Raw genomic sequence first — 72,089 nt, forward strand, 5'->3', positions numbered from 1 at the left:
GAACCACGCGTTTGAGGCGCTACGACGATGCACCTCGGCAAACCCCAGCCAGCGTCTTCCCAAGGTGGAGATCCTGAGGAACGCCATCCAGTACATCGAGAGCCTTCAGGACCTGCTTAGGGAACAGGTGGAAAACTACTACAGCCTGCCTATGGAGAGCAGCTCTGAGCCTGCTAGCCCCTCCTCGAGCTGTTCTGAAAGCATGGTAAATATTACTCTTTTCCTATAGGTCAGGGCCCAAAAAAGCCATTTCAATGTAGGTTTTCATCTTTTTGTCTGTATCCAGACAAGGTCATTGTACTCGTCTCTCCATGTTTTCATCTTCATATTTGATCTCAATAGCACACAGGGGATTTTATCCCTCAAATGGAGTCAGGGTTGCCTCACTCTCAGCATGACAACGATAAATTGCTGCCAACATCTGGCTCTTTTTATACGCTGAGATATAAGCTTACTGCTGTTTGTCAGGGAACTGAAAGGAATCTACAGTAGATGTGGTATGTTGCAACATATCGGGTTGATATTTGGTACAAAATTAGCAGAGTTTATTAAATAGCTAATCTTTGTTGTGTCTGTTTTAATGCTCACTTGCTCAGCAATATACTGTTTATTATGTAGGTTTTCTTCTCAATGCACATTTGCTAATGACGCCCAGATGAATTTTGCTAACGCTGGTAGGATTTATGTTTATGTCATTATGATTTTTGCATATTCTTTGATTTGGTTCTCATAATGTAGAAAGTGCCATGTAGTTTTGCGAATTTAGCTTGATGCTAATATTTTTGCTAATCATTTGTTGACAAAGACTACAGTAGCTTATATAAAGAGTAATTTAAATGTTACCCCATGAAACACATTTTTAGGTTACCTGACTACATTTTTTTACAGGGTATCTAGTTAGCATTTATTTATTCAAGTAAAATACTTGCTGATATTAAAATTGTTTTTGCAAGAAAAGATTGCTAGTCACTGGTTGACAAGGCCAAGACTTCTAGACGTAATTGTTCTGAGCAAGTTGATGAGTTAGTAAAACTTTAATAAAGTAGAACTGTCATTGAGATTTAGACGTGTTCTACACGAATGAAGGCCGCAGAAGTCAAACAGCAATGGTACAAACAATGTGAGATGATTCACAAAACATGTATCTCAGTACAGGGTTTAAGATATAGTATAGGTGGATATAGCAATGTCTTTCCCACTGGACTCTTTATAGCCTAATAAAGCCTCAGTAAATCCTGCCAACAGAGACTGGCAGGAAAGTGGCGGCCGTGCCGCATTCCTGACTGACTGCATGAGCTGCGCTGCTGCCAGGATTTTCTGCAGATTTACTCGGAGAAAGTGTCATCTTGCACAAACTGGTGTTGCTTCCACTGACTTAATCAATTCGCCACGCCTGAAGCCCAGCATAGCGTGGGAGTCCCTTGCAAAGTAACCAGCCTGTGAAAGAAAGAGAAGTGATCTAGTGAAGCGCATGAACCACGCAGTGCTGCTCATTCGCTGCTCGTGGCTCCAGTGACGCTCGAGTTGTTGTTGAGGAAAAGAATCAACCCATGTCTCATGTACACCATGTTCACTGCTTTATATTTGTGAATGCTGATGGAACTTTTTGTGTTCTTCATTAAGGTTGACTGCAACAGTCCTGTATGGCCTCACATGAATCCAAACTGTGGGAATAACTACAACTTTAATGCACAGACTGGTAAGAAATCAAATCATTTTCATTTTTTCATTTTTTATGTGGAGTTCTTTGTGTCACTAATAATGTAATCTTTCTCGATCAATCCAGCTAGCGCGGTGGCCAGAACTCCAGGAGCGTCTAGTTTGCAGTGTCTGTCCAGCATCGTGGACAGGCTGTCCTCTGTGGACACGGGAATTGCAGTGGGAATGAAGAACATGGTCGCTCTTTCTCCGACTGGAAGTGATTCCCAGTGCAGTTCTCCAGACAGTCCCAGCAACAGACCAGTCTATCACGTCCTGTGAGAGGGAGCGAGACACACATTGCATGTTCATTTGGGATAATTTGTTAATGCTTTCAGAAACCAATAAGAATGTAGTAATTTCAAACCTCCATTCAGCACAATTACAAAGGTTTGCCCTCAAATTTATGGTTAAAATGCAAAACAAATATGTGGATTCTTTCTGGGCCTTATAATTTGGTTTATGTCATCAGGCTTTACCTTAACTGTCTTAAAAAAACAAAAACTATGCATAAAAATATATCACATTAAAGTACAAACAGTGGATATTTTACTGTGTTGGCTGACTATGTAACTTGACTACATTGACATTGGTTTTATTTATCAATAATAATCACTGTGGTACTTAGTAAATGCTGTTTTTTTTTTTTTTTTTATATATATAGGCCTACTTGATGTTGTCCACAACCTACCATCTCTGTGTTGTAAATAAGATTGTACATAATTTTAAATTACTGTTATTGTATTCGTGTAATGTTTTTTGTCATATTTAATGAACATTGTCACATAAAATGACTTTTTCTCCAATAATAAATCTCAAAAAGTTGTATTTAATAATACCATTTGTCACTATTTGATTTAAAACGAGGAATACAATTCTCGGGTGCTTTTTGCGTCTCAGTAAATATTGACGGCAGCTTGGGCCCATACGACATTTGTCAGCTGCTAGAAAATCATGGCTGTCGGAGGAGGACAGTTGATAATGTGATGAGTTGGATGTTGAAGAAAGAGAGAGAAAGAAAGGAAATGAGCTCTGTGTGCCTGTTTGCTTAATGTAACAAATGTTACACATCATTCACACCCTCTTAATACCATTGTCATGAACAAATGGCCACATGCTGACACTTCAAGGTGCTGCTTGCGTGTATGTGTGCGTGCCTGTGTGTGTGTGTGTGTGTGTGTGTGTGTGTGTGTGTGTGTGTGCGTGGGTGTGTGTGAGTGAGATGGAGAGAGAGGGAAAGGGAGAAAGAGTCTTTGCACAAAAGAAAGAATTAGTTTAAATGCATTATTGCTCACAATATTAAGTTGTTTTGCCACAAGTATTATTTTCTGACCAAATGTGCCCATCATATACAGTATTATCAAGTAACAGTGGTAAAACCTACTCAAATTTGATGCAATTAAACAAAAACTACTCAGAGAGCGAAATTTACACTGGATTATCAGTAAATAACAGTATAATAAAGAAGCTCTATCAAGTTATGTATTTTGTGTACATACTATTGCTATTTATTTAAAATCATCCTCAAACACTATATACATCCTTAGACTTCAGTGACATAACACTGTAAACAATTATTTTCATGATTTGTTATCTTTTGTCAAATCAACTTAATGTGGTTAAGTTAACATCATATTTTGAGTTTCTATTTATTAAACCTCACTGCATTAACTCAAATTTTTTATTTCAATGAACTCAAAATGTACTTACTTTTTAAAGTTAAACCAACAATATTTTTGACAGTGTTTTAAATGAACAGTAAAATATGAAATACATCTTGTACACTTTGGGTGTAAAAATAAATGAATAAAACGTGAAATACGACCGTAAATTAAATTCTATCCCTCATCCACATTTTTTAGACAGAGTTCTGGCAAATATGACTGTAATGTGCATTATGTTTTTTGAGCATATCTGTTCACTCCTAGTGTTCTATAGTGAATTAAATTGAGAAACAACCTTCAAGTAAAAAAATAAAAACTTGCAACCCCCATTAAAGGAGCTACTTTCACATTTTAATAGGTGCCTTTGCAGTCTCTGAGCCAATTTTGCTCTCGTAAAGAGTTTCAATAATGCATTAGACGATCTTTCGCTGAGAATCTTTCAAAGAGCTTTAAGTACAGTAGATTCAATTTCAGTAAGCAATCCTGTCGCCCACCTGGCTATAACTCCAAATGCAATGCAGGAAATATCCATGGCTAAAGCTCTACTATAATCCGTTAAATGACTCATATATTGGATTTATTATTAACCCTTTAAAGGATTTGAACCTTCAATGGATTGAATAGCAGTCTGCTCTGACTGCACATGTTAAAAGCTTTTCATTGTAGGCCATAAAAGGTGACTTTTTTCACTTAAAAAAAAAACTTTTTCTTGTGTGTGTGTGTGTGTGTGTGTGTGTGTGTGTGTGTGTGTGTGTGTGTGCGTGGGTGTGTGTGAGTGAGATGGAGAGAGAGGGAAAGGGAGAAAGAGTCTTTGCACAAAAGAAAGAATTAGTTTAAATGCATTATTGCTCACAATATTAAGTTGTTTTGCCACAAGTATTATTTTCTGACCAAATGTGCCCATCATATACAGTATTATCAAGTAACAGTGGTAAAACCTACTCAAATTTGATGCAATTAAACAAAAACTACTCAGAGAGCGAAATTTACACTGGATTATCAGTAAATAACAGTATAATAAAGAAGCTCTATCAAGTTATGTATTTTGTGTACATACTATTGCTATTTATTTAAAATCATCCTCAAACACTATATACATCCTTAGACTTCAGTGACATAACACTGTAAACAATTATTTTCATGATTTGTTATCTTTTGTCAAATCAACTTAATGTGGTTAAGTTAACATCATATTTTGAGTTTCTATTTATTAAACCTCACTGCATTAACTCAAATTTTTTATTTCAATGAACTCAAAATGTACTTACTTTTTAAAGTTAAACCAACAATATTTTTGACAGTGTTTTAAATGAACAGTAAAATATGAAATACATCTTGTACACTTTGGGTGTAAAAATAAATGAATAAAACGTGAAATACGACCGTAAATTAAATTCTATCCCTCATCCACATTTTTTAGACAGAGTTCTGGCAAATATGACTGTAATGTGCATTATGTTTTTTGAGCATATCTGTTCACTCCTAGTGTTCTATAGTGAATTAAATTGAGAAACAACCTTCAAGTAAAAAAATAAAAACTTGCAACCCCCATTAAAGGAGCTACTTTCACATTTTAATAGGTGCCTTTGCAGTCTCTGAGCCAATTTTGCTCTCGTAAAGAGTTTCAATAATGCATTAGACGATCTTTCGCTGAGAATCTTTCAAAGAGCTTTAAGTACAGTAGATTCAATTTCAGTAAGCAATCCTGTCGCCCACCTGGCTATAACTCCAAATGCAATGCAGGAAATATCCATGGCTAAAGCTCTACTATAATCCGTTAAATGACTCATATATTGGATTTATTATTAACCCTTTAAAGGATTTGAACCTTCAATGGATTGAATAGCAGTCTGCTCTGACTGCACATGTTAAAAGCTTTTCATTGTAGGCCATAAAAGGTGACTTTTTTCACTTAAAAAAAAAACTTTTTCTTGTGTGTGTGTGTGTGTGTGTGTGTGTGTGTGTGTGTGTCATTTTCTGTAATGGTGTATATCTTAATGTCTTGACAAATAAAGGAGAAAGAGATTGCACTAATTCTCTAGGAAAAAAATATATAGTTCATTGACCTTTCTGCATTGACAACAATGCACTTAAGACCTTTGGCCACTAGGGCGCAGTATTTTCTCAAGTGCATACACAATGCTGTATACAGATGCTGTGACTCCTGGTAACCAAAGGCCTTCTATACTGTAAAAAGAGTTGCTGCCTTAAATATTTAAGTACAACCAACTTGGATGTTTAAGTCATTTCTACTTAAATTACATTTAAACTGATTTAAAAAAAAATTAAAATCTTGTATAACATAAAAAAGTTGAAACTTGGTTACATTATTTTGATGAGTTAAAGCAATGTAAAAACATATGTTGTCATAACTTATTGATCATAATTTTTTTACAGGCTTTCAGGTTTCAAAATGTTATACTTCCATAAACAAAAAGCTGAATTAAATGTAGTTTGAACAGAAGAAACTTTTTTTTTAATTAAGATTTCATTTGATCACTAAATTAGTGCTTAGCAGAAGTGAACAGGTTATCTGAAGTAACTTCTATTAGTATATTAGTAGGCTATAAATTGTGCAACAGAAAAAAACATAGACATAACTAATTTTCATTAACTGCTCATCCAATAATTAGACTACAGATCACAACTTGACAGGTTCAACCCTTCAAACTGTCCGTCTGTTCGTCAGTGGTGGAGAATTTAAATAACACTTTCTGCAGGCTACAAAGTAACGCCAGTAACGTTAGATATGTGGTGGCGAAGATTTCCTTGTGTATTATGAGCGAGTCATTGAATCACTCAAACAGACGATTCCTTAAAAAATGACTCATGAGTGAATTAGGCTACCTCAAACGCGATCGGTTGCTCGGAGACTCGACGGTTGATTTAGCTTCGCTCGGAAGTTTGAAACTGCTTTCGTTTGCGCAACAAAAATAGAAAAAAAAAACTACAGACAACATTGTGTCTAAAATGTAAGTTGCTCTATATTAACTTTTTATTTACTGAACAGTTGTTGAAACGTGATATGTTGGACATGGAATAGCCTTTTTGCTTCTTTAATGCAAATGTATTTAATCTGTCTCTCTTGGCATTTGGTAAACAAAAATTGTCAATTTTTAGGGGTCAATTTTTGTGCCCTTCGCTGACGGATTCGTTTAAAAGGCTCTTCTTGAAGACATTCAGTCTTTACCAGTGCCAGTTCCATAACTGTAGCATGATATTTCATGTTGTTTATTGTTTTTTAGGCTACTTCTCAATTTCTCAATATCTTCTATCCACTGAAATATTTTAGAGCAAAGCACTACTTAGGATTTTATTAATTTCCTTGACTTATAGAGGCCTGTAAATCTATTTTTTAAACTGTCCAGGTGATGAGGCAGTATAGACATGAAGTTTTTTTTTTAAAGTATTCATGTTTTATCTAGTTTAACACAAAAGTGTCTTGATCTGCTTAGATTGTTGCGCACAGGTTTAGATATAAAGCTCTGATTTAAAATTCACCAGACCTACAATTCCAAGTGCAAATCCACTTTGATCCAAGTAAATCTATGTGCTGCCTTGGGAGTACCTTTGTTAGTAATACAATATTTTAAAAGACCCTAGTTTCAGGGTTCCCTTTCAAGGCGGTAACTTCGACATTACGTCAACTGTGACGTATATGGGAACTCCTCCCTTTTCCATTTTGCTGAAATCTTATGGGCTAACGCCAGCTGGGGACAGCTGGCCAATTGACGCGAAGCATGCAAATACTGACAGGCTGCGGGCAGTATAAATGCATGGGTTCGTGGCAATAACGTCAGAATCTCTCTTTTCACGCTAAGAAATCATTGTCATCGTGAAGTTGCATTAGAGGACTAATAGTAATTTTTCTTCGACGCATCCGATGGCTACTACATGCCAGTTATGTGCGGGCCCCTTAGACCCGCCCGACACTCACCCGTTCTGTGTCGCTTGCCTGGGCCTCGCCCACGCTGAAGCGGCACTAACGGACGACACGTGCGCCCACTGCGCCGAGCTGCCAGTGCGCGCCCTCAGAGCCAGAAGGGAAGTGGCTCGATCAGCAGCGGGGATGAGGCCCACTGCCGCCAGCGAGCCGCTGGTGGGCCCTCCCCCACCCGACGACGAGGTCTTCGATGCCGTCAGCTTCGCGGACGCGAGCTTTCGCCCCCCCCACGCCGTCGCGAGCTTCGTCTCCTTTGGGGCTGGTGGGGAAGACGACTCCATGTCACTCTCGGCGTCGGAAAAGGATTGGGCGTCTCTATCCGAACGCCCCGACCAAGAGGGCCCTGCAGACCTCCAGGATGAGCTCGTCAGGGTCCTCGGCAAGGCCGTCTCTGAGCTGGACCTCAAGTGGAGTGCTCCGGACGAGCCAGCCAAGAGCAAGTTGGACACTTGGTTTCTCCAGTCGAGCCGTCGTAAGACTGCATCGAGGAGAAGTACCCCGTTCTTCCCAGACGTTCACGAGCACGTGGTGAGGGCGTGGGCTGCACCCCAATCGGCGCGCACCCACTCGAACACGCAGGCCATGTTCGCGCACGTGGACGGGGCGGAAGCCCACGGATATGTGCGCATGCCCCCCGTCGAGGAGACCGTTGCCGCGCACCTGTGCCCGTCTTCATCTGCACTGGGGTCGGACCGCAGCCTGCCATCCAAGCCGTGCAGGTTCACCGCCCACCAGGCGGATAAGGCCTACGCATCTGCGGGGGAAGCAGCTTCAGCTCTACACGCCATGGCGATACTACAGGTGTTCCAGGCGAAGCTACTTCAATCCCTAGACGACGGCTCAGTGGATGCTGACGTCATCAGGGATCTGCGCGCGGCAACGGACCTCGCGCTGATGGCTACCAAGCGATCTGCTCAAGCCATCGGCCGCTCCATGGGATTCATGGTCGTCCTCAACAGGCACCTATGGCTAACCCTAGCTGACCTGAAGGACACTGACCGCAAGACGCTCCTGAACGCTCCAATCACTCCCTCCGGCCTCTTTGGTGACGCCGTGGAGTCAGTCACGGAGCGTTTTTCTGAGACGCAAAAACGCGCGAAGGCGATGAGCCACGTGATGCCCCGTCGCTCACTCCAGCCATCGGCGAGATCCCGCTCGTCTTCGGCTCCTCGCCAGGCTCAAGGACAGGCTAGACAGCCCGCCGTGGTGCCCCGCCCCGAACCGGACGCCCGTTTCGCCCGCGGCCGGAACAGGCAGTGGACGGGACCTGGGAAAAAACGCCAGGGTCAGAGTCAGAGGAGGAGCCCGCGCCGTGAGAGAACCAGCGCGCCATCCCCGGCTACCAAGCCATCCACCTGACAGAGCGGTCAAGAGGAAGAGAGAGCGTGCGGGGGGGCCCTCCCCCAAACGCCGTGTTCTAAAGCACCATGTCCCCCATGTTACCCCGGGCGACAAGTGCATTGTGTGTGCAAATGTTGTTTCTGCTTGTGTGAGTTCCACAATAAAAACATGTACCCCTGCACAAAAAGAGCTTTTTCTTCCTCTTACACCAAACACTGTGTCACTCGCCCTGCCCCAGAGCAGCGCAGAGTCACAGCCCATAACTATAATGGCCTCTCGAGGGCACGAGAGTGTCAACATTACACCAAGCCCATCGCGAGCCGCCCTCCCGCCAGTGTTTTTAGACTCGCGGGGGCGGGGCTCCAGTCAAAACACATCGTCGCTAAAAAAAGCTACGGCGGCAATAAAGCTAACGCGTCCGCTGTGTCACTTCACGGACGCGTGGGAGGCTATTCCGGGCGTTTCACCGTGGGTACTGGGAATAATTCGGCACGGATATTCTCTCCAGTTCAGACGCAGGCCACCCCGCTTCAACGGCGTGGTCCCGTCACTGACCTCGCCCCAAAACGTTCCCGTTCTGAGACAGGAAGTTCTCAGTCTGCTCGAGAAAGGAGCGATAGAGCGGGTCCCTCCGAGCGAGCAAGAGAGCGGGTTCTACAGCCGTTATTTCGTGGTGCCAAAAAAGGATGGAGGACTCCGTCCGATTCTGGACCTGAGACCCATCAACCGAGCACTTCACAAGCGCGCGTTCAGAATGACAACACTGAAACAGATCCTGGCACAAATTCGTCCCGGGGACTGGTTCGCTTCAGTGGACTTAAAGGACGCCTACTTTCATATTCAAATAGCGACGCGCCACAGGCGTTTCCTGAGGTTTGCTTTCGAAGGAACGGCTTATCAGTATTCGGTGCTACCGTTCGGACTAGCCCTGGCTCCCCGAACATTTTCAAAGTGTGTGGACACAGCGCTCTCCCCCCTCAGATCGAGCGGGATGCGTATCCTGAATTATCTGGACGATTGGCTGATATTAGCCCACTCAAGAGATGTGCTAATCAGTCACGTGGAAACGCTGCTTCGCCACCTGGATACGCTGGGACTGCGTGTGAATATGCAGAAAAGCGTGTTTATTCCGAGTCAGACTATAACTTATCTGGGAGTATGTTTGGACTCGGTGGCGATGCGAGCCCACCTCTCTCAAGAGCGCATAGAGACAATCTCTTCGACCCTGCGCCGTTTCAGACCGGGCAGGTCTGTTTCATTAAGAGAATTTCAGAGGCTCCTGGGACTGATGGCGGCGGCTTCTTCAGTGTGCCATCTGGGTCTGCTGCATATGCGGCCGCTGCAGTTCTGGCTGAGAACCCGAGTTCCGCCGAGGGCGTGGTCTTCAGGCCACAAGCGCATTACGGTCACTCACAGTTGTGTCAACACTCTGAGACCGTGGAGCAACCCGGACATATTCAGCCCAGGAGTTCCTTTGGGTATAGTGACACAACGCACCGTGGTCTCGACGGATGCATCAACCTCGGGCTGGGGAGCAGTGTGCTTAGGCGTGCCTGCCTCAGGCCTGTGGTCGGAGTCACAGAGAGAGTGGCACATAAACCGTTTGGAGTTGGAGGCGGTGTCCTTAGCCCTGGAAGCATTTCGGTCAAAATTGGAGCAGCAACATGTACTGATCCGAACCGACAACACGTCCGTGGTCTCGTACATAAATCGTCAGGGCGGCGTGCGCTCCAGAGCTCTGTTCAAACAGGCAGAGAGTCTCCTGTTGTGGGCGGACCGTCACCTTCTCTCCATAAGAGCGGCGCACATCCCCGGTCTCCTGAACCGTGGAGCAGATATGCTGTCGAGGAACGGGATTCCTCAAGGAGAGTGGAGGCTTCACCCTGGGTCAGCCCAAATGATTTGGGATCGATTCGGGAGGGCGGACGTGGATCTGTTTGCCACAAGCGAGAACACGCACTGTCGGACGTTCTTCTCGCTATCTCACTCCCCACTGTTGGGAGATGCTCTGACATCGCGCTGGCCGGAAGCCAGGCTTTACGCGTTTCCTCCAGTGAAGATTCTGCCTATGGTGTTGTGCAAAATCAGAGAGGAGAGAGCGTCAGTGATCCTCGTGGCCCCGAACTGGCCGAATCAGCCCTGGTTTGCGGACCTGAGAGAGTTAATGGTGGCTCCCCCATGGCGAATCCCCCTCAGGAAGGACCTGCTGTCTCAGGCGAATGGCACGATATGGCACCCCAGCCCCGAGCTGTGGAACCTTCATGTGTGGCCGCTGCGGGGACTTTAGTGGAGCGAAACACTCTGCATTCTCGAGTGCTGAGCACACTCGCGGAGGCGCGCGCGCCTTCAACCAGACGCCTCTACGCTCTGAAATGGGGAGTTTTTACTAAGTGGTGCCAGGACATCGAAATTGACCCGGTGACTAGTTCAGTGTCGGATGTTTTGCGCTTTCTGCAGCACAGAATGGATAGCGGCAGTTTGCCATCAACACTGAAGGTGTATGTAGCTGCTATTGCTGCTTTTCGTTCCCCGGTCGACGGGCAATCGATTGGTAAGCACGCTATGGTGACCAGGTTTCTCAGGGGAGCGAGGAGATTGTGTCCATCACAGCCGCCCTCTGTGCCGCCGTGGGACCTAGCTCTAGTTTTGAGAGCCCTATCTCTACCACCGTTCGAGCCCCTAGCTTCGATTGCGGTCAAGGAGCTCTCTTTAAAGACGGCATTACTCCTGGCTCTTGCCTCAGCGAAGCGCATCGGGGACTTGCACGCGTTCTCGGTGAACGACGACTGCATCTGTTTCGGACCGGGCGATTGCAGCGTCACTCTCCGGCCGAGACCGGGATACGTTCCGAAGTCACTCAATACACCGTTCAGGGCACAAGTTGTTTCCCTGCCCGCCTTATCTGCTGAACCGTCAGCCTCGGATGACGCTGACGCCCAGACCGCTGTGTGCCCGGTCAGGGCTTTGCGGATGTATATGGATCGCTCGGCCGCCTTTCGTCAGTCGGACCAGCTATTCGTGTGCTTTGGTGGATGTAATAAGGGACATGCTGTTTCAAAACAGAGGCTTTCTCACTGGATTGTGGACGCAATTGCTTTGGCTTATAAATGCCAGGGGAAGGATTGTCCCCTTAACATCAGAGCTCATTCTACGAGGGCGGTTGCCTCCTCGTGGGCCTGGTCTAAAGGGATGTCTATCCAGGATTTATGTCTTGCTGCTGGCTGGTCTTCTCAGAACACATTCGCCAGGTTTTACAAGCTGGATGTACGGTCCGTAGCGTCTCAAGTGCTTTCGGTAAGTTGAGTTTACTCATGTACCGTGAAACTGTGATCCAGTGCAGTAGCTACCTTTAGCTAACCTGTTATGGTTATTAGGTTCATACAAGTTGTCACCGCGGAGCCGTCGACACTGTGTTTTCTCTCATGCTTTGAGTGCTTAATGTGTTGTGCCTGCCCTGTCACTGTCAGTGCAGACCTCACGTTAAAATTCTTGGGATATGCAAATTTTGATAGGGTTGAAGCTGCCGTCTCATTGGCCTACCTCGGCCTATCAGATGTGTGTATTTCTAAGCGGTGCGGCTATTGGCTAGGAACTGTTGTATACGCTTATGTGACAAGGGGTTCCCCGTCTGGGCTTATCTTCTCTGCTCTCACGGCGTGATTTTATACAGTTCCCATATACGTCACAGTTGACGTAATGTCGAAGTTACCGCCTTGAAAGGGAACGTCTCCGGTTACTATCGTAACCTCGGTTCCCTGAGAGGCGGGAACGAGACATTACGTTAACCGCCGTGTCGCTGTTTGATCAGCTGTGCCAGCGTTCAGTCGTGATTCTGACGTTATTGCCACGAACCCATGCATTTATACTGCCCGCAGCCTGTCAGTATTTGCATGCTTCGCGTCAATTGGCCAGCTGTCCCCAGCTGGCGTTAGCCCATAAGATTTCAGCAAAATGGAAAAGGGAGGAGTTCCCATATACGTCACAGTTGACGTAATGTCTCGTTCCCGCCTCTCAGGGAACCGAGGTTACGATAGTAACCGGAGACGTTTTCCAATGGATATAATCTGTTGTTGTCAGGATTTTGCTCAGACCTGTGGATTTTCTGCCAGAAAATATTACATAGATAGATTACGTTTGTTTAGCTACACTTTTAGAACAGATTTTAAAGAAATTAAAAAACACATAACAACTGGATCACATCAGTGATTCATACTTATCTTGGGTGCCCATACACTTCTCCCATGTAGTTTCAGCTTTTTCCTGACATTGTCATGTCAAAATAACATTGTTATATCAGATTATAACATAATTTTGATTATAACATAAAAAAAAAACTTCAGAACTTCAGATAATTGTGGAAATTCCAGAGCCTTTAAAGGTTGGGTAGGCAATTTCGGAGAGGCTAGCAATTAGGGATGGGAATTGATAAGAATTTAACGATTCCGATTCCATTATCGATATTGCTTATCGATCCGATTCCTTATCGATTCTCTTATCGATTCTTATTGGGTGAGGGAATAAGTACAAATTTGTTTGTATTAACTCCCTTTAATATCTGATCAAATTGATCATTATCACATTCATTGATCCGGACAAAAAAATAAATAAAACTGCCATTTATGTGCCATAAAAACTAAAAACACAGACTGAAAACAGTTAAGGAAGAGCTTGTGCCTTTTGGAATATTAACAGTGCTAATTTGTATTAGGCTATTGAGTTACTAAAACAATCTTTGTCAAATAATACACAGGTTTTCTTCACATTTTGAACGTTTTTGTTTCCATTTGTTTAATTTCAAGATCTGATGTGACTTATCCATTGTTGTTTTTACATCTACAAAGCTGGGAGCACTAAATGATATTCAGTCACATTATACACGCTTTTAACATTAAATAAAGCACATAAATAGTACCTGATATTATCATTGCCACACTTTGAGATTGTTGTTCCAGCGCGACGTCGCAGTAAAATAGGATCCGTTTCAAATAGAATCGTCGCGTGTCGCGGCTGGTTAAACTTTGATTAACATGGAAAATGATACTTTTTATCGCGTGTCGCGCCGTCGCGTCGGATGTAGTTAGGACGCGGTCAGAGCGCTTCTGCCTCGATGCCATGTTTGCTCATAGTGTTTGCTACGTTCTGAACCAAAACAACGCAGCACGTGTATGACGTCGTGTCACATTTGAACGAGCGGAACCGATAAGCGGAATCGTTAAGCAGGCATACTAACGGTTCCAAGGAATCGATTCACTGGGCACCGGTTCTGAAGAAGAACCGGTTCTCGGTTCCCATCCCTACTAGCAATAGCAAGCTAGCTTTGTAAGCATAAGATCCCACCCTCCCTTCAGAGCGCTCTGCAAAGCCACACCTCCTTCAAAACACATGAACGAGCACAGCAGAGTCTGCAAAGCGCCACAAGAAACTGTGTTAAATGACCTTGTGTCTCAAAGCACATAAAATTACAATAATAATGAATGTAAAAAACCTACAGAGCTCGGACTTACAGAGCTCGGTTTCATTTCGGCCTTGATAGTGTTGCCAGAAAGGCATAAATCTGAGGATGTGAACAAGGTTGCCATCTTGTAATTACGGTTATGGCGTGAACGCAGCATAAGCTCATTGTTTTGGTTCAGGAGGAACCATTAAAGGCAGCTATTGTTTGGTTGTGGTGCTCTGTGACTGTCTGTCTACAACTTTGCATATCCTTAAGGAACGCACTGATGAAGTGTGATGTCTGCGGGAGCAGGTGCGCGGAGGTATGGAAATACATACATTGACAGGCAGGTCAGACATCCTAACATTTTTGGGTCTGAGAACAGAAGATATATGTAATTTTTTTAATATTGAGAACACTTTTATTATTAATTGCTTTTATGATGTGAAGAGAGTTTCAACCAGAATAATAAAAAAGTGTTTATGAAAAAAATTGCCCACCCCACCTTTAAATTGTGGGAAATTCAGTACAGTTAAATGCATAATCCATTCTATATAGAGTGAATTTCTGCATTAGTCTTTCACTGTCAGGTTCATCTGTTGCAATGTGACATGGGCAGTTGGGCTATTTATCAGTCCATTGGATGCCTGATGAGTGTAAAAGAATTTCACTGCACAAGCCTTTGACTTCAACCTCTGTTAAACATTTCATCTGGTTGTTTCTTTGGATAAAAGTATTTTCCTGTCTTTTCTCACTTTTTGCACCGGCTTATGTATAAAACTTTAACATTTTCTGAAGAAGACTTGACTCAAAGTCTTCTTTGCATGAAGAAAGTCATTGCGTCATTTAATCATTCTTTCAAATGACTCTTTTAAATGCACAGATTAATTCAAGAACGACACACCACGCAACAGATTCTGCTGTGGTTTGCAACTGTTTTTGATGGCAGACTAAAAAGAGACTGACAGTTTGTGTCTAAAATGTTCTTAGACGATATTAGCTTCTTGTTTATTGAACTGTGTTGATTGGTCATCAGGATGTTGCAATATACGGTTGCTAAAGTGTTCTGGATGGTTTATAGGTAGTTAAGAAACAAAGATTTGAAGCTTTGCACACACGCACATATATTTATTTATACAAATATAATATGTATAACAATTGCATATCACTTGGTATTTTTTTCACTGTATAATAAGATCAGCTTGTCCAGCCTCAAAAATGCAAGTCATTAATAAGAAAGTCTGTAAGTAAACATATAAAAGGGAAGAGAATCCATTAAAATGAATTGATTGACAATCAAGGAACAAATCAACTTGGCGTGATTTTGTCTATTAGGATGACACGTTTACATGTTACCCACAGACTGAGATTACTCATAAACCAACCAACAAAGGAACTAATTTAAGTATCTACCAAAGTCCTACGTCAGGAAAACCATCAAACCAAATTACAATAACACAGATACAATTTTACCTTTGATTACTGGTGGTCATCAACTACTTGCTGATTTACAGTTTTGCTTCTATAAGACTTCAACTAACAGTACAACTACAGCGCTGCAATGAATAGACATTTTGCCAGCTTTTGACGGCTTGAGTTCAGGGAAAGAAGTTGTGAAATAAAAATGCAATAAAAAATGTTAGAAAATAAACCAAAATGCTGTAGATTACCTTTTTAAATTGATTGTCAAAACAGGACAATGTTAAAATATTTCTAGTGAATGAGGTGGTCGGTTATGTGAAATATAACAATTACTGAACACCACAAAACAATCTTTCAAACCTCTGAGATAATAAACTTGAAAATAGAACTTTAACATAACAAAATACTGTTAAAATGTACCTCCATTTGTAGATATCATGTATCTGTGTTTGACATTCTGTTTGTCTTCAAAGTAAATAATTTCATAATATGAACTATGTCTGAACTTAAATAGAATATTTCTGAATTAGAATTTAATTTCAGGACTAGTGACATCGCAACCATAAAACCGCATCAAAACTGTACAGCTGTTATGCATGCAGGACCTGTTAAAGGTCAAGTGTGTAATTTTCGCTCCACTTGTGCCACAAAACAAAATTGCGAAAATAAGGACTACTTTCAAATAGGTTTCCAGAACACTCCCTTTTATGCCATTGGTTTCCAAACATGAAGTCCAGCCCTAAAATCACGCTATTGATTGGATGCACAAACAAATAGTGTATGCAATGTTCTGATATACCAATGCAGTGTTTACACTTTTTACTTATGGTTAAATTTGTATATTAACGTGGGATCAGAGAGAGTGTTCGGAAAAATTACACACTTTTCCTTTAAAAATGCCCGCCATTCAATATGCCAAATTTCTCTAATAATCTCTGTCAATGGCACTGTGATACAGTGATCTCATAAGAAAATTCTGTGCAAATGGTGTTTATGGTTTAGTCTGACTTATGTCACATGGTGCATAAGATACAGTTTTATATTAACTTTACCCTTGTAAGATGAATCTTCTACACTTAAAGTTCACTTTTTACCCATACTTTGACAGTAGAATGCGACAAAACAAGTGTTATTGCTAAATCTACATTCTTTACAAAATATTCCTTGCTACAATATGGTATAAAATACCTCAGTGTTATCCAATTACGGACTACTGACATAAAAAGCGCTTTCTTTTCACAGAGACACCAGCACCAAAAGAACCCTTCGTTACTGTACAACGCTGTGGCAACAAAAACATAATGAAAATAAAAACAAATTGTTGAACGCTTTATCACATTATCACAAAACTACAAGAGGGACTTTTTAAGAGGGTCACAACTTGCGATTGGTTCCAGACAACTGAAATATGAACAAGTAAGAGTAAAACAATACTCAGTGCTAGCCTTTCTCTATGACATCATGCCACATTTTTCCAAGCACCAATTTGGAACACAGATCATGGAGTTTTCAACCTTTTTGAGTTGTAGGTAGTTGACTGAAAGAGGATAGTCTTCACTGGAGAACAGTAAGGGTCCTCTTCCGAGATCTCTTGGACCTCCTTACATCACATCTGTGAGATTAAGTCTCACCCAGTGTCCTCTACTTTTTCTTCTTTTGGAACAGCCTGTGAAAAACCAAAAGGACAAAAGCTGAGAGACAAGTTTAAAGAGACTGTCAAAACCTTTCCTGATATTTCTGGCTATTTTCTTTATTTAACAGCACGTACACAGGGAAATGTAACAGGCCGGGCTGGAACCTTTAGTTCCATGTGTCCACTATGGCCCAACATGTCAAGGTCAAGTACCCAAGTACCAGTGTTGTAGTCGAGACCCGCTAATTTGAGTCCAAGTCCAGACTGAGACGAAGAGGGTCGAGTTTCAGTCAAGGCCAATAACAAATTCTCCGGAGTCTATGACAAGATCGTGAAAACTTGGTTTTGGACTTGGACTCAAGACGTGAAATGAGTTTGGACTCTAGTACTACAACACTAGCAATTATGTTAGTAGCTGAACATAAATTGGGATTTTCCAATTCTTTAGCTTTATACCAAAATCTGGAGCGCTAGGCTGTCTAGACAGTGTGCTTCTGACATTTTTGGCCGTTCCAAACTTTATATTATTTATGAGATGCTTGTTTTGGGGAAAAGGTGGCATCGCATGCTTCCTTTACAGACAAGTCATTTCCAGAATGCATTATGAAAAGCCTTGAAACATTTTACATTTTCTGCTGATAATTTCGATATTTATTTGATGGCAGGTTACATAAAGTTCACATACTGTTTGGCACATCTCATATTATTTTTCTTTTCAGATATCAGCCCTCTTTTTTAAGCTAGGAAGCATCCTGTTTTGGATGGTTTCTATTGGATATGAGCTTATTTTAGGCTAGGTTCTCAACCCATGTAACTCCACGGTCCCCCATTGTTAAAATCAATACATGCAGACCCCTGAAACCCCCGATAACCTCTTGTACTGCTGAAATAACTAAAACAAGTTTCTTTTAGACATTAGACTTTTTTATTAACAGAAACTTAAGCCAAACGTATACTTCCCTTGTCTGCAATATATATATATCTGATGATTTAGCATTTAATTGTTAAATTGATAAATTCAAGATATTTTGTGCCTCCCCCTTCCCCCAATCTACAATAGATCTTGAACTGATTTTATTTGTTTTTCAGATATGTGTGTGTGTAGTGTGGTTTAGTGTTGGCAGAGTGCTCTCTGGTCACTGTGGCTTTGCTGTTCGGTCCACATGCCAGTCTTGATAGGGGATGATCTGGGGCTCAGCTCTCTCACCATGATCCTCTTGCCCAGACATAATGTCCCAAAAATACTCAGCAGCTCACAAGCACATATGATTTTATAGCCAAGGATTTAGCTACAAGCAAGAGATGCACAAGGAATTCCATTAGGCCTCTGGTGATAAGTGTACAGAGGCCAGTGCCTCTGTGAGAAGTGTATCCACACGGACATGCTTTTGAGTTGGCACTGCTTATAGCTTCATTTTAGGCTTGGATGGTTTCTAAGGCGAGGTTACAATGATGCCAACTATACTGCTGCTTAGAGCTAACTATGGAGGCAATGAGGCGAGAGATGGGCCGAGTATCATTAATACAAGGAGATGTGCTTTGGTCTGTCTGGAAAAGACTCTGACTAATAGAATTCTCTCCTATTGTATTGCATTTGCAAAGGAGAAAGACGTCTCGAGATAATAAGAGTGCTGTTATTTCAGAACAGTGATATTGGAAGTGATAAAGGATGACATACTTTCTCTTTTTAATATAGAAGGGAGGCGCTGTATGAGAAGTTAATATGTGATGTAAAGTTACTTGTAAATTATTTTGATGATGACATATCAATTAGCACCAAATAGAAAAAAATGCCAGTATTTTATAAGCCTGTATAATAAAAAATGTGTTCCTTTTCCTTTAATCCTCCCTTATCGGGCTTATGCTACTCTGAACAATGCCTGAACTTCGTATTTTGAGCACTTCTTGCATTGTTTTTGCCTCTTCACGATGACTCGCTCAATTTAGTAGCATAAGCCCAATAAGGGAGGATTAAAGGAAAAGGAACACATTTTTTATTATGAGGTTATATATACGATCGAACTTTTTTTAATCTTGTAGAAAGAAGTCTCTTGTCAAGCTTGTTGGCCAACCGTGCTGAAACGTGCTGGTAGAACACGTTTGCTTTTTATTCACAGTGGAAAATCCACATGGAATGGAACGGTTTGCAACGACAGCGGTTTGGCCCGATGGTGGAAAAGCGGCTATTGTTGGCTCAAGAATAGTTCAATAAAAAAATTCTGTCATCATTTACCCCCCGTCATGTTGTTCCAAACCTGATGACTTTCCTCTGTGGAACACAAAAGCCAATGTCCAAACCACACTGGGCCCCACTGACAGTATAATGTATGGGACTAAAAAAGTACTACTGAGACTTTTTTTATATCTTCTTTTGTGTTCAACAGAAGAGAGAAAGTAATACACATTTGGAATGATATGAGGGTGAGTAGCCTAAATGATTGTTCATTTTTGGGTGAACTATCCCTTTAATATAAAGCATTACTAAACCAAATGGTTCCATTAGTGAGATTTACAGACTTAAAAGGCCCCTTTAGGTGCAGTAATAAAAAACTATTGATTTCTCATCTAAATAGTTCTTAATTTTCCCTTGAAAGTCCCTTAAGTGTGGTCCTTCAATGTCTGGACAACTGCCTGATAAACAAATCCTTTTTATTGAGCTCAATCTGTGATGTCATCAGCACTCCTCGCCAGCTTCTTCAATAGATTCATTATCTCACATTATGACATAACAGCTGAGTTTCAGACACAATAGCTGTCTGTTTTCAGATCAACGTTCCACTGGTGACAGGCAGCATGCAGTACCAGATCTCCCACAGGCCTCAAGGGTTGGTGGGGCAGCTACCTCTCTGTGTGCCACCCTGTTGAGGTCCTGTTACCCTTAAAGCAATGAAAAGCCTCACCTACGACATGTGGTTCTGCTGGGCGGCCAGGTTTTGCTGCTGCTGTTGCTGCATGAGCAGCTGCTGCTGTTGGCGTCTGCGGGCGGTACGGAGCTTCTCGAACCTCGCCTCCATCTCCTCCAGGACTTTCGGGGTGTAACGCACCACCAGTTTGACACTGTCCTTGGCTGCTTTCAGTAACTCCACAGCCTTCTCGTGGTGTTCACCCTCGACGCTCTGAAGAAAATAATTCAGTTGTCAGTTTTTCAGAGCAAACTGTTGTTCATTTCATCTAAATCAAAGGAATGCTTCGTCTCTCTTTGCACGTCCAATGATTTGTTGATGGCTCCTGGAACTTTATTGTATCCAAACTCATAGTTTTTTGTCAGATCAAAACTGCAGTAGAAAATGGTCCACGGTGATGAACATTCAATTACATTTTGGCACAAAAGAGCCATTCATTTCCTATTAGCTCAGGAACCGTAACATGTTTGATTTAATGAGAAATTGCTTCTCAAATGCTGTTCCAAATGCCTTCCTTTACAGTCTTTGACGCAAATGAAATCAAATGGATCCTCAGTCATCTTCGAGCGAGTAAGCAGTGGACATTAGTTTCTATAAACTCAAATTACTCCTTCATGTAATAAAATTTTAACAATCTGGAATGTCGGCAGAGAAGAGCAAAGAAACTGGCTTCAAAATGCTTCCCTGCAGCAGACAGCTTTTTTACTGAAAGATTCATTCGGATTTATTCAAAGATTCATTCTCATCTGGCTTCAGTGACAGTCTGACACATCTTAAACTTTACAGTGATTTATGAAAAGATTAAGTATTTTGAAATCTGTCCTTTTCAGTTTTACAAACAGTCCTGCTGTAAGCTTTCTTATTTGTCCACATTTAGCATTTTAAAATGTCAAGCTTAGCCTTAGTAGAATGAAAGATTACAAAGTGTTAGTCTCTAATGGGTCTGAGATAAAAACAGCTGCAAAAATATATTTATTAGCATATTACGCCATGATGGGATCAGCCTTGGAGACTGCTGGAAATTCACTGAGATCAATGTAAAAATCTTTCTGCTGTAATAATCTCACTTCAGTCCAAACTGATCTGTATCAATTAAAAAGCCAGTGGGCCCTACAGCATGATGGCATCTTATTTGACAGCTCTACACAGCAAAAAAATGGACTTTACAGAAAATTTTAATTATTTTTGTTGCACAAACAATTAAGTTGTTTTCCCTACTTCATCTGTAAAAAAAAAAACAAAAAAGAAGAAAAAAAAACCTCCTACATTTTGTGAAATGCTTCCTTTGTGCATTTAAGGATAATTGATCTAAACACTGACAGGTCATTCTTACTATGCAGTAACGTTTCATGTCCACATCATGCATGTCGAAATATATTGGATAAAATATATAAAACTCACTAAGTAAACAGTGAAGTGAATTTTAAATAGTTTTACTACTTAAGTTTAAGGATATGTTCCCGTTTTGTGTAATTTTCCCATATTCTAACTTGAATTTTTTTTATAGGGTTTCACTTTCCATCCTGCATAAGTGATGACATCATCCTCAAAGAAGTGCAATTCTTTTCAATGTCAAAACAGCGCATGCTACAGTAAGTATTAGCAATGCACTGCACTGATAAATTCTGTGATGTTTCATGGTATTAGCTGATTTGTCTTAATTTTCCATCTTATTTTATACAAGAATAGATGATAATATAGTGATATAGGTATATTAATAAAAAGTAGTTAAAATATCTACCGTTAATGAACTTTGAGTTAATACCCTCATGTCTTTTGCTCTTAATTTCCATTTTGTTAAGTTCCATCCAATTATGCATAATGCATAATGCATTCTTGCCATTGTATGAATAACAAAAACATAATAGTTTCTCAGCTTTTAAAGTCTTGTATATCTTTTATTTATTTATATAGAAATAGGTATGTCCTTACAGAGTACAAAAGACTATGTATAACAGGAACATCCCTGGCAACTCACCACTCCATTGACGGACAAGAGTTGGTCTCCTCTCTTAAGACCACCATGCCTCTCAGCCACGCCCCCAGGGATGATGCGTGAGATGTAGATCGGTGAGTTCTGCTCTTTTCCACCCATCACATTGAAGCCAAGCCCCTCGTCCGTCTTGGGCAGCTCCACCACCCTCGGGTGGGAATGACCCTCACTGGCTGCGAATGCCGCCACTGTTGCCTGGTGGGAACCAAAGAGTTCAAAGTGTCAGTGAATGTGAAATGTGACAAGATAAGATACAAGATAATATGGCCATTCTGAGATTGTCAGATTCGTCAAGATATTTATTAGATATTTAAAACTTAACCGTAGCTATGTTTCCATCAACCTATTTTTATGTGCATTTTGGGATATCGCATAAATAAAATGGATGTAAATGCCAACATGCACATACATTCTAAAGATACACATAAAAAATGTAGTCGGATAAATTACGTGCATAAACTACGATGGAAACACATTTACCGAATAAATTCCTCGATGCACATCAAAAAAGTCATGTGACTTTGCGTGATGAGACGGCATAACTGGACTAATCAGTGGACCGAATTCGTTGCACAGCTTCTGAAAAGCTGTTTTGGTCATTCTGAAATGCCTGAGCAAAGTCTGTCGTCAAAGTGGTTTAGTATAATTCCCTTCCAGAACTGTCTTACAATGACTGCATTCCCAAACAACAGGTATCCGCCTCAAAAAGCAAAATAACATGACTGTGTTTATTGCGTTTCGTCTGTGCGCTCTTAGGCGCAAGTAATTTATTATATACTAAAATTATATATGTGGCTTCTACTTTTCTTAGTGATATTTAGTGCCAGTTTATCAGGAAGCTAAATTTTGTTCTCTCCGACACATTGGATGGAAACAGTGCTTCATTCGCAAATGTTTTATGCGATATTACAAATGGATGGATAGCTACTGATGCACATTTCAACATGGATTGTTTTGTGATCAGTTGTACATTATACTGTATCGTATGTAGTCTAAACATTATATGGCCAAAATATGCCAACCTGCTCTTCAGAAATAAGCATCAGTATTGTTCCTTTAAAAAAACTAAAACAAAAAAACAGTTGATGTTGCTAAGAATAAGGAATCTCCTTTGCATTCAAGACAGCAATTCTAGTGTGCTATATGGCTCTTATACAAGATCTGTATAGCTGACTAGCATGAGACCCCTTTTAAAACACTTTAAGGTGGATTGATATTCAAGGACCAATAACCTCTAAATCCAATATTCTCACCAAGCTTCCGATACTACACTCTTAAAAGCCAAATTAAACATCTCCACATTGGCTTTACACAGACCTTTAGATTGACTCTCTTAGACTGTGGTCGAGCTGATATATCAGCAAAGGGAAAGTGTCCGGGTGTCTACACACTTCTGGTCATGTAGTGCATCTCTGAAAGTTTTTTTCACAGCCTGTAAGAGCATCTCAACATGTTCTATTTGTGCTGTGAATTCAGCCTGCATTGTCATCTGAATTCCTGAGAATTCAGAGCTTGTTAGCCAGGCGCAACCACCAGGAGACTGAGAATGTCAAGGAAGACAAAAGTACTTCCCGCTGAGCCAAACTGTAGCTACAGGTGCAGCACTGTGGGGGCCTTGCTCATTATTAAGGCATTCATATACAGGGAACAGTGAGAAAAAACACCAAGGATTTTCAGAGACTTTTCAAGGCGCCAGATTCCCAAATGGCAAACCAAGCCGTTTTCTGATCTCTGAAACTGAAAGAACAGCACCTTCCCTGTCTCGTGTGTTTCGTGTCAGGCTAAAGAAAATGCAGTTTGAAAGTGCTCTGCATGCAAGACACCCTTTTCCCAGTTGCTCAACCTTCACAGCTACTTCCTCTCTGAGGGAAAAAGACACAAGTCGATATATAACAAACATCTTTAAAGCCTAGACTCTTTCATTTGCTTTGCCGAAATGTAAATCATCAGGTTGCTGTGTTTTTTTTTTACACACTCAAAGTTGCCTGGTTTTATTTATTTAAGTTTTGAAAAATCTTCATGCAACTCTATCAGTAGTTACAACAGCTGTCAATACCAAAAAAGGACAAAAAAACACAACAAAAAAACACCCTAAAAGATTACAATTTAATTTGTTATTCCCTGAAAATCTTTCTCTCAGTTTAAGCTCCAAAATATCTCTTAAAATAAATAGCTCTTCAAAATTTGCATGCTGAGACGTCACCAGGTTTGAAGTAAATAGCCCTATTTAGACGTGACTAGATTTCTAAATGATGTTTGAGGTACAATTCTTATCACCCGACATCTGTGATTTCATGTACCGATTTGGACGGAACTAACATCTCCGTGTTTATTACAGAGCTGTTTTCTAGATGTGAGCATTACAGTAAGTCATCTGTGCTTGCGTGCATCACAGATATGTGTTTTAATTAATTACTTATTGATACAACTTTGATTTATTATTAAAACCCTATTTAAATAAACTTCACAGTTTATAGAAGTGGCTGTTTATAATAAACCCACATATTGAAATGAAATGAAAGTATGCAAAAGATTGGTGTGCAAACGGTAGGTCAGGTAAGTCAAAAACTCATGAAGAGAAATAATACAATGGAGTATAATACAATATCGGCTATCACAGAAATTCACATCCGGACAGGATTAGATTTCTCAGAGGACCGTTGATTTTGCCGAAAAACAGTAGGTAATTTGCCCATGGAATTTTGAGGTTGTGTGAGAAAAACACAGACAAAAGTAGATTCGGATGGGATTAAAATCACAAAGTACACCTATGAAACAAATTTCTCTTACATCCTCCATGAAACCTAGTCCTGTCCGAATCGGGCTAGTGACATAAAAGCCGCTTTCCCGGGCCAAAACCATTATCTTTGCTTAACCATTCCATTTTGTGCTGATCTGCCCCAGCTGGTACGTTTATGGTTTCATTTTCCACTGTGGGGCTGATAAAGGAGCTCTTTGGAATATAGAATGCGTCGGTCATTGCCTCGGGAACGCAAGAGTTTACTGACAATATTGGATCTAAAAAGCGACCGCGTTATGGAGGACGATCGGAAATTTATGTCAGTTTTATTATTAATGTGTGTTTATGTCACTCAAATAGTGCGCATAGCCAAATAAATATATTTTTTAATTCTACAGCATTAACCTCTATTTATTTTCATTGTATGGAAAAGAGCAGTATGAACATTTTTCAGAATTTCTGTTTTTGTGTTCCACAGAAAAATAACAGCATACAGGTCTGGAATGGGGTCAGTAAAAAAAGAATGGGTGAGGTAACCATTTAATGCCAACTGAAAGAATTATAGGACATCAGATAACCCAGTAGTATTCACAAATATTCTGAGCAATGGTCCACTCAAGCCCATTGTAAGCCTTACAAATTACATCTTAAATAATTACACACACTTCAAGAATCTCCATTGGTAATGAATATTGGCTTTTAACATTTACATCAGCAATGCATTCGGAATGCACTTGGCGTACGGATAGAAAAAAAATGCATCCCGGAGTAGCCGACTGGAGCTCATTGACAATTGCTGCAGGGGATCCCAAAGGATAACTGGGGCTTTTAGAACTGTTCTTCATCCTATTTATGTGCCATCGATTGAAATCTGCCCCAACGGCATGCAGACGCAAGCTGCTCACACATGCTAATTGCCCTTTTGCTAGTGATTCGAGTCCAATATGCTTTTCGAAACCTGTAGTAACTTTTCAAAGTGACCAAGTGAGGTGCTTTGAGGCACTCTAAGACTTTTGTAATTTACATCCTGCATTAGAAATTTAATTGATATGCTAATTCTGCTCATCTTGCGAGACCTGCTCGCTGAGCATACTAATTACAGTAAGTGCTGCTGTTTTCTGTAAAAGTGCCATTGCTATAGTATAGCTCCATATTATTACAACACCCCTCAAATGAGTCACACTATTGGTTAAAGTTATTGCTTTGTTTTCAGTATTTTGAAATCGAAAGCCTAAATGTCATTGACAATAAATACAACAGTGTCTAAATGTTTGCAAGTGCCATTAAAAATGTATTATGACTCTAAATCAATGACAAGGACATTAATTCATAAAAATTATGAAAGTGTTTGCTGTGCATGAATTGCCAAACAATCAACAGATTAGGCACAGGAAAGTCATTTTAGATCATAAAACCATAATACCAAAATATACTCTGAAACTTGTCCTTCAGGATATGGACCTAATTAAATATAAGGTCATAAATTTGTTTTTTATTTCCCCTGAGGCTCACTTATAGTGTTAGTCAAGATTGTTTTGCATCTTTAGTCACTCACTTTACAAATGTTATGCAGAGCCTCATGTGCAGCCAGGAACAACTCACCGTTTTATTATTATTATTATGCCCTTAAAAGCACCCGGAAAACTTGTACCTTGTACCTTTTATTACGACATGTCATGCTTTTAAGTCTTAAACATAATGTTGAAGTAGCCTAAACAGAACAAAATAATTATATTGTGAAAAATAAACACAAATACATACATCTGAATTCAAAATGATGAAAATTATTCATTTCTATTACATGTATGTAAGATATCAAAACTAAATGTTTGTGAAATTCAAGTGATTAACTTCACACTTGTAGTTGTTTTGTACACCTCTAAAATTGAATTACAGCATGTCAAATTAAAATAACTTTCCAAATCACATTATAATGCACTACAGACCTGCTTTCCACTCACTGATCTCTATACTATAGAGAGATGATCTATATTATAGACCAGTATTTCCCTCAATGTTTCAAATTGACACGCCCCTTCCAACATCACAACTCTGCAACTCATCTAGAATTCCAAGCTTCCCAATTTTAAATACGACTTTTTCGGCCATTCATGTGCTCGGAACTTGTAATTACGATATTTACATCCCCACTTGAAGGGCACATTACTCTTAGTTATATACCTGGAATATAACTGGAATAAAAGCGTTTTATCCTGGCATTATGAATAGTATCTATCCTACTTCCTCCTTATTAATATACTCCTAATTATGCCACTTGAAGGGCACATTACTCTTAGTTACTGTATATACCTGGAATATAACTGGAATAAAGCGCCTTATCCTGGCATTATGAATAGTATCTATCCTACTTCCTCCTTATTAATTAACCATGACTTGGTGGCATCCTTAATGAGTAAATGTGGGCGGTCATGTTCAACAATGGTCTTTTATGACAAGGGAGGAAGTTTTCATTTCTTCAACTGTCAGTTCCATACATCAAAGTCTTTAATTTGAATCATGTAAAAGTAAAGATCAAGTAAAATTTGCCCCCTTTAAAATGCATTAATTAGTTTGTCTCTGTAGACGTTTTAACATTTCAGATATTGAAATGCAAAGATAACGAAGCCCTCAATAACTAAGTCATCTGTTTTTACTCAGATTTGCATAATTACTAGACAATTACCCTGAACGCAAGCCTAATTGGGATCAAAAAACAATTACAACAACACCCACAAGAGCGGCCTATTGAGCTACTCAAAATAGGTATCGCAGGGTACTGCTCAGCATCCTTTGTAGCATCCAAGTCTGCTGGTCTGTGTATCCATGCAGAGAGAGATGGTGGGCGGAACTCTCTGGACGGCAGGGTGGCCTTTAACTGGCAGGGCTCTAGCATTTGGCCGATTGGTGTATATCCCTGTATGCGAAGTAGGGATGTGCAAAGTACATATTTTCATAATCATCCAGTTGGTGAGTTGCCTGAATGACTAGTGGACTATTCAGTTTTAAAGAGCCCTAATTTGGCTAGTTTCAGATTCAACCAATCAGGGTCAGGATTCTTTCATTCAAACATAGCAGGAATGGAACAGAACAGAAGGCTTAAGACCTATTTAAAGGCAAGTTTCTTGTCAATAGTCAATCAGACATCTGGCACTCCGCAGTGACTAAAAGATAGGGAAAAATTACACAGTGCTTAAAAAAACTACCAATTGGGATTGTGACCCATCCCTAAAGAAACCCAGTATTGTGGTGTGGCTGAAATTCTCCTACTAAAAATTCAGCAAGGCACTTCTGATCATCCAGTACTCAGCAAACCCCCCCCCCCCCCCCCCTTCTTTTTTATGTTTCCTCTCTTTTTCACAAGATTGCACTCTTTACACAGTATGAATTTGAATGAATGCTGTTTCAGTGACAGTGTCTGAAGAGCAACTGCATGCAGGTCTGGCTAATTGCTGATTGTTTATCAAATCAAGACAGTTTGCGGAGGAACATTTGAAAATGTTCTTAGTTAATGGATTTCTTCTGGATGTCAGAAAAGGGCCATTATTAGTTTAGCAGATGTAATTATGCTGTATGCGTAATACAGAAACACAGTGGGGTGATGTGGAAATAAATAAACTCAGACGTACCTTAGCTGTGGCACGTGCTTGATACTCCGGACATCCATTCACTGTTATCGTTTCATGCATATACTGATAGACCTATTCAAATAAACAGGGAAAAAGAGACTTTTTTAGTTTCAGTTCCTCTACAGTTATCAAAATTACATAAAACATGGTTAAATAGCAATAAGGCATTCTGCAACAATACAATGTTACTTCTTATCATATTACTTCTTTGGATGCAGCCTACTGTCATGGCAAAGAAACAGTTTGAAAATGAATTTTGCTTAGCGAGTTAAAGTTAGTTAAACTGTCGATCTATTTATAGATATCTACCTGAATGATAACATCTGGTTTGTGGTCACATTAGCAAATCTTTTGCGAAATTCTGTGGGCAAAGTAGGTCCAATGTCAATAGTATAGTGGTGCATGAAGCAGAGGTAGAGGTAACTTCCAAACCAAGCAGCTTTAATAGGAAAATCGCATTGTATCCTATTGAGATGACTGCATTTAACTGTATAAAGGGAAACGTGACCGCACCGCAAGAGTGTATACAAATATGTTTGACAGGACTCCATTCTTGCGATGCACTGGCTAAGCATTTTCTTGTGTTTATGTACTTGCGCTAATTTGTTTCTGAAATGTGAATAAAAAATTCAAGAAGGAGCACCTGTGGCTGCACTGTGGTGTTCAAATTCTACGGCAGCAATGAGAACTCAGTCTACATGACCAAAAATAGTTAGACATTTTTGTCATGAATAATTCTTAGATTTATGCTTCTTTCAGTTTCTGCAAACCTTTATAATGCTTTTATAGTTTGGTTTAAAGAGCAAAGAGAGCTTAATCCAGTTCCATAGACTCTAATGTCTCATTTCTAAAGCGCACACTGCACACATGCAACGGCTTTCATCACCGATTCTATATTTTCACAAACAGGTGCATGTACAGAGCCCTTATCTGCTTTCACACCACTCAGGGATGAGACTATTAGCTTGAGGTCCTTTGAGGATTTGAAGAACCTATGTTTATCTCATTAACCAGCGCTTCTGAAACGCAGCTGGTGCTACAGGAAGCTCTGTCTCCCTCTCTCTGTCTCTCCTAAATAACAAGTTTCTCTTTAATTTGTCCTCCAGCACCTTGGGCAGAATCTTTAGCTGTTTAACTAACCTCCTACTGAGAGATTAGTGTGATAAAATACATTTACAGTAAAACGTATCTTTATATGCCTGTTACTCTGTGGCTTTGATCCACTCACTCTAAACCTTCTCAACAGGCAGGAACTATCGGATGGCCTTTAGAAACGTCTTGAAAAGAAAGGAAAGAGGTTGCTAAATGTCTACAATTACAAAATAGAGTATGTTACTAAGGAGAGGTGACATCCTACATGTGAAATATGCTCAACTCCGAAAGCTGCGCTGTTATATATTTCAGCACAGCATATTCTAGAGCAAATTGTACATCTTATATATTTGTCGCAGTTGTTATTTTATGCATCTCACTTGCTGTCTTTTTAAAAATACAGCATGTTTGGAAAGCCTCTTGAGGTTTTGCTCCAAGTGCAATAAAGTCTTGCCCTGCAAGGCATCATGGAACAACCAACTGTGGCATATTATATGATAATCTAATAAAAGAAAATATCTTAATCATCTATAGTATATAACTATTAAAGGGATAGTTCACCCAAAAATGAAAATGCTGTCATCATTTACTCACCCTCATGTTGTTCCAAACCTGTATGATTTCCTTTCTTCTGCTGAACACAAAAGAAGATATTTTAAAGAAGGTTGGTAATTAAACAGTTGCTGGTCTCCATTGACTTCCATAGTATTTTTTTTTCCTACTATGGAAGTCAATAGGGTCCATCAGTCGTTTGGTTACCGACTTTCTTCAAAATATCTTCTTTTGTGTTCAGCAGAAGAAAGAAAGTCATACAGGTTTGGAACAACATGAGGGTGAGTAAATGAGGACAGCATTTTCATTTTTGGGTGAACTATCCCTTTAATATATCTATTCATTTTTTTAGCTGCTTATGTTTAGTTCAATGACAATTAAGTGAAACTTCAATCAATTTACCTTTATTGACTGAACTTCAATAGATCTGTGAGGGATCAATGCAACCAGATGGAACAAATCAATAGATTAAAGACCTAAGTAAATCTTTCAGGAGCTATACGTGCATGCATGTGTGTTCCCACGGTTGGAGGATTGTGTGTTTTTTAATTGCATCTTGATAAGGTCAAGCTATTTCAGTGTGCTATTCATATGCTGTATACAAAAACAGATAGTGGTAGATGTGCAAATCAGATTTATTTTGGTTTTGAACTAACTAAGAAAGCAATTAAATTAAAGCTATAAAACAAAGCCAACTCTGAAAAAACTTTTTGTTGCTTGTCAACGTCTATTTGTGATCTGAGATTGCGAAAACACACCTTGGGAACTATTTTATGTCATACTTTATTGGAAGACAATTTATTTGTGTTTGGTAATGTGATTTATAAGGCAGTCAGCAAGGGTAATAGGGCTCTATTTAACCACTGTTCTCAAATTCCACTTTCATTAATATCAATAAAATAATATAATACAATTTTGATGATTTTCATTACCACATTATGGTAATGAGGATTTGTCGGAAAATGTACTTAATTGTCAATAAAATAATGTTACAATGAAAGAAATGTGATGGTCCTAAAAACAGGTGTACATTTCTTTACACAAAATATAATTTCTTATTTATTTATTGTGGTTTTGAGGTGAAATGTGAGCTGCACATTATTTAGTGTCATTCTTCCAGTTTTCCTATGTCTACCTAGAATCATGTCCTTGCTTCTCTGTCTTCCTGTCTCCCATGTCTCAAGGGATCACTCTGTTTCCTCTAAGCTCACTCTGTGTTCGGTTGGCTTTTATCTGTTTTACCTCCAGTGAGATCGACACACACAGAGGTGTATCACTCTGCTTTTTCACTACTCTGCCCGATGGAAAAACCCACCCACAGGCCGCAATGAGGTACTTTGTGTAACCATGGTGCCCTGTCTATAAAGAGAAATATGATTTCAGTTGTTCTCATTTGAAACCTTGTTCTCCCTCCTCTCTCTTAAATCTTCTCACACTGCTCAAATTCAGTCAGGCAATTCATTGAAGCCCGATTCACAGCAATGCTTCTCATTTGCAAACCATCCCACCAAGCGCAAAGAGGCTATTCCACATAAACACACAATTAATAAAGAGAGAGACTGACATCTCTGACCCTGTAGCAGCGGCGTAGGCATTGATGGACTAAGCTCTCAGTTAATAATGGCCCTGTTGTCATATTCCTCTGAGAGTTGCATTTGAAATCATCCACGTTTGCTGTGGTGACAGACTGGGCTGTGGGAAATGATTTTCACAACATAAAAGCATTCCATCATTTCTTAAAGAGATCATTGTAGGCATTGTAATCTGACATTCAAAAAGAATGCAGTAGATCAGATACCACTAGAAATCAGGACAAAATCTAAAATTAGACTTCTTTTGTCTATACAAAAGCTTTGAATATATAAAATGTACAGCTTATATAAAATGTATTGCTTTACTGTAAAAACATTTTTTGAGCGTAAAATATTTGACCAACAATCAGCAGCATACTGTAGATCCTGTCTGTGTAAAGCTAAACTTGTACTCAATATGCTAAATTTCTTCTTCTTTTTTTGAGGAGACATGAGAGATGAAGAATAAGTGATTTTAAGTGGGTATGTTCTGGCCACTGTTGTCCTCGTTTTGGCAATCATTTCACATGGCTAAGTGAGCTTGATGACTCATCTGAATAGGCCAGAGTGAGACCTCTTGTCTTGAAGCACCATCGTTTCTGATAGTCTTGATCTTGGAGTTCTCTCATTTTTCATCTCATTTTTTCCTTCTTTAGATGTTATTGGTTGAGGACATTCTCACGGCACATTTTGTCATATTGACATTGTCCCTGCATTGCAGAGCTTTGCGGTTGGCACTGTAAATTGAGCCGACGCTGTGTCCTTTCACACTCTCGTTATGGGAATGTAAGAGACAGATTGCACCATATGATACCTTGCACAATTGCCGGGCCATGAAATGAGCTCATAGGGCATCCATGCACAGCTTGATGAAACTTGGCCTGATGGATCCTGGGAGTGTGAATTGATGTCCAACCAAAAGTATTATTACATTAATGAACCGTTATTTTTGATTGATGAGAAACTTTGCTACAAAATAATACTGTACTTAACAATTCATCTGTTGTGTCAGCTGGTGTGTAGCAACCTATAAACTGACTCTCATATCCAATCTGAAGCATGTCTCTACAGATGTTCCAAGCCCGGTTTTGGCACATTTCCTCATGCATAGTCATAGCCATATTAATCTCAGCCACAGACTGTATACCAGCAAACCGTTTATGGACCATCTGATCCATATTACCCACAAAAATGGCAAGAGCTTTCACAAAATCACAAGCTACAATCTGGTTTCACACAGTTTTTTCTTCTTCACGATCCACTGTTTTTCATAAGGTATCAGACTTTGCACTTCTGAGGCAGAAAAGGGAACACCAACGTGGAGACAATAGTGTGTAGAGCCAGGGCGGAGACGGGAATAGCCAGAGGATGACCCCGAGTCAAGCCACGATGAAGGCCCGCGGTGGATGCACGATTAAGGAACCAAGATAGAACCAGGAGCCCGACTGAGTGAGGTGGAGACGTGCAAAGTGGAGACCCAGGAGGAGCAGAGATGGAGACCCACGGTGACAGTGAAGGCCTGGAGGACCAAGGCAGACCTGGGCGGAGTCGGTGCAACTGAGGACAATGGTGGAACCAGAGGGAAGGAGGAGCCCAGCGGGATGAAGGGATGGAGAGTCGAGGCACAGCTGGAGACTCTGAAGTCCGAGGCACAGCCAGAGCGACGATTGACCAAGGTGGAGCCAGAGGGATGAGGGAGCCCGAGAGGTGGAGCCAGAGGGATGAGGGCGCCCGAGAGGTGGAGCCAGAGGGATGAGGGAGCCCGAGAGGTGGAGCCAAAGGGATGAGGGAGCCCGAGAGGTGGAGCCAGAGGGATGGGAGTCCAAGGTCGACACTATAAGAGTAGGGAATACCATACCACAGCTATAATGATCATGACACAGAGGAACGATATTGTTGGAATAAGAATGATTTTTTTTTTCTTGATAATGAAAAATAAAAATTGACAGCTAATCAGAATCCACATGACTTTAAAGAGCTTGAGCGTTTAAAGCAGCAAATGACATAACTGCAGTGTGTGCTTATAATAAACAGAACAATATTATCCCTTAGTGTCGACGCTAATTTAGTAATCATTATTGTTAACTTTATTGTTCTTTTTGTGAACGAGCCAGTGATAAAATCAAAATGCAAAATGCACTTCCATAGCCAGTAAGTGTTGACATATTTTCTCAATTCACTTGACATTGACATTAGTGGCAAAAAAGTTAATAATTGATGTCTAAATATTTGTTTTGTGAGTATTTTTCCCCAATGTTTTTTCATATATCTGGTCACGATCCTCCCCTACTGTTTCAAAATAAACAAGCACTAGATAATACGTGCTCTGCCCACTAGTACTGACAGAAAGCGCGGCTGTTGTGTCATACTAAAAGGCAGCATATAATCATCCTTGTAATAATGAATTAAATAAACAATCAAATTAGCATAATAGGCTTCTTTTCTCGCTCATGCACACACACATACACCCCTAAATGGGAAAAGGCAATTCCACCGGGGTAACACTGTTCATATGCTCAGGCAAAAGTACAAAAATGTGTCCGTCTGTGAGATTGGTTTTTAGTTGTTTGCTAGTGCGGTTCCGGTGTTTGAGCATGAAAATGAGCATGAAAATGGACAACGGAGATCTTAAAGTGGTTAGGATGTTGCCCTGGTGCTGCACTTAAAACCGCAGTGGCCCAGGTCAACCTTATTCTCTGAATAATTGCATTTCTGCAAGTTCACGGGAGAAGCAGAGAAAAACAGGCTCCAGTCGTCACTATCTCTGCCTGACAGACACACTCCTGTCATCGCACCCTCAACGCACATCTGTCAAAAACGTCAACCTCGGATGATGCTGAGATTCCATCCCATAATGGTCCTCTGTATATCTACCACAGCCTCAATTCATTTTCAGTTAATATTAGTTTATTAGTTTTAAATACTTCTATTTAGCACAATGTAACTTTTCATTTTTTATTTTAATTCAGCTTTATTTCAATTCATACAATTTATTTGTAATAGTTTTAGTGGTAAAACTTATAAGAGAAGATAAGTTCTCTTTTGTTAACATTAGTTAATGTATTAACATTAACAATGAGCAATATAATTGTTACAGTATTTATTAATCTTTCTTAACATTAGCCTGTTACCCTCAAATTTACCAAACATTTTTTTTTCCAAAGGTTTGAGTCAGGTACTTTATGTTTCTTTGTTGACTACTTAAATAGCCCTTTAAATAAAACATCACCAACCCCCACCCCATATACTGTACATTCAGAATACCAATTGCATGACTATGGACAAATTAGCAAATCACCATAAAATCTCAATTGACTGACATAAAAAAAAATATATATATATTATATATATATATATATATATATATATATATATGGTGTTTTAATGGCTTTATATATTATTATATTATACAAATTCTGTTATCAAGGATATGTTTGGGGTCAATTTGACACTCCCATGGATGGTCTCAGGATGCCTCACTGTTGGCACGACACAGGACTCATGGTAGCGTCCGTTCACCTTCTCTGGACAATCGATTTTCCAGATGTCCCAAACAGTCAGAAGGATGCTTCATTTAAACAAAATAACTTTGCACCAGTCTTCTGCGGTCTAACTCGTGTACTTCCTGTAGAATTTCAGTCCATCTTTGAGGTTTTTCTTGGAGAGAAGTGGCTTCTTTGCTGCCCTTCTTGATACCAGGTTGTTGTCCAAAAGTCTTGGCCTTGTTATGTGTGCAGATGCACTCGAAATCAACGGCTGCCAATATTGAGCAGCTCTTCACTGGTGGTGACACGATTCTGTAGCTGATTCCTCAGGAGGAGAAGGTCCTGGCACTTGCTAGACACTCTGGGACGTCCTAAAGCCTTCTTCACTGCAGCTAAACCCCTCTCCTTGAAGTTCTTGATGATCTGGTAAATGGTTCTTTCAGGTGCAAAATTCTTTGCAGCTATATCCTTACATGTGAGGCCATTTTGATGCAAAGATGATAGCTACACATCTTTCTTTGGAGGTGACCATTGCTAACATAAGAACACAATGATTGGAAGCACTTCTTCCCTCCTTTTATAGCAATCATGTGCTGATGATATGATTAGTAAAAGGGCCAAAAACAGTGAAGTTTGGGGTTTTGTGATAAAGTGTATTGGACAGCTTTTTGCAAATATGTAAAATGCATCTGATCACTTTGCACAATAATCTAGAAAATTGTGAATCAACATCATAACAACTGAAGCAGCAAATTTAGCAAAACACATTTATGTCACTGCCAAAAACTTTTGGCCACAGCTTTACCGTTGTTCAAGTGGGAAGCAGGACCATAAAAACGTTCAATTTTTGGAAGGTAATGTGCCTGCTTGTGGTTGAGAGACGACAGGAGAGTCTCATGCTCATCTGAGGAGGATGCCTCATAATCAGGGTCCTCAACTTTATCATCTGTCTCAGACACATTCTCCTCTGTCACTGTCAAAGAACTGTGAAATATACTGAATTTACTCTAGAATATTATCATTTTCATTTTTGGAATATAATTATGAAAATATCTTAACTGTGTCATCCGTAGAATATGGTGCTAAACTCTGGAGGGGACAGCAATGCTTAATGTAGGTCTCACCTCTCTAATGGCCGTGCAGAACTCGCTCTGTAGAACCTTCTTCAGGGACTGCAGCTTGTGACCTGGGACGTCACCTGACTCCTGTAATTTTTCCAGCAGCTCAATTGCCCTGGTGACATCTGAGATGGAAAGAGAGAAAGAAAACACAGATGTGTTTGAGTAATAGAGGTTCTGTGATTCAGAGAGAGAGAGAGAGAGAGGGTAAAGTTTGCAGTATAAGGCAGAGAGATGGTGGAGCTGCAGCGAATCGATTGCTGGGATAATGGAAATAGACTCGCTGACGGCCAAAAGGGCCACTGAAAGCAATCAGTGCTCTCTTTACATGAAGCAAAAGACGCATCACTCTGCTGTGCCCCTGCTATTCTGCAGACCTACAGGGGACACATTCGCTGGGGTCAGTCATGGCTTGTTTCAACAAATACATATGGGTCTTTGGCACAGCTTTCACTGTCTGGGTGATCAAGCTACATCAATAAGTTATCCTTAACTACTCTCATTCATCTCAATGGCAGTTGCTCGATTGGCTAACCTGAAAACGTAATTATTTTACGAATCTGCACAGTCTGACTCGTTCAAAAAAGGATATTTATAAAAGAAGTATGCATGAAGATTTTCAACTCTGAAAATACAGACCCAGGAGAGAGATGCTTAGTGTTATAGTAGTTATATATATTATAAGTAGTTGCTTTAGATGACTTTTAGAATATGAACAAAAACACTTCTTTAAATATCATCTTTTGCATTCTGTATAGGAAATAATAGTGTGGCATGATGGTGAGTAAATGATGACAGAATTTTCATTTTTGGGTGAACCATCTCTTTAAAGCAACTGTATGTAAGTTTTTTTTACCTTGAAATATCAGTTTTAAAATCATTCTAATGGTACACTGAAATCTAATAAAGGCGAATGGCTTCTGTTTGTTTTACATGCAAATCCATTAAAAAAAAGTCTGTTCTGGGAGTATGTAAGTTTGGTGGGCGGTTACACAGTTTTGCAAAAGGGTTGGATTGCTTTATGGCAGTACATTGCACAATATGTCACACCAACATAGCTTTAGTGAAGGAGTATTATACTGTAAGAACGAAGAGAATGTTGACATAATTATATTTTGTATTTGAACTAACTAATGCAGGACTACAAATTGTTTACACTGTCTTGAAGTTAGTTATAGTTTCTGTCAATCCTGTTATGCTTTTTGTTATGGTTGGAACATTGCTTACAAGGTTGACATGGTTCTTCTTGGCTTTTGAAATCATTTAGCTTGCGAACAACAAATGTACCAGCTATCTACTAATTACTTCAGCAGTTTATTTATGATAGTGAATTCCACTCACTTAACTGTAGGGGGCTCCAAAGTGACAAAAAAAAGTTGCTTTAAGCCAAGTAGCTAACCCTCCTTTAATAGGCTTGCATAAAACGGTGGCAACAGCAATATTTTAAGACATTCAGTATACTATTAAACTATTTACTTAGAGGCAAGCTACATTTATTAGCAATTAGTAAAGGAACTTGGAGTCAGTGGAGTAAGACGTTGTTTATATAAAACTTGCCTTTGCATTTCAAAATGCAAAACACAGGGCAGTGGAATGAAAAAAAAAAACCCGCAAGGTCCTGAGACACGATTTTTTAAAGTTGAACTTTTAACTTGAGTGCCAAATTTTTAGAACATGATGCATTAGGCGCTGCAAAAAAATGGAAGACGTGAACGCAACGGCCAAACGAGTATTTCTAGCGCATGTTTAAATAGAAATACAATAGCCTGGGTGCCAGCCCGAACCCCGCCCACAATATTTTTTGGTCGGGAAGTTCGGTCTGGACTCGCTCCGTTGAGGAGCTATTATGCCCGAACAAAAATTGTTCGGACCAATCAAATTGTCAGGGCGGGCTTTATACGATGATGGACAGATAAGCAACGGTAACGTCATCATCCACGTCATCAACGAGCGCTTGGGTTGAATTCAAATGACTGCCGCTGAAGAATTGAGATTTCACGAGTTCACGCTTACAAATAAGTCAGATAGAATAAATGCATATTTGGCGTGCTGTCTGAGGAGAGGCTTCGGGCTCGGTATTCGGCCCGAACCCAAAGTACTCCCCCCGTATTCCTGGCTGTGGAAGAACAAGCCAAGAGTGAGTGCAGGGATGCTGAAAACTGTCATGTTAGGTGAGTTGACCGAGTGAATAAATATATGCTTTCCTCTCATGCTGATAGACGGTTGATTGGATTGATTATTTGAATGTGCTCCTCCTGAAATTTGTTTATAAAACATCATGTGTAGATTCCGCCATCGCGTCTGTTATAGAAGATATCGACAGCGCATTAATTTTAAAAGAGGAACAGAGAACCGCGATCGGAAACATGAATGAAAAACATACGTCACTTACTCCGTTGCTCTGATTGGTTGTAGGTCTATCCAATTGAGTGCAGAGGAATTTTTTTTCCTGGTTCGGTTGAAACACGCCCCATAATCAAAGCTCAATGGAGAAGTATCAGACTCACATTCTGACTAGAATTGAGTATGACGACGTCAGGCTAGAAATACAATGGAAAAGCAGTGCAATGCAATGCAAAAGCGTGTTTTTTGAGAACAACCCCCAATATGGTGTAGTTACTGTGTAGTTACAGCACTACACACTTTACCAGAACAGGCTAACTGCTGAAGCTCAACGCCTTTCCACTGCACACGACGTTTTGACACGACTGTCGAAATTCGCCCCCTAGTGGCAGTCATAATGAACTTATAATCTTGCGCGGCAACATGAGTAAACTGTTGCATTTGTCGAAAATTTTCCCCGTTAAGGTGCATCTCTTGCACTAAACGGTAATACTCGAGTTACACTGACTTGCAATATTTTTTTTTGCGTCTCCAGTAAAGGAATGTAAAAACAAGAGCCCTTTATCCTCCGAACTTTTACCCTGGTGGAACGAATAAACGAATGCAAACAATAAACAGCTATGCAAATAGGACAAATAAACGCCAATAATTTGACTGAAAATACGGTGCCAGACAACATTGACTAGCTAGCTGGTCTGACAGTAGCTTTTAGACTACCTGCATAGAAAAGCTTTCTCTTTGTATCTCTAAACTAAACATAATTACTACAGGCATCAAAGCATCACCTTAGTAAAAAATCCACAGCCTTTGACAATAAATTAGATATAATTACTGGTAAATCAATTATAGATTGACTTTGAACGCTCCTGCTATTTATGTGATGAATATCTGTCACTTACCCTGTTGAAGGTCTATGGTTTAAAAAAAAGTGTAGTTTTACAAATCGCTGATCACGTTATGGGTGGTTGAGCCTCTGGTCACATTTAGTGCTCAGTACGACTCGCGGTGATTTGTTTTTGTGTCAAGGCAAGCATGTGGCTAATTGTGCTCGTTCATCTTTGGACCGTGAAAAATTACACCCATTTTATGTAATGTGTAACTGTTTGGGGTGAAAAATGAGAAAAATCCTCCCAAATTTTGTGTCACAAATTCATAAAAACGAGGGTCTTTCTGTCCCATATTAGCCTACATTAGATAATAACTTTGTCCAGACACAGACAGCAAAGCAAAGTAGGCCAGACCCCGACAGAAACTAATAAAACTGAACCCAGTGAGACTAGTAGAGCAGACACAAAAGCTATAATGGCCTGTGGGCTCATGGGACAACAACAGATGCAACAATCTGAGCAAAATCTCTTGCAGCCTGTTCTGTCAGTCACATTGAGAGGAGACTTACGACCTTTTGCTCTAATCTTCAAACCCCAAGTGGGTGGTTTTGGTACATTTTTCATGAATATGTCACATTGCACTGAGTTTGAAAGCTTTTCTGATAAAGTGATAGATTCAAATTAAAGCTCTTCTGTTATTAAAGCAGCTTAGATTCTATCAAAAACTGACAGCTAGATCCATAACTGAGTAGTGTCCTGGCATGTCCCACTTGGCTCTGCCTCAGAAGAATGTCAGCATGACATTAATCACTCTGTTGCTACAACACCTCAGTAAAAATTGATGACTGATGCGTTTTGGTGAAAAATGCGGTCTGTTGCATGCTTAAAGAGTGTCGTTATTGTTAGCTAAAATCAAAATGATTAAAATTGTTTTTGTTAATTGAAATTAAGCTGAAATAAAATGAAATATAAATATATGAAACCTTAAACTTAAAAAACTTAAATGAAGATTAGAAATGTTATCTTGGCAACTAAATGAAATTAAATAAGTTTAAGTTGACATACTAAAATGAGTAACACTACTGTTCCGTCATTATTGAATAACTACACAGGAGCAAATGATTAATGCAATATTAACATTCTAGTAACTACTATTAACTAACAAGAAACTCTGATTAACAAATTAGTAAGTAATAGTGCTCAGTTGAATGTGGTGGTTCACTATTAGCTAATCAATAACTAGTATTTTTGTCGTACCTTCCGGAGGACTGAACGTAAGAACTACTATATGCAGGCTCATAATTAATGTGAATAATGCATAATGTATAATGAATTATAAAGTGAAGTTCATGGTAATCCACATAAAAGCTATTTAAAACAACATTAAAACTAGTACAGACCCTTTCCAAAAAATTTGAATATCATGGAAAAGTTTATTTATTTCCATAATTCCATTCAAAACGTTAAACTTCCATAGATTATAGATTCAGGGCCCACAACTTAAACGATTTCAAGTATTTAGTTGTTTATTTGTACATAATTTGGGCTTCCAGCTCATAAAACCCACGAAAACAGGATTTCAAAAACTTAGAATATTAATTGCAGGTGCAAAATCCTGCAAATCCTGCTGGAAAATGAAGTCAGCATCTCCATAAAGCTTGTCTGCTGAAGCATGAAGTGCTCTGAAAATGTCCTGGTAGACGGCTGCGTTGAGTGGACAGCACAGTGGACCAACACCAGCCGATGACATGGCTCCCCAAACCAACACAGACTGTGGAAACTTCACACTGGACTTCAAGCATCTTGGATTGTGTGCCTCTCCATTCTTCCTCCAGACTCTGGGACCTTGGTTTCCAAATGAGATGCAAAATTTGCTCTCATCAGAAAAGAGGACTTTGGTCCACCGTGCTTTTTTAAATCCAGAGTCAACGCAGCCGTCTACCAGGACATTTTCAGAGCTCTTCATGCTTCCTTCATTTTCCAGCAGGATTTGCACCTGCCCACACTGCCAAAAGAACCAAAACCTGGTTCAATGACCATGGTATCACTGTGTAATTACTGTGTGATTTCATGTAATATTAAAAAATTTGAAATCCTGTTTTCGTGGGTTTTATGAGCTGGAAGCCCAAATTATGTACAAATAAACAACTAAATACTTGAAATCGTTTAAGTTGTGTGCCCTGAATCTATAATCTATGGAACTTTAACGTTTTGAATGGAATTATGGAAATAAATAAACTTTTCCATGATATTCTAATTTTTTGGAAAGGGTCTGTATATAATTAATATGAAAATAACATTATATTACTAACTATATTACAAGTTAGTTACCTAATTTTTTAAAGACTAATTAAAAAAAAAAGAAAAGTTTTACATAAAAGCAGCACAGCGTATGGAAACAAAATGCTTGAAAAATCTTCACAAATGTTTTCCATGGACAAAATAAGGACATAAGGATGAGTAAATATGATTCATTTAATGGGCCACCCAAGCATAGTTGTGGTGTGGGAATTTTATGATTTGGAAATAATGAGGGGGAAAAAAAACAGCCAGTGAATCTTCTGAAGGACAGTGGTGAAGTTGTCACAAGAGTGGGAGTGAATCAGTTCTGGATGTTCTGGAGGTTATTTAGACTTTGAATGATGTTCCATAGAAAATGCTGTTGCAGTAGTCAATTCCGGATGTAGTAAAGGCATGAATCAAAGTTTCAGCAGCAGAGAGTGATAGACAAAGACTTCAATTTTGTGAAAACCAAAATATTCCTAGCTCAGTCAGTTTTTGTTTAAAAAATATTTTATTTTATGCGTTTCCTGTACATTTCTAATAGATACACTAACTTTTGGGGTCAGAAGATTTTTCCTAAAGAAATGAATACTTTTGCAATGATGCATTCAATTGATCAGAAGTGACAGTAAAGACTTTAACATTTGTACATGATTTCTATTTCAAACAAATGCTGCTCTTTTGAGCTTTTTATTAATCAAAGAATACTGAAAAAATGCATCAAGTTTTCACAAAAAATATTAAGCATCTCAACTGTTTTCAACATTGATAATAGTAAGAAATCCTACTTGAGCATCAAATCATCATATTACAATGATTTGATCATGTGACACTGAAGAGTAACAGAGTAATGGCTGCTGAAAATTCAGTTTTGCCATCACAGGAATAAATTACATTTTAAAATATATTACAATAGAAAACAATTATTTGAAATGAATTATTCTTCCACAATATTACTGTTTTTTGTATCTTCCAAAGCCCAAACTTTTGAGCGGTAATAGGGGCATTTTTGCCTTCCATAGGGTAGAAGAGACAGGAAATGACAAAGGAGAAGAGCAGAAAGACCTGGAGTTGGGAATCAACACAGATCACCCGTAACACTACCATTCCATATTCATAGCGCTGCCTATTGCCACTTTAAAATGGTCACAGACTTGTAGCACATTTCACACTGGTTGTAGGTTTCACTCACCAGTGAATGGATCAATTCTGTGCGATTCAGTGCCTAGCACCCACCATTTCAATTTTGAACGGCATTGTCCATTGATTTGTATTGTTAGGAGTGCTCATTTGTCACAATTTTGAAGTCTTCACTTCCTTCCACTCTCCCTCACTGTGCTCGTCTTATACACGTCCATACACATTTGCATTATCTATGCTATCTTAGACAGTTTCTTAAATAACGCCTGACCTTTGAAACAGACTCCCTGTTGGGAATGTGCCTATGATTCTTTAAGGGGCCGCTCTATAGGTTTTGGGACAGAGCCATAGGCTCAATGGTACACTTAATAATATTGACAATGTAATTAGAGCGTATGCTCAGAATAAAGGTCCAAATTATTATAATTGACCAACTTTGAAATCTCAGTCCTTGCCTCAGATCTGATGCTCAAAATACCAGCAGAGGCTCATTAGGATTATTTGTCTCTACCTACAACTCCAAAAACATACCTATACGTACATTTCACTGCAATTTCCAGTTTAAAATTAACACTGGAGGCAGTATAATGCCAACAACGGTTGTTCCTTTTAACACAAATGATGATTTCAGGGGCAGATTATAGGTTAATATAGACTTATTTCTTGCACAATACTATGTTATCACATTTTTTCAAAGTACATGATTTGTAAACTAATACATTTTTACATTTTCATCACATACATAGTTCCATATGTGTGGGTTTTCTGATGTAGTAAACTTGCTCGGTAGCTCAGCTGGTACAACACTATTATTGCGGAGCGCGTGGGTACGAGTCCCATGAAACACGAGTCACGATTTAAGACTTCAAAGACTTGTAGATGGAACATGGTTGCTTCAGCAAATGCGTTTTTTACACACGTTTGCTTTTGGTTTGGTAAACGGTAGGGTTTAGTGTAGGTGCTATGTTATCTTCAATCACATTAACCTTCTAGCACCACTTAACAGACACTTAATTTCCGAATTGCTTCAATACGTGAGAACAAACGTATAAAATGTTGCCAATAAAATGTTCATCTGGATAAAACTGAATGAGCTTTTAGCACCACTCACTGGACATTTCATTCTGTTTTCCCAACAACAGAGTGCATGGCATCAGATTTGTGAAGGTGACCTTTGGAGTCATGTCCTGTGGCAGCTTTCACAGATCCACATATGTACAGCCACTCCACAGCGTGTGACAGCCTTTTCTTCATTAATCCTGAGCTGAAGCTCCATCATTACCGGCGGATTTCTGCCGAGAGGGCGGTCTGGAGTCGTGTATGGGGTAATGAGCCGAATTGAACATACTGGTGTCCTTTCAGCCAGCACAGGAAACTGTGTAAACACTCCTTTTCACATTTATGTCTCATTACTGGGAGGTCAGAGAATGACCATGAATGATATTCTCTTTGTGACTCATACTTCTCTTGTGTGTCTTGATTCGGATGTTTCTGTCTCTGTTCGTGGTCTCTCTCGCTCATTAACAGTTTTTTAGAAAGTTACTGAATTTAGGCTACTGTTTTTAAGCTGCTTTAAAGATCAACTTTTAGATGTGTTGTGCCGTACACATTGCCTAAGACCTTCCTTCCTGTTTATAATGAGCAGAGCATAGTTATCTTACCATGGGTGTCACTTTGTATTCTGTTTGGGGGGGGGGGGGGGGGGGGGTTATGCACAAACAATTTGAAGTTTCGATAAATACATCCTTTTCATAACCAGGTAGTATCTGGATATTCTTTAGCTGAATTACATTTGTACCTTGTACTTCAATAGGGGCCATTCATGCTGACCAATTCAAATCCAGAATCAAATTCAGTCCTGAGAGTCCAGAAACTAAATGAATCATGCTCAGCAATTGGTGATGCTTTCTCTGTAAGATGTATTAGATACGTCCCTGCCATTAATAGGGATTTTAATAGGGAAAGTAATAGAAACACCCATTATATTTGACGCCAATGTATCTTGCAATTGCGTATTTGAGACTTGCTTAAAATATCCCTACTTTATGTTATCATTAGCTCTGTAAATCGCAAAAAGGGTAGGAGAGCAACCCATGCTTTTTTTGCCAATCACAAACCACCTTTTACAGGTATTGGTTTGCTGGAACGATGGGGCGTGTGATTGAAAGGGATGGGATTATCTAATTATAGTGGAAGTTAGCAAATCGGCTGTAATCACTTACAGCACCTTTAACTATATTAAGCTGAAACTCTATACCCTCATGGAAGAACATGATGTCTAATGCCTTAATATTAACTGTCTAAAGATCAATCACCATAATATAATTTAGTGGGCATACTTATTTATAAAAAATAAATGGACTGATTAATGCATTTGTGGAGATTGGTAATGACTATATCTTCGAGGGAACACGAAACAGCATTTCGAAGATAAATTCATCCATTAAGAAAGTTTTAAGATGAAAAAAGCTTCTAAAAGCATTTCAAGCTCCTTCATCATGCGCAGCTATTACAGATAGGATTAATTCTCCGTGGCGCCCCTGGGTTTTCTTCCAGCTTTCAGTGAACAGCCAACCTGGGCTTGGTTTTATTAGTCTCATCTCAGTAAAGTCTTTTCACACACATCTGAGTGACACATGTCATCATTTAGCAAGAAAAGGGGAACATCGTGGCACACACATTATTCCACGGGCTAAATCCGTCAGATTCAGATTTGCATGGTGGCAGCTCAAGGCCCTGTGTGGATCTTGCCTGGGATTTACGTCACGTCTATTAGCGCAGGCTCACAAACAGGAGATTTAAAAGGCTTGGTGATGTTCACACTCCAGGTTTGTGATTGGTACATTAAACTACATTACTATGGAGACCGGTAAGTGCAGCGGGGGGGGGGTGCAAATGCGTTGGCAATGGAATGGAAGAGTACACTATTATTTATCTGTTCTCATAATGTGTGGTCTTCCAACAAGAAATAAGTCAGAGTGATTGTGTAATTTTCGCACCTTTAAATGTAAAACCCACATGGGGTTGCCTGCCCACACGGATCTGTGAGTAAGCATTGGGGGCAAAGATAGCGCAGAGATAGAGAGTATTCAGCCTTCCAGTGTACCGAACTACACTACGTCTATGTGACCCGACTCTCCATTCAAAAACCACTGTAGCCTTCAGCATTGCTGCTAATGGTGTAAGAGCCACCATGATCCTATTTTTTTCCACAAACACACTGTGGATTGAGACCACATAGTGAAAACACAGCTTAGACCAAGAGATAATTCACAGAAGACTTCTCTATTGTCTACAGGCTTTAGCTTGACTATTATCATACACTTTTCACAGCAATCATGCTTAGAATCTCTGTACCAATGAACTATGGTATCCTATCATGGCAAGTTTGAGGCTTGAAGAATATAATTTGACATTTTGTTGAATTTATCTGACAAAATACAAACTCAGCAACAGTGCCAACGAAGTATTAAATCATTTGTGAGAGATATTGAGCTTCTCAAAAAGATGTTGCTCGCTATGAACAGACATTTATGTCTGTTTTAAGGTTTACTAATTCATGTTCAATTTGTTGAGTCACAAACTTCATTAGTTTCTCCTAGACAGCTATGAGATTGACAACAAATGAATTCGTTTCCAGAGAAAATACCCCCCATTATTATCACGTGTGAATAACAGTCTGTATGGAATAAATGTCTGTAAAGTTAGATACCAAAGTCTGTAATAAAAAGACAGATTTCATTATTTTTCCTACAAACTAAATATACTTTTACCGGTTTGCTGGTCTTACTTGGTCTCCATCTATTAGCTGTATTTAAAGGGATGCACTTTTCAGCTGGTTGCCCAGTTAAACTAGTTAAACATCAGCCTTAACCGGGTTGTGAATTTATTTTTAAACAAGCTCAAATCAACTTAAACCAACTAAAACCAGAAAACTATCTTAGGTTAAAGCTTGGATTTTTTTTTCAGTGGGGCTGTATGCCAAAATTCAACTGAGAACTCTAAAAGTCTCATAAGGTTTAAAAGAGCAATACAATGATCTGCTGGGTTACACATTCTTTATGAGGATGTGAATTTCAATGATGCTGACAGTAGACCAGATTTTGCATTGAAAATGATATTAAATATTCGCAGTGCAGTCTTCTAGAATTCATTTGCATGATTGTTAATTAATTTATAGCTAGATGCACCCATTAACTTAAGGGGAATAAGTGAATATAAATTGATCTTGGTATACAGCAAAAATCAGACAAAAACAAGTAGAGTAAAAGATAGAGCGGTCGTTTTTAATCAAAAATCGACCTTTTTAACAGAAACGGATGTTATAGTTATTTCAACGGTAAAAGGAGCTTTTTGTACAAGTAAAAAATATACTGTAAAACAAAATAAAATACCTACGGTGGAAAAAGAAACCTCAACACTACAAATCAAGTGTGGCGGGACGCTGTTTGTGTAAAGAAGTGACCAGATCTCTTCAGAGACTCAGTGTTGTCTTTCAAGTGAGACTAAAACTCATATCTCTCATCACTGTTGAGGTTTCCTCTTGTAGGCAGGATTTAATAACAAAGACATCAATCTCTGTGGCAAGATTGTGGCGAGCGTACACATTGCAATCCTACAATTCAATATCGAGGACTGAGTCCATAGCAAATGATTTTTCTGTTGAAGCAGTATTTCAGCATTCTGTGTACAGTATTTGAATGACAATTTCCTTGCTGACATATAATCTGCTCTGTCTATATAGTGCAATATAGTTTGCATATATAACCTAACTGCAAAGAGTTGCGGGTCTGTTGTTCCATTCACCTTGAAGAGTTGGAAATTCTAACGTCTAATGGTGCGGTCCTAGTCCCCACTCTCCAGTAGGATCTTTTAACTGGAATGCCCTCTCAAATTGGAGTTGTAATGGGGAAGCGCAACAGCCCCGACTTCAGAATTCAATCTGGCTACTCAGCACATCAACCTTAGTGAAACAGTATAGTAATACATTGTTCATTAGCACTTCTGTTTGTCTGTGTCTAAAACTCAGTGGTGCACACAGTACTATCCGACCTCTATTTGTGGACATGGTACCTCTGTCACCTTTAGAAACCAATTTCATCTGTGCAAAATACTGATTATGTATGTGTTTGTATTCCAAAAGACCAAACACAACAAATGTTTGCCTGGACAGGTCCATCTTAGTTTTCTGGCCTGTTAACTGGAATGCGGTCAACTCGGGTGTGACATCATTCCCAGCTACGACATCCCTCCTCTGAGGTAAATGGAACGCAGCAGGCTAATTTGCGGCCCTAGTCCGTCGTCCCTGGTTAGTTGTCACAGAGATTTACACAGTTAATAATATAATGACTCAACATTCCCTCTTTACAGTACATCAATATAAAACCTGTTTAGCAAGTTTGCAGAGGAACCTGTGTAAAACAGGGTAAATGAACATGTCTGTTGATCATTAGACACCTGCAAATGTTAGCATTGCATAGCATTGTTTATAAGTACAGTGTGCCAAGAGACATCCTTGTTGACAACTGAACACCTGCAAAGCTAATAGGAGCCAGTTTTTTCTTCTTTACGTGTCATTTTTTTACTTTAAAATGAACGCAGTGCAACATGGAAAAAAAGGTTTGCTTTAGCTGCGCCAAACAAGAAAATCTGAAGTTTGGAATAACACAGGTTTACTAAAGATTATGTATAAAAGGATATTGGTTTGGTTTAATGTCAGCATAAAATGCCATTTGTAACTCATTTTACTTACGTAATGAGGTGTACTTCATAGTGAAACAGGATATTCAAAAATAACTTAGGGCCAGACTTGATTTTATACATCAGGAATTGATTGGAACATCCACACCATGTTCCAACTTGGTCTTATAGGTATACTCTACCCAAGTGAACATTTTTTCATCATTTATTCACCCTCCAGCATCCCAGATGTATATGACTTTTTCTTCAGATGAACACAAACATAGATAAAACTTCTTTTTTTTTTATCCATATATTTCTATATAATTCAAGTGGATTGTATCCCAAAACTTGATGTTTTAAAAACTACACTAAGTGATCATAATGGTAATCCATACGACCCTCAGGTGATGAATCAATGCCTTCTGAAATGAAAATATAGGTGTGTATAGAAAATATTCATATTTAAAACTTATTAAACAATAAACCATCGCTTCCGGCCATCGCTTGAATCACGCTTTAAAATGTGCTGGCATGGCGCTTCACAATGCTCTCATGAACGTACGTATCGTATGTATGACAGTCGCCTGGAAATGATGGTTTATAGTTTTAAAAAATTCTTACACACACACACACACACCTACACACCTATTGTTTAGCTTCAGAAGACATTGATTCATCTACTTGGGTCCTATGGATTACCATTGTGATCGCTTTGTGTGCTTTTGGGCACACATTTACTTGCATTATATGGATTCACAGAGATGGATTGTTTTTGAGAGATGGTGAGTGAATGATAAGAGAATTAACAGGCGTTCGTTCAAATTATGTTCATCGCATCGGTTTTCCACACCGAACATTCATCTTATTGTGAACAGAACTTTAATAGTCAAAAGGAATCTTGTTTCAGAGACGGTTCAAGTTATTACGTTTTGATGGTAGTAAACCATAAACATCTATTCAGTAAGGAAAAAAGGTAAATTTCATGTTGACTTTAAGCTATTTTTCTAATAATCCCCTTGTCATTCATTACATTACACTTTGTGCTTGCCTCTTATACTATACATTAATTTATAGCTAGAGTGGATAAAAAATCGACGTGCTTCAAGACTGACGACATGGCCAGCCAAGACACTTCCAGTCTATGTTTTTACAGAACTATTTTCCTGAGGAGTGCATTGTCTTCCTCATTTTATATGCCAGAATTAATTTCCTGAGAGAGTGCTAGCCATCTGCTGCTTTCCAGATTCCGACGGCCATCCTTTACGGGTCAGGCAAGCCTGAAGAAACACTGCTCTTCGGACAGCAGGCCTGCCAAAACAGCAGGAGTTAGTGCAGGCACAAAGCAGTAGCCACATCTGGTGTCCGACTCACATCCCAGGACCTCACTTTATCAAACCCGGTGAATTATCAGTAATTGGCTCAACTGTGACATTCCCGACTGCAAAGGGCACATAAATCACCTTGCAGTATAATAGCTGAGACAGAGACCCGCACAAATGACCTCACAGAGCGTCTATCCGCTGATGTCGGACTGATACCACTGTCTGTCTTTCTAGACCCTTTCTTTTTCATGCACACAATTACTGGTGACACAGACGGTTCTGTTCGGATAAAAATAGTCTTAGATATAATCCCTTGATCTTGATCTCAGTCTGGTCTGGGCTTTTATCTTCGAATGGATGGACTAAAGTGGACAGAAAATGTTCAGAATCAATTTTGCCTAAAGGAAAGATTATATTACTGCTGTTTTATCCCATATTTTGTATAACCATACTATGGTTGGAAATTGTATCGAAAGCTTTTGAACTAGTGAATACTTTGATGGCTCTCTTGATATTGTCAATATTCACTGAAATACTTCCAAAATAAATTTGAGCAAATTCTAGCGTGTGAAAGAGGAACACTTCATGTTTCATTTAGCACTTGGAAGAATTTTGTCTTTCTGAATAAAAAAAAAACCCAAGAGTACTTCAGACCAAAATCAATATGACATAAGTATTCCAAGATCTTGAAAATAAAGAAATCCATTTTGTGGAAGCGTAAAGCATTAGTAGAATGAAGCAGGGATGGAAGATGACCTGAAAACAGCCCGAGACCTCTGTTAGCCTGATACAAACTATCACCTCCTGTAGTGTAGTTCAGAAATATTGCTTTTACATTGCAGAGGAAAAGCAATTAGTTTGAGAGGAATATGTCATGCAATGCTAATCATAGAGAACCATGTTTGAATCCCATATGATTATACTGACATTTTCAATAAACTAAGATTCGGAAGCATATTTAATTGCATTTATGTTTGTGATTTTACTGATTTGATTAACTTGCCTTGTACTGTACACCAATATTAGCATAACACGAGGGATTTGTGCAGAAAGTCTCCCTGTGCCCCATTGAGAAGGCAACGTTTTAGGAGTGACATCTGTATTTAAATGCAGGAGTGAATCCTTAAATGTTCTGGTGTCAGCAACACCAAGGTCATGGGTTCAATTCCCAGGGAATGCTCAAACTGAAAACTTGAATCCAATGTTCATCGCTTTGGATAAAAGCGTATGCCAAATGCATACATTTAAATGTAACCAAAGCAGAGTAAACCAGAAAACGGAGATGTAGAATCATCTGGCACAGTTCAAAAGAACCATAATGTATGTTTCCACAGGATTGAAGGGCTAGTTGAAAAAAAAAAACTAGATTGGAAAGAGTCTGAGTAGGCACTACATTTGGCGAAATGCAAACCAGATGTACTACACCTGCCATGTTGGCCTTGTCATGTGACCTACAGCATCAGTTGCTTTGCTTCACTGCCATTCTCCTCTTCACTGCACACTCCAGAACCTCAGCGGAAATAATAGGTCATCCGCGTACTTTTCGCCTACTGTCTTCCAAATTTTGACATACTACTCTTTTGGAGTACTGTTTTTCGCATACTATATGGAAATCAGATGCAGCAGTAGTCTAAAAATGTGCCAATACTTTTGTCAAAAAATGTTCTCTCTCTTCTAATCTTTTATACATCTTCCTCGTATCTAAATTTGGTTTCGACAGCTAGCCCACTGACCCACTGAGAAAATTTGCGGAGCTCCTCAAGGCCAGTCCATCCCTTGAATGAAGTAAAGCCAGAGCAGCACTGCGGTCAGTGGTCATTCTCAAGTTTCACTCCAAAATCCTAATATTCCCTGATTTAAATCTCTCCTTCTGAATAGCTCTAGTACAGTTCTGTTTTCAAAACACAAGCATTCCATCCTTATCTAAGATCTTGGTTGGAGTTTCTTCATGGACTATGAGTCTATACTGTACAAATGTCGATTAAGTATTGATTTTTTTAGTTTACTAGATTAGTAGTTCCATACTGTACATTAGTGACATCTTCATTTGTCTTGGATTACACAAAAACTCACACAGAGAGCTGTTCTTATCTTTGAACATCTGGTATTTGAATACAATAGCAGGAAAGTATAACAATCTTCAGTTAACCGTCCGCACCCAAAACGAAGGCAGACACAAGGTTATTTTCTCAGTGATCAAATTATAGCTACAATTTACTATCCCTGATCTACACTTTCCCTGTATAACCTCAAGCATAGCAGCCTTATTGGTCGAGATGTTGAATAATGTGAGGCCTGTGCCTGTTTTGGATCTCTACTGGCATAAAGCTGTCTGTTTAAATGTGCTATCATTAAGCATAACAACTACCCTGGGTTTCTGGCAATGCTCAAAATATGTCACCAAAATAAATCCGTTTCCACTTAAATTTAATTGTTTCTGGAGGTTCTGTTTAAATAATAAGAACTACTGAGCCCCCATTTGCAGTTTCTCTTGTACACTTTTTAGAAGCCTAATGTAGGTGGTCATTTTTAACACCTGCCCCGGCCCCTGTCACCATATACCATACTAAATCTACAAAAACAAAACCCTATTGTAACACTTTATATGATTCTTGACCATCAAGAACACATTTTTATGCAATACAACAATGTAATCCAATGGATTCCTGTTATTTACAGGTAGTTATAGTTAAGTACATGATCTATTATGTTGGACAACATACAGAGAAAACAAATCAAACCATTGATTAATGTGATAAACCTAGAGCGTTCCTGATTGGTTGAATGGGTTTGCTGATGTCATGATTGCATTGCTTGTACAGTGTAAACAGTGTCTTTATTTATAATAAGTCTAGTTTTTAGTCATGGAAGACAGACTAATTTTCATGAACTGGTTCTCTGGAACAATTAGTTTCGAATAATCAGTTTCAGCAAAAAATGATCCGGCAATTATTTTATGTCCTTGACACCTTGTCATGAAAATTCTAAAATAAAGCCATATTATGTAGGCAGACTTGATTCAGCTCATAATAAATAATTATTTATAATCTAAATATAATTTGCATTAACAATAAACAAATTCACACGTTCCTGGATTAAAAAGCTCATGCACATTTCAACAACACGTTCTGTACGACAATAAAACTGTCATATAATCAATTCATAAACAGTGGGCTACGTTTTATTTTTACATTTTTGGCTATTACTTAATGTCCGCTCTATTAAACATATTTTATCGGTTCACGCCGTATGTGAGTCGGTTCAACTGATTCGTTTTAAAGACCCAACTCAACACAACAATTCGTTCACCAAGCGGACATCGCTACTAGTTGCAATATACAGTTTCCACATATCCACAGCGCGTCGCGCGCACATGCCAGAGCCCAGAGGCATCTCATTTCTCTATAAATATCTCCATCGCTTTGCTTGAGTGGCGATTGCAATGGTTTTAGTGCCATAGGCTACTGTTTGACCTGCTATATAATCGTATAGCCTAGTAAATGAAACGCAATTCATTTGTTGGTGATTTAAGCGCACAACGGCCCATATTGTTGCACTCACCGTCTCTTCAGGCTGCTCTGACAGTTCAGATAGTGGACACTGACCGCTGATAATAAATTAAGATGACTGCCATGATAATGTCAAAAAGGCAAGCTTCTGTTCACATGACTTGAGTCACGTTGTGACATATTTCTCTTTTTTTCAGATGTAATGTGAGACTAGGACGCATCGCGCGTACAGTAGATTATTCGAGCGCTTCTTTGTAATCTAATCTAATTTTATTTTATTGAAGTATAGCCTATAAAACAGCTCCGGTTCAAATTCAGTTTTGCACACGGAGAAGTTGAAGAATCTTCTATAAAGTGAAATAAGGACGAAATAAAGAAAATACGGATCGTTGCTTTGAGCATGTATAAAATTAGCGCCTTATGCTTTATTAAAAATAAACCGAATACATATCCCATTATTATAACGCACACTGATGGATCCTGAATCACAGAGCATGTTCTGTTAATCATCATCATCATATCTGACGGACACAAACCGAACCGAGATGGCAACATCACCAAAACATCAAAAGCCCATAAGCCAAGTCCAAAAACGCAAAAATCCGAGAAACCAATAGCGCCAAATCTTAAAGTTCCCTCCAGCAGCGAGGACTGAATGGACGTGGTTTGTCAGTACTCACCTCGCTCCAGGGTGAGCGGTTGGACTGTCACTGTCGCCATGACTGTGCTGTGTTATTATCGCTCAGAGAGAGAGAGAGAGAGAGAGATGGAGCTGCGGCATCAGCGCACGCACTGTAGCGGCGGAGAGAGCGAGTGAGCGCGGATTGGAGCCCGTGCGGATGATGGGAGTGGTTGGGAGGGGAATGGGATTATTTACCACTCGCATTGTGTAGCGGACGATTTTGAATGGGATACATCGGATGGAGCTGGAGTGTCTCTAGTAATTCGGATGTGTAATTAAACGTAGGCTACATTACTAACTTTCATCGAACATGGAATAAACGTTTACATTTCAAATTCGAACTTAGAATAAATCAGGTGTTTCAAATTCAAATTTAAACTTTTGTTGAATGTGGAATAATAAAGGTTATTTCAAATTTGTGGGAGAAATTGTTTAAAAAAAATCGAATAACTGACACATTACGATTTGTAATTCCTTAACATTAAATAAATAAATGTTTAACATTTCTAATGCTTGTTGAACACGGATAAATAAGACATTAAAGTTGTGATGCGCGTCACTCATTGGTTAAATTGGGGTGCTGAATTTGCAGTAGGCTTATTTATAATTTCATGTTTGTTAGTTTTACCAAATTTCAAACATTGCAGCTCACATAGGAGTAGTGTTCAGAATCTCACTGATGAGGGTTTACATTAATCATGAATATATGCAATGCCTGCATCTCAGTCCACGTGCAGGGTTAAACTCTAGACTTCAGTTAAGCAGAGGCAAATCCCTTGCACAACCTTTGACCTTTGCAGTGAACTGACAGCAGCAGAGCACTAGACAGTGTGGCACCTGCAGTGTGAATGCATGCCTGTATTTCATATCCAGTTGGTTAGTTTCTGTGAAACGCACAGTGAAGGTAATTATGAGCACTAGACAAGTCTTTTGGAGATTCTCTTCAGCTTTTTTGTGTGCATGTTTTCATAAATGTATTGTTAGAATGAACTGCTCATATTCTAGGCCTCACCGTTAACAGTCAACTGGAGAGGTGTGCTATATTTTTAGACCATTCATTCATGATTAGATAGCATACTTCTCTCATGTGTAAACAATTTATTTTAATTAAATTTTTTAGGTGAACTATTCCTTTAAGAAAAATGTTCAGATGCTTCAAACTTGCAGTTTGCAGGCTGGCTTCAGAAATAACAACAATGATGGATTGCTCTGTCAGTCCTCCAGCTGCAGACAGATGTGCTAACTAATGCGATGGATGGATGGAGGGCTTAAAGCCAGAGAGAAAGAGGCCACAGGGAGATTACGCTCTCATGGCCATATGGGACACCGCCTCTGGAAAACATTCTGCTGGGAAAAAAAAAAGTCTGATTAACAGAGTGCGTTGGGAAGCTTTCCCAATGAGAATGAATTGATTTTTGAATGGATGCGCAAACTGACAAGGAATGTTTGAGTGCAAATATGAGAAGTGGAGAGAAGAGACTATTTTTAGGCCATGTGAATGTGTAAGAGGTGGGAAGGTGTAGTAGCTCGCATGTGTATAACAACTCTGATTCATATTTCTCTGAAATGTGTTATTTTAGGCCTGTATGTAGGTCAGGGTTTAGCAAAATGCAGGATTTAATAAAAATTACCTCCATTTCAGTTTGAGTTAATGTGAATCAAATTCACTACAATTCACAACAGCATGTTTATCAATGGCAGGATGAGGAATTTACTCACAGTTAAATAAACTAGTTGTGTGACAAAACATAACCAAAAGGTTTATATAAATACTGTACATTTTTATTATTATAAAAAAAATCTTTGAATTGAATTCCATTTTAATTTGACTTGACTTACAAATACAAGGATTTAAAAGGCATTTTTAAAGTCTGAATGGCACGCAATTGTATGATGCAACAACACAGTATAGTCTATGGCCTTTAGCAAAGATGTTTCCTTTTTTATTAATGCCTGATTTTAGCTTTTTTTGAGCAGAAAAGTCCAAGGAAGAGCTATCTTATTATTCAGACTAGAAATACTATCGTTCGTTCGATGTATCTGCACTTTCCTCAAGAAAACAGCACTTATAGTCATTTGGCTGTCAGGAAGTTTTGGAACATGACACCACATCCCTGTAGGACGCCTTCCGAACAGAGACGTGTTCAGTGCAAGGACAGAATATCGTGAGATAAAAATGGCTTGAAGGGGGCAGACACAAGACGGCTGCTGTTTGATCACATATGCGTGCTTTGAGAGACAGCTCACTTTTGTTCTTTTCCCCCGTTTAGCACGACAGAGGCGGATGTTGTTGTCTGGTTCATGAAACGTCGAGATGAATGGAAGTGTGCGTGTTACTTTGACACGTCTCAGAAAACAAACCAAACGGCATGTCATTGTGATATTTGGATATGTCAAACATGGCCTGCTCGAATGCTCTTCTTAGTGGTGTTTGTGAAGGCAAGTGTCACATATAATATTTGGTGAAACTTACTAGAAATTTTTGAGTGAAAACTGTTTCAAAGTAAATCCTACACTATATATATTTTTTTTCAGTGTGTAATGATGTCTGTTTTTCCACTATTAATTCTCAGCCAGCTTATAAGCATTTTACACCCATCTTGCTCTCTCTCCATGTCTGACTCAGACTAAAGCCCATGCAAGAGTGGCTGTCCATCAGCTTCAGCTGCACTAATTAAATTGCCACTCATCAAATCAGATGTTAAGTAGAGGAAAGGAAGCGATACAGGCTCTTACATAATGCACTGAGTGCCTTTACATTGGCTACGTTTACATGCAACCAAATAATCCGTTAGTAATCGGATTGACGGCTCAATCGGACTGAAAAGCCTTCACCTTAATCCGACGGAGCTCAATCCGAATGAAATTTTGATCGGATTGAATGGGGTGGTTTATTTCTTTTCTAATTCGATCGAGAGGACATGTAAACACTTGATCGGATTGATTTGAAAACCGAAACTGAAAGGACTGTGCATGTGCAATGACTTAGAAATAGAGTAATGACGTATGACGCGCGGAACAAGCTGTTGTTCCTGTTGAATAAAGTGTCATATAAATGAATGTCCCGTCATTCTAAAATCCTCCTTTCACTCAGCGTCTGTGAAGTGGAGCAGGACAACTTCCCACCAGTCCTTGTTTCAGATTCTCATCCACGGACGACTGGTTTTGGTCCATTTCTACTGCGTGATAAATATAAGCAGCATAAGCATTCATATGCTCATTGTCTCCAAATTATGACCAGAAATGGATAAATATTAAGTCTGCTGTTTAAAACAAATAAAGAACCAATGTGGGAGAATGGTTATTATGCGCAAACAGCAGGAAACTCTGTATATTCATGCAGTGTGCGCATGTCAAAAAATATATTCCGATTTGAAGCTTGCGTGACATATAAACACGCACATCAACCCAATCACAGCGTTCATGTAAACACTACATTCAGATTCATCAATCGGAATGAATTCAGTCTGATTGAAACAAAAGTTGTGCATGTAAAAATAGTCAATGTAGTAAGATCATTGACACCCTTCCACATGCTCACATCAGGGCAGCAGACGAAAAAAAATGAAAAATTTACAGTCAAACAATAGCTGTGCTATTACCGCCAGTGAGAGAGGGAGTTATGGTAATATGAATGGCTCTGTTTTAGAAAGTCCTCGTACTGACAAATAAGCGCTGGAAGCAAGTTGACGGGCATTAAGTTCTAAGGCTTGATTCTTGTCTAGAATCCTGCAACACAGGGAGGAAACTAATTGAAGATGTACAGTTCGTGTGATGTGCTTGCTGAATGCAGATCAGAGATGAAGACGTGCTGTGAGACCATTGAAAATGCAAAAGCTAAAGCAAATACATGCAAATGGAGATCAGCGTGTTGAGGCAAATGTCAGATGCCAGGCAGAATAGAGACTTAAATGGAGTCATTTGATGATTCAGCACAAGTTAAAAAGGGTTGTATTATAAGGAATCAATTTTTCCTTTATCTTTTGAGATACAAGACACACTTGAACTTCAAGAATGGAAATCATCTCCAGTCCAATGAGGACATTTACTGAAATTAGAGCATTATATTCTAAACTTATGACACGTCGATGACTCCTTACTAGGTGTTCAGAAACTTGTTCCGGACATTTTTTAAGGAGGAGGAAGCCATATAGATGCTGTTATTCCTAAACACCGTAGAAGAACTAAAGATGAAACTAAAATATGATGAAGTTTATCAAACCTTGTGTTGTTTCTGGCTGTGTGTAGCACCTACAACTCTGCGTATTCTTCTGAAGGATCCCAATCTTGGGAAAGAGTGACTGAAGTTTTCATTTAACAGTGTTCCTGATTATGTCAGTCTGATCTTAACAGTTTATGTGGCACATTTTGGATGTGTATACAGTTAGTAGGTTTGGTTTGATTAAAATGAACTCTGGTGCGGTTGCTATGGGTTATTTCGAAGCCTGGTGTGCACCAAACAAGCGGACAGAGACACACATTTTTAGGGGGTTTCGGCCCATTTCCAAATGAACTCTAGTGCGGTTCACTGAAATATGAACGGAACATGGACGAAAGACATCTAAACGAACCAAAAACAGGATGTGATGTCACAAAATGCAACCCTAAAAGGAAAGAATGCTCAAGGATACCTGGTTTATCTTTACAGTTACAGTTCGGTACCTGTTGTGTACACACACTGCCGACACACATTTATGTTCAAAAAATTGATTAAGTCCTCTATTCCCCTTTAAATGTAAAAGGGTTATGAAAAACCACATGAGTAACTTCAGTTTTGCCTCAAAAACTGTACTTGGATTACAAGTGGGCCTCAAGTGGGAGCAAAAACAATGATAGAAATGTATGATATGCCTCCTATATATACTTTTTCAGCAGACTCACCGTTGTAGTTATTTCTTTACCAGCTTTTTATGCTGCTGTTTTGCTGTAACAGTTGGTTACATCATTGTTTTGCAACCAAAAAGGGTAAATGTCATCAATCTAGCAATGTGCATCATTCTGCAAGATATATTCATCTTATTCAGTTCTATTAAATCCTGAGCAATTCGCTTCGTAATCTGCATACGGACAATCTGCCACACAAGACCAGGACCACTTAGCATTAATCGCCTCAGCCACTCTAATAGAAAACATTGCACAAGCGATTTGTAAATCACATCATCCCTTAACTGCCAGCAAGATTGATGAATGACTCAATCACAGTGTCCAGGTTGCACAGTTAAAATGGGACTGCAATCAGCAGTCAGAGAGGTGTATGTACACGGACAGCAGGCATTAATGACTGAAATAGCTGGTCTTGCAAGAGCCCTGCATAAGACATTGCCTCCGAAAAACAGTTTAAAAGAATTCAAAAAGTTCAAACAATTACAATTCTGTCATCATTTACCCGCCCTCATGTCATTCTGAACCTGCATAATTTTTTTTCCTCTGTGAAATGCAAAATGAGATATTTTGCAGATTGTCCAATCTGCTCTTTTCCATTATGGAAGTAGACAGTAAGTGAAAATGTTCTATATGAGTGGAATCTATTATTTCAACCGAAATGTTTATATGATGTGGAATACTGTTCACTGTAAGAAAAAATCCATCGGAAAAAACAAAACAAAAACATATTTAAGCGTTTTCCTGTGACAGAAGTATTTATAATCTGTTCCAAAAAGCAAACCACAAGTGTATAAAGATGAGGTACAGGTGGAAGATTTCAGAGACCAATAGTGTAAAACAAAACAAACCCTTGACATTATTACAGTTTTATTCTGCTTTCTAAAGAGTGTGTTGTATACGGTTTCCTCTGTTCACTGTCGCCTTCAGCTTGCTTAAAAGGGTTTTAAGGCAAAGCTGCTTTGGAACAATACCTATTCTGAAAAATTGAATTGAATTCTGTCCATTGAATTGTGTGTTTTTTATTTTTATTTATTTAAAGCTAACAGTGCTCAGAGTAGAAAAAGACTACATTTATTACAAAGTAAATATTTTCCACATAGTATTTTTAATAATCGTCTTTGAATACAGTGCTGTGCAAATATATATATATATATATATATATATATATATATATATATATATATATATAAAAAAAACATGTTGTCTTTTTAACCCTATAAAGCATACTGTCATATATTATATGATTTTAAATTGATCATCAACATTATTAACACTTTGCCAAAAAACCTGTTGTACACAATCTTCCACATGCCTTCTGTTGTTCGATTGATCGTTTTTTACTTTTTTAGCAAGTAAATGTTTTAGTACCATTCTAAAAATGGCCATCTTCAGGTTGTGGTACACATAGTTGTTGTGAAATCTTTGACTGAATGAATGATTTTTTTTTTTTTTTTTAAAGCAAACATAAGAATGTTAGTAATATTTAGAGAGACAGGATCACTTATCCAACCTGAAGCAACTTAGGTTTATTTGATTATCCATACATCATTTTTTTAGAAACATTGTGTTAAAATACATCAGTCTTTTGAGAAACATTTATTTTTGCATCTTGTCTTCTACTAGATTGTTTGACTATTCTTTCATGTTTCAGGCTTTGCAGGATTAATATCACCCTTAACATTTGTTCTCACACAGCTCACAGTCAGCCTATTAAAAATGTCTGTACATGATAATATATAGCTGCCTTCATATTTTGAGGTTCTTGGCATTAGAAACAGTTCGAAAACAATCGTATAGGCTATTTTCCTAGACGCATTTATATGCATACTATAGCAGTGCTTAAACATTGTGTTTCATAAATCATGCAGGACACCTCAGAAAGCCCCAACATTACGTAACGGTCTCATTGCATGGATTGCAGTATCTTGGAGTGGCCTCTGCCTGTGATCTGTAGTATTGAATTATTGCGCGGCCATTTTTGAGTTGGGAAATTTGGAGCTCGCTCTTTTCAGCGTTCTTCGTCAGCAAACATTGGAGCTGAAACGACGATATTCTGAAAAGATAACCCCAAAACATGCGTCTTTTCCAAACTACGCGTTTAAAACCCATCTGCTTTGGAAATGTAACTGCGTCTAGAGTGAAGGAAAGTAACAAAACAGTGAGTGCTGCTGGCTCTAGAGGTTTGTTGGGTCTGAAGTTTTCTTGCACAGGTGTGTCTGGACCATGTTACCTGCAAAAGGAAAAGACAAATATTGGACAGGGATGTATACCGCTTGCTTATAAGCCAAACACAAATTATAACGCATACAGGAAACATTTTATTCGTGCGTTTTCATCAAAACACACTTATGAGGACGCGTTTGGCCTGGCACGTGACAAACCCGAAAAGTTCTGGAGTGAAGCGGCTCGTGGAATTACTTGGTTTGAACACTGGAACAAAACTCTGGATAATACGGACACAGTGTTTCCAAAATGGTACGTAAAGTTACAGTATTAGGGGGCGTTGACAATATGTTTACATTACTGTTACTTTCAACAGTAACATAATGGAATTGAACACATTACATGGGTCTCAGGCGTGAGACCTGTTGTTAAAGGGAAAGTTCACCAAAAATGATGTGAGGTAGGCCTACTATGACAGACTCAGTCACCATTCGCTTTCACTGTATGGACAAATAAATGCTATGAAAGTTAATGACTGAGCCGTTCAGTCAACATTCTTCAAAGCAACAGTTCTACTGAAAGAAATGGCTTTTTGGGAGAAACAAAACATGAGGAATAGTAAATTATGACAATTTGCATTTCTTTTTAACTTTTTAACTCTTTTAAAAACGCAACGCTGATGGCGCGCGACGCACCGGAATGACGTATGTCTGACGCAAGTGTGTATAGGCCAATCAAAACAGCGCGAACCCCTTCTGTAGGTAGGGCATAGTGTTTTCTAATCTTAGCCAATAACAACCAAAGTGGTACTAATACATATTTAAGATTATGTTTATGGTGGTAAACGCAGGTTTTATTTCTTAGTGGGTTGGGGAATGACATTGAAAAAATAAATAAAATAATATATATATATGTCTTAAAATCAGAAGTTTTATATGCATCCATTGGTTTAGTTTTTTTCTCTTGTACTTTCCGATTTTCAAATAAATGTTTTGCCTCATATTAAAGTTTGTAATAATGCTATGATTCACCTCATAGCTGGTGCATGTTTTCAAGTCAAAGACCTGAAAAAAATTCCAATGGAAAAAATATTTGCAAAGCCAAGGCAGCTGAAATAGTGGCTGGGCATTATTTTACCCTATTGAAATGCATTGATGGTAAATGGTATTTTGAACATTTTGATTGGTATTTTTTAAGCATTTTAAATGTATCATGGTCAAGGTATCATAACATGAGTATTACTTTTGTTCAACTATTTCTTTAAGAACAAATGTTTCCATTACAGGTTTGTTGGAGGAAGGCTGAATATGTGTTATAATGCTGTTGATCGGCATGTGGAGAATGGAAGAGGTGATCAAGCAGCTGTCATTTATGACAGTCCAGTTACCGGCACTAAACAGGTCATCACATACAGAGAAATGCAGGAGCAGGTAAAACACAGAAGGTGCAGTCGCATTAGCGAAATTTCGCGGGCAAAAATGGTCTATTGTCTGTGGTCAATAGTGTAGCGATGTATGAAGCACAGCTCACACAGAAGGTACTTTCAAAAAAAGCAGCTCTCTGCTGGTCAATGGAGTGAATTTGCGTGACCAACTTGAACCCGTGGATAAATCTGTATGGGGAATCTTTGGCGAAATTCCCAGTCGTGTAGGTACTTATTGAAATGACTTGATTTTGCCCACGAAAATTCACCGGACAAGATCAAATGTTGACCGCACATCAAGCCTTTGAAACCAAGAACCTTCCTACACTTCATAAAATGCTGGACAAATATGCATTCAGTGTACATTTTCTGTTGTTTTGATTAATTTATATTCTGACTTGCCTCCAGTTTGAATACATATCCATAAAGTTCAGCTTCCACACGCCTGTTTGTAGGTGTCCAGGTTGGCGGGGGTTCTGGTGAGGCATGGCGTGAAGATGGGTGATCTGGTGGTGATCTATATGCCTATGGTTCCTCAGGCCATGTTTGCCATGCTGGCATGTGCCCGTATTGGTGCCACCCACAGCCTCATATTTGGAGGATTTGCCTCCAAAGAGCTCTCCGTCCGTATCGACCATGCTAAGGCAAGCCATTGGGTTTTCTTTTTATGAAAATGAATAATAAAAAGCTATTTTTGTAAATGCATATCTCTGCTGAGGTTGCGAAAACCACTTGCTCCTTTAAATCATCTTTTTCCCCGCAGCCCAAGTTGCTGGTGACAGCATCATATGGCATCGAGCCAGGCAGAAGAGTGGAGTACATTCCCCTGGTGGAGAAAGCTCTGGAGCTCAGCACTCACAAACCACACAAAGTCCTCATCTACAACCGGCCCAGCATGGTGAGTTACCAGAAACCCCACGGCACCTGGATGCCAGTTTCATTGTCAAACTGGCACAGTTTTTACTGCCTATTAACTGTTAAAAGAGAAGATAGTTAGAAGTAAGTTAGTCTTTCTTCATTTGTTTAGCTGTACTTTATATTGTACCACTCAAAATACATTAGGAAATAAAATGTTCAAAGCCTTAAGCATTTAAAAAAACTCTAGCTAAATTTAATTTAAATGTGTTTTCTCATGTTGCTACATCTACAATCAGTATGTTGATTTCACAACGCAGGAAATTGCTTAAGCTTCATCCTGTGTTGTCATGGAAACTGTTTGCAAATAGCTTTTCAATTTTCCAGCGGTTTGGGATACAGGATGAATCCCGCATGGTTTGTGAAGACGAACAATAAAAAAATTAAATAAATCATATGTGAGGGGAGAATTTGCCAGCCCCAGTACATCCTGTTAGAACTTTAGAAGATTACTCAGTAACAGGATCTTATTTACAGAAGATTTTGGAATATTCAAAACTACTTGATTAGAATGAAAACACATCCATGCACTGCCACAACAAATACCAAAACACTGGGTTAACACTGGGTTAATTAATCAAATTAACGTAAAACGAGTCTATAGACTTAATAAAAACCTTTTTTGTGTTTGTGAGAAACACTTGAAACTAGAAACACAAATTAAACAATTAATTTGATTAATTACAGGGTTTTTGTTTTTTGTTTTTTTGTACAATGTGTCCATTGCTCGCAAATATCAAAATGCAACAGTTGATTTTGTTGGATAAGTGTGTCTGAATGCGATATGCCTGAAATACAAGTAGGGGACAAAAGAGGAAGTCATACAGCTTTGAAACAGCATCACGTTGCATAAATCATGGCAGAATTTAATATTTTATGTGAACTATTCCTTTAAGGCCTGAAACACTGGATTTTCACTTTGGACTTCCCATAAAATTGAAACAAAATAACCTTTATGACTGCCTGGCAGTGTTGCTATTGTTAACTAAAACCAAAAGTAAAACTAAAACTATTAAAACTTTTTTGTTAATTGAAATAAAGCTAAATTAAAATCTAAATATTAGATGAAAGATAAAAGAACAATTTACAAAAACAATGATCAAACAAAAATAAAAGCTAATTCAAAATATTAATAAAAATGATACGATTATTTAAATAATACTAAAATAACTGCTGCCTGGACTGAGCATTTTGCTTCCTAATATCATTCTCTGATCATTCTTGCATGCTTTCACCCATTTCTTTCCCATAGGAAAAGGTGTCCACGCGTCCTGACCTAAGTTTGGACTGGGAGGAGGAAATGGCCACTGCCCGCCCTCATGACTGTGTTTCCGTCCCCGCTCATCATCCTCTGTACGTCCTGTACACCTCCGGCACTACTGGCACTCCTAAGGTAAAATATTGTTTATGACAGTACACAGCGATAAAGCACGCAGCTGAGGGAACGAATGAAATTGTTTACAGTGGAATAGATCCATGCTGTTTGGTGCTTTGTTTATTGCGTATTGTGTTAGCAGGAGACTATGAGCCATACGTCTTTATAAACTCTCTTGTGTATTCAAGATAAGAAGGAAGAAGCTTGTTTTAGTATAAAGGATTTAGCCTTTTGCTGTGATGCTGCCTGAAGCTCTGTAAGCTTTTCGCTAACAAAAAGAAGCTTACTAGAGCACAGTATTCATGTGGTTTGAGGCTTTATTAACGTCCATACCTACCCCAAACCCTAAATCTATTCTTAAAACAATGCAAATATAATGTTGGTAGCATTTTGATCACCGCAACACTGTGGTGCCAAGCTAAGCACGTGAAGGAGGATGTTTTACGTTATTATTGGAACATAAGTACAAAGCCTATAGTTTACACAATACATAATAGATTAGCATCCAAATATGGAATAACATATGGAAGCGAATATGGAAACGTTTGAATTTGTGCTAAATGAGAGAGGTAGGCTACATGCAGTAAACATTTTCAAAATAGCTTGAAAAATGCTTTTGTCGGTTAACCAGTTAATTATGAGCATCCCTATTCCATAGCCTCTGGCCGTTACATAGTGTGTGTGTGTGTGTGTGTGTGTGTGTGTGTGTGTGTGTGTGTGTGTGTGTGTGTGTGTTTTCCTCACTATAGGTAAAAAAAAAGTAAAAAGTTAAAGTTAAAAAAAAAGTTACAAACATTGAACTCCTAATTTAAGGTATCATGTTTTCTCATTATGTGAATAGTAGCTGATCAATTCACTGAAAGAAACACTAAAAGTATCCCTCTCACTCTCTGCAAAATATTGTAATTATTTTAATAAGCATGCACCAGTAACTTTGTCACAGCTGGCTTGACTGGGTATTTCCAAGCTGCAGGCTGTTTTTATTTTTCAAGTATGCCATGTTTTTTTAAAATGCCTTAAAATCATTGCGATATTCTCAGTGTTTTTGATGACCAGCAAAATATCAGCTAAAAATGCTGGGTTATATTTTTGGTTCAGCCTGTTTGGTAATTTTTATTGGGTTATTTTTTATTATTATTACCCAAGTGCTGGGTAGTTTTTGTGTAACTCAGCTGCTTGGTCAGTTGTACTGACAATACAAATGAAGAAACCCCCTACATACCTACCCAGCGCTGGGTCAATGTAACCCAATGTTGGGTAGTCTGTGCCAAACTGGTTAAAACTGGATACATTTGCCAACGGTCATTTGTGGTCTGTTCTGAGAGAAAACGTCCTGAAGGGAAACTTCCTGAATAAAATTAAGGTTTGTATTACATTGTTTTCCTAACATTTGATTTTTTTACTGTAGAAACAGTAAAAACATCTGTATTCTCACATTATACCTTTTTTGTTTACATGTCCATCACAGCTAACGCCTGCTTGGAACGCTCTCCTTCCACAAACGCTTCATACACCGGATCTACACTCAGAGTAAACGACGTCACGTGCCGTCAAATGGAAGTTTGACCCCCTGCCAAACGAATCCTGCAACCAGGGCTGAGACACGTCAACGCTCTATGCAACAAAGTTGACATGCTCATGCGGTTTATACAGTCCCTCTCTGTTGACTACAATGCGAGCACTCTATTGGTCTAGTATCTAGCTAGTGTCGCGTTTGATGGGTTGAAACTTAAATGTCTGGCAGACGAGATGACACAAGGTAAAGCTGTTTTTGATGTAGCTTTGCAAACATGATTATTAGCATAAGATTGTTATTTAATGAATTGGAACAGACTGATACTCTACTGATGCCAGTTTTCTTCCCACAGATTCTCCAAGGCTGATCCTGACACTTTCTAAAACATTTTCAATATGTTTTTGAGTGTTTTATGATTGTCAAAGACTGAGTTGTTATTGAATAAAAATGATTGAATATTTTATACTGTCCCTGTCCTATATATTTAAGAGTGATTTTAGATTTATTATTTAAAAAGAATAACCTTCAGTATGAGGTTGTTTGGCATAGCACTATGCAACAACCTAAGAAATTGGTTAATGTATAAAACCCAAAATAAAATAACCCAGCATGTGTTCTATGCAATATTTACCCAGAAATAATATCTATGTCCAATATTTACTCAGAACCGGGGTGCCAAATAACCCAGCAATGGTTGTTTTTAACCATTTTAAGCAGTGTATTCTTTAACTTGTAATTCCTACATGATCCCATCAAATGTCCCACCTTACTTATTCTACTGTTCCACCCCAAGAAAATGTTTATTTTGTCTATTTAATATTGTCCAAGAGGTGAAAAGCGTCTTGAAATTTGCGTCAGCATGCCTCAGGTGCTTGTCAATCCCTAACAACTCACTTTTATATGTACTTGGACTGAACAAGAAGCAAGACAAGAGAAGGGAGTACAAGGAGCAAAGGAGGAAGGTACAAGGCCTGAAGGCAGAGCGAACAAATACGGCTCTCCACTGACCCTGTCTTCAGCCAGTATGAAATATATGGCTCAAGGCAATGCTGCTCTGTACATAAAACACTTGCTAATGGCCCTCACACACACACACACACACCCCACAGATTTATGGATCTAAGTCTGCTTGGCACACACAGGATCTAATTATCACCCTACAACTCAAAATGTGTCCCTCAGTATCAGTCCTCAGCCTGATTTGATAATGATTTACTGACACTAAGGACAAAATGAATTGTAATACAGATAATGGCGATTAATTGTGTTTTGTTCATCTCACATGATTATGAAATAAATGGTTACATGATACATGATTGTCTTGAAGGCTTTGTAAATAAAAAATAGGTAGAATAATTATTTACATGAATAATTGAAAGTTAATAATAATAATAGCAGTATTAAAGCAGACCTTTCCAACCCACTTCAGTTCACTTTCCATTCACGCTGATTTTGTAACCCAGCCACTATCAGTATACCATAGTTGTTGTTGTTATGAATATTAAAATGTTATGGAATAATAATTTCTAAATAAAGATTTTCGCTTTCACACCATTTATTTATTTATTTAAGCCATTACTTGAATAAAAAGTTAATAATAAAATAAAACAATGACCACAAATATTTGCCATTACATGAAAATTATAATAAAGTGAAACTGGAGTGACATGCATTCGGTTAAAGACAGATTTATCTGGCGTACTCGCATAATGCATTGCTGCACCGTTAAGGGAAAAAATTGCACAGAAAAATTAATATTTTTATTATCATTATAGTTATCTTGCCATTTTGTTCTCGTTCTTGGAATGGACAGGCCTTAACAGTGATGTTTGTTTCCTGTAAATAAGGTCTTTCTTTTCTTTCTTCTCTTCAGGGTGTAGTCAGAGATTCAGGAGGATATGCTGTGATGTTAAACTGGACCATGTCTAACGTTTATGGACTGTCTCCTGGTGAGGTATGTCATGATCTGTGATTTTTGTAATGATCTGTGAAGTGGTAATGTCATGAAGATCTACATTTTTATAAATTTTGTTAAGAAAAAAGATTTGATGTACTTCAAATTCTTCCTCCCCTATCTAAAACGAGTGCTCATTAAAAAGTTGCGGATTTTTGTGGACGTTATCCAGTCATTTCAATAGGAATCCACACCATCTGAAATTTAGCATTTGCACTAAAGATTTCCAGTGCAAATTCGTTGCATTGACCTACAGAAAGCTGGAAAGCTGATTGGTTTAAAAGTGACTTATATATGAGCTGTGCTTCATACATCGCTACATTATTGACTATAGACAATGGACTTTTTTGCCTGTCCAATTTCTGAATAGTCATAATTTCTCTATTGTGACAGCACCTTCTCGTCTGAAGTTTACAAGCTTTTTGATAGTTTTAGTCTGACCTTGGTTGCCCAAAATGATGATAAATGCATGACATGACCCCTTGAAAAAGCTTCTGTCTCACACCGCTTAACCTTCACGTCTCTCTCTGTCAGGTCTGGTGGGCCGCGTCTGACCTTGGCTGGGTGGTGGGCCACTCGTATATCTGCTACGGTCCGCTTCTACACGGCAACACAACCGTGCTCTACGAGGTACAGGGCATATGTGTGCAAAAATGTGCGAATGTGAAATGAGTGCTTTCCAGCATTTGACCTGTGGACCGCTCCAGCTAACACTCAATTACCTGCTGTTGTGGTTTACTGTATCCTGACACTCATGCTGAACTGATGTCCGTACTGTGGAATTTTACAGGCTCTAGCATTCATTTCTCGAGGGGACTCTCTAAAGCAAAATTCCTGAATCACTGGCTCGGTTTGACTTTGTTGAGCATTCGATTTGCTGTCGCTTTTCGTAAGCTTTTGTACTGGTAACAAAGCAGCTCTTATAGTATTAAACTAGTTCTCCTCATTGAGTCTTAGCTGAGATCGCAGCATGAATATTAAAATCATTTGCACTCGGTGGGAGACGATCAGATTGTGTTTGGTTTTCTGTCAAGGTGTATTCAGCACTGGCATCTCCTCTGCTGATTAGATGTTGTTTCGCTCCACATGAGAAAATGGGAGATGCTAGCAGAATTTATTAGTCTGCTGTAATGGAAGTTTGATTTCAACAGATCTCTCATACAATGTTAATGTCCAGGGCTGCATTTCCCAAAAGCATTGTTAGCCTAAGTTGATCGTAGAGACCATTGGTGGCAATTGTTCTACGATCAACTTAGGCTTACGATGCTTTTGGGAAACGCAGCCCAGACCAAAAAGCCCTCAGGCTGTTTCAATTAATGTCTTTTGTAATTATGCACATTTATGGTCGTATTGGGTTTATACTATCAACTAATGCAACATGCCAAACCTGATCTAATTTATTCAGTAGTGGTGATTGCTTAGAAAACGGGTTTCAAACTTTTTGATGCCAATGACCCCAAATATAATCACCCCCTTGCAAGTGATGCATATTTGTAAGAAAAATAGTGTAATATTGTAGATATTTATGTTGTCTTTGTACAGAACTAAAGCTGAAAGAAATTAATAAAGTAATATCTGGGAAATCTGGGACAGTAGTCAACATTTGAAGTTGTCCTAAGACAAAAACGGGTATTGTTCAAAATTCATGTATAACTTTGATGAAAGGTTTTGATCCACTTGTTGACTACTGTATATCATTACTTCAAAATAATATGAATCATTCAGATTTATTTGTGTAGTGCATATCACAATAAATATTGGGTCTTTTTTTCTCTAATTTTTTTAATTTAAAAATGTCAAATCTCCAAATTGCACTACAATAAGAACGTATTAAAGTAATTGGTTCACCCAAAAATGTTTATATATATTTATTTTTCATTAATTCACCCTCATGTCATCCTAAATCTGTTCTTTTCTTCTTCTTTTTTTTGGAACATGAAGCTGATTTTTGAAAACAAAATTATTGTTTTATCTCTTGTTCATAAATTCAGTGAGGTCAAATGTTGCTTTGACCCCAACGTTCCAATGATCTTCTTTTGTTTACAAGGAAGAAAGGTTTGGAACGACATAATGGTGAGCAAACAATGACAGAATTTTCAAGATAAGATGACAGCATAGGTGGGATTTACTTTCTAAGCAACCGGCCATCATACAGTTTTAGTAAATGGGCAAACAAAAAAAAACAACAGCAGCAGCAGTATTTAGACTATGGGCTGTTTTGCTAGTAAGTAACCATCCAGATCACACTAATAATTACCTATCAGTGCCCTATCAATAACGAAGAACCCCCTAAGACCAACTAGCAATGCACTGAAAAGCCCTCAGAACACTTTAGCAACTGCAAAGCAAAGACCTGGCAAAACCTGTCTGAGCAAACATCACTCACTTCAAAAATCAGAAATCTATTTAATATCGGATAATTTATATTACATAGCAAGTGATTCAGTAGGGTAAACAAAACAAACATTAAACGCCTGCCAATTACTGATTGATGCCGACGTGCAACAGATGCAGATCCTTGTTTTGAAGAACATTGTAAATCAAGGAAAAACCTTGTTCTTGTTCAGTTAAACAATTATCCGTGGGAAGCTGATGTTTCTTCCCCCTTTACTTTCTTTCTTTGAAATCAATCAGCCGTAGGTAGACCTATATTTTTGTTTCTATAACAACACCTAAATGTCACAATAATTATTAGTTATCTATGTTCAAAGCTTGTCTAAGAAAAATCTCATAACTTTGAAATTGATTGGCCATTTTTTTCTCACTAAAATGAACTGTTCTAGAAACAAGAGAGGTTTGTGTGCAATCCGTTTGATTTGTTGTAATATGAAGTCATCGTTTAGCTCTGAGAGAATTCTCTCTGAGCAGCATGGCAGAAACATGAATATTTGAACAGCTCAGCGTTGTGCAGTGCTACTTGTGTGTGCAATCTCTCTGCAACAATATCATTCTGTTCCTTTGCCATACGGTTTGGCCATCTGCCACCCAGGCACCTTTTCAAACCACTCTCCATTTCAAACACATCCTTGATTTAATATTCACTCTCCAACCGCAGCAAATGCCTGTGCTGATCCAGTCTGACACTGGGAGACTGTTGGGAAAAATGTTGGGAAAATTGTTATACTTGCAACAAAGGGCTGCGCAAAATATTAAACTTTAGCAACTTCAGTAGGATATAAAATTCTACTTTTTTCAAAAGACTGGAAAACTTCTGTGGTTATTAAATTGGAAATCTTTAGTAATTTTGTTGATTTTTTTTAACATAATATTGAACCATTTTCCCATGGTTTCTCAAGACATTGGCCTCATTTATGCATTCTGAGGCTTTAAGCAGTTGCTGTTTCCGCAGGGTAAACCTGTGGGGACTCCGGACCCTGGGGCCTTTTTCCGTGTGATGTCTGAGCATGGAACAGCCTCCATGTTTACCGCTCCCACTGCTATCAGAGCCATTCGCCAACAAGACCCTCAGGCAGAACACGGGAAACAGTACCCACTCAGCAGGTAAACTCAAATCTGTACCTGTACCTGTTCACATAATGGCCCACGACATGTAACATGCAGTGAGGCATCTGCAAACAAGTTTGTTTTATTTTTGGATCAGTGGCGACTACACAGCAAACACGGCTTCCCCTAAAATTTAATGACGTGTTTACGTGCAGTATATTTAAGTAATCTCTGTCTCTATGTATTTACAGTGGTCCCAAAAAAAGTTTTTGGACACTTATAATAATATAATAATAAATATCTGAATATCAGTGCATTAGATACAAAGCATCAAACCAAGTGGCAAATAATGCTGCTTTCCTCAGAGGTAACTACTTTTCTGAGACACTTTTGAACTTTTAGCTAATTATTT

General features: G+C 38.9%; 3 protein-coding genes across 4 annotated transcripts in view; 2 read left to right on the forward strand and 1 right to left on the reverse strand.

Moving 5' to 3' along the window:
• myf5 (myogenic factor 5) overlaps positions 1 to 2,529 on the forward strand; it is a 2,826-nt gene extending 297 nt beyond the window's left edge. Inside the window, exons 1-3 of the mRNA XM_084408357.1 lie at positions 1 to 205; positions 1,624 to 1,699; positions 1,787 to 2,529. The exon at positions 1 to 205 is cut by the window's left edge and continues 297 nt beyond it. Coding sequence (XP_084264483.1) covers positions 1 to 205; positions 1,624 to 1,699; positions 1,787 to 1,980 — 475 coding nt within the window. The 3' untranslated portion in view covers positions 1,981 to 2,529. The remainder of the gene's footprint in view (positions 206 to 1,623; positions 1,700 to 1,786) is intronic.
• Positions 2,530 to 15,161: 12,632 nt separating this feature from the next.
• Positions 15,162 to 54,132, reverse strand: lin7a (lin-7 homolog A (C. elegans)). Of its 2 annotated transcripts, none has more exons than XM_084406917.1 (6): positions 54,002 to 54,132; positions 36,222 to 36,340; positions 28,398 to 28,469; positions 22,017 to 22,226; positions 20,036 to 20,251; positions 15,162 to 17,168 (listed from the first exon to the last, which is right to left on the reverse strand). In XM_084406917.1, exons 1-5 carry the CDS (start codon positions 54,039 to 54,041, stop codon positions 20,036 to 20,038), a joined length of 657 nt encoding a protein of 218 aa, XP_084263043.1. In that variant the 5' UTR covers positions 54,042 to 54,132; the 3' UTR covers positions 15,162 to 17,168. The 2 variants fall into 2 exon arrangements, with proteins under 2 accessions (XP_084263043.1, XP_084263042.1); XM_084406916.1 differs by having other exon boundaries at positions 20,040 to 20,251; positions 54,002 to 54,118.
• A 6,687-nt stretch (positions 54,133 to 60,819) lies between these two features.
• acss3 (acyl-CoA synthetase short chain family member 3) overlaps positions 60,820 to 72,089 on the forward strand; it is a 34,277-nt gene continuing 23,007 nt past the window's right edge. Inside the window, exons 1-8 of the mRNA XM_084408385.1 lie at positions 60,820 to 61,362; positions 62,336 to 62,480; positions 62,929 to 63,117; positions 63,237 to 63,371; positions 64,641 to 64,781; positions 68,153 to 68,233; positions 68,768 to 68,863; positions 71,583 to 71,734. Of these exons, the coding sequence (XP_084264511.1) occupies positions 60,962 to 61,362; positions 62,336 to 62,480; positions 62,929 to 63,117; positions 63,237 to 63,371; positions 64,641 to 64,781; positions 68,153 to 68,233; positions 68,768 to 68,863; positions 71,583 to 71,734 (1,340 nt within the window). The 5' untranslated portion in view covers positions 60,820 to 60,961. The remainder of the gene's footprint in view (positions 61,363 to 62,335; positions 62,481 to 62,928; positions 63,118 to 63,236; positions 63,372 to 64,640; positions 64,782 to 68,152; positions 68,234 to 68,767; positions 68,864 to 71,582; positions 71,735 to 72,089) is intronic.

This window comes from Rutilus rutilus, assembly GCF_951802725.1.
Source record: "Rutilus rutilus genome assembly, chromosome: 4".
NCBI classification, from domain to species: domain Eukaryota; kingdom Metazoa; phylum Chordata; class Actinopteri; order Cypriniformes; family Leuciscidae; genus Rutilus; species Rutilus rutilus.

Coding starts and splice junctions, on each gene's coding strand:
- lin7a (XM_084406916.1), bottom strand. CDS start 54,041: ATGGCGACAGTGACAGTCCAACCGCTCACCCTGGAGCGAG. Junction 22,227..28,397: donor AAGCACGTGCCACAGCTAAG/GTACGTCTGAGT, acceptor GGTTCCCACCAG/GCAACAGTGGCGGCATTCGC. Junction 17,169..20,039: donor GCCCAGCAGAACCACATGTC/GTAGGTGAGGCT, acceptor GGTTTTTCACAG/GCTGTTCCAAAAGAAGAAAA.